At 54.8% G+C, this 63,794-nt stretch overlaps 1 protein-coding gene across 1 annotated transcript; it reads left to right on the forward strand.

The window, feature by feature from the left end:
- The first annotated feature begins 22,843 nt into the window (after positions 1-22,843).
- Positions 22,844-56,498, forward strand: NLRP1 (NLR family pyrin domain containing 1). Its single transcript, XM_072730009.1, has 17 exons — positions 22,844-23,022; positions 23,329-23,655; positions 24,241-24,405; positions 26,667-26,873; positions 36,534-38,151; positions 39,163-39,333; positions 43,139-43,309; positions 43,849-44,019; positions 45,408-45,497; positions 46,782-46,870; positions 47,428-47,590; positions 48,846-49,069; positions 52,123-52,385; positions 52,500-52,625; positions 54,174-54,315; positions 55,322-55,366; positions 55,783-56,498. Exons 2-17 carry the CDS (start codon positions 23,373-23,375, stop codon positions 56,070-56,072), a joined length of 4,218 nt encoding a protein of 1,405 aa, XP_072586110.1. The 5' UTR covers positions 22,844-23,022; positions 23,329-23,372; the 3' UTR covers positions 56,073-56,498.
- Positions 56,499-63,794: the final 7,296 nt, after the last annotated feature.

A 63,794-nucleotide genomic window follows, 5' to 3' on the forward strand; every position in this document is an offset into this window, starting at 1 on the left:
GGGTCCAGGGACAGGAGCACAGACAGGGTCAGAGCTACACTCAAGGGGTTCCCGGCACACAGGCCTCACTAAAGAAGCATGGCCACATCATCAGCAAAGTTCCCTAGAAATGCTGGGAGGTGGTCAAGTGAAGGCTGGCAGCCCCCACCTCCAGGCTGAGGCCACGCAGGGATTACAGATCCTCAAATCAGGGGGATTCGGTGTCAACTCTCCGATGCTGGATGGCAAATGAGGCCCAGCTGCACGAAGCCCACAAACCAACGGGTCAAGAATGACCTGGATCCAGGTAACAGCCGCCGGTTGAGGCACATTCTCTTGGCTGCTCCAGTCCGGCTTTCTAGCCGCGCGCCACAAGCACCCTCCTTGCTCTCTGGTACCTTCTCTTTCTTCTTGTAATAGGCTTGGTACTCACAGCGTTGGCCCTTGGCTGGTAAGAAAAACACAGTCTCCTGGACGTTAAGCCCCAGGTTTTGCAGCAGCATGATTCCTGGAAATGCAGTCGGAAGCCATCGTGACCACTGGCATGACCTCTGTGTGCTCAGGGGTATCCACGGTCTGTTGTCCAGTTGGTAGATGTCTGACCTCCGTCTGGCAGTTCAGCCTCACGACAAACTGAATGGTGGTGTCCCTCCCGTACACCTAGGGGGTGCTCAGGTCACAAGGGGGGGTCCCCTAGGGGGTGCTCAGGTCATGAAGGGGGCCCCTAGAGGTGCTCAGGTCACGAAGGGGGCCTCATGATGAGATGTGTCCACACAAGAGGGAGGAGCAATCTCACGCTCTTTCTGGGACCTGCAGTAGTGGGAAGCTGGAGGTCAGGAGCCCAGGAGAGGGTCATTCCCCAGAACCCACTGCACTGGCACCCAGATCTCAGACATCCAGCTTCCGAAACAGTAAGAGATAAAGTCGTGCCACTTGGAAGCCACGGAATCTATGGCGTATAGTCGTGACAGCCCGGAGGGACGGAGCCCGGCATCACAGAGCTCTTCTGGGTGGTTTCAACATCCCAATACTAGGAGCAAATTCCGCTTTGAAATGCTTCTCAGCAGCTCATTTATTTGTCTAGTTATTTACATCCTCTCCGATCAGTGAGCTTGAAATAAAAAGATGATTCTGGATGTTCTGGGTGGGCCTGGCTTAATCAGATGGGGGCCTGTAAGACCAGGATGGAGGCTTCCCGGAGCATTCCACCTGAGCAGGGTCGGAGCGGCTGGGGCAGAACTCCTGCCTGTCCACCACACCACACCCCTGGCCTGCCCTCCTCCCCTGCCCTCCTCCTCCAGCTCCTCAAGAACACACCTCCATGCACCTCTGTGTCTCCACACACACACACCCCTTGCATTGCCCCACTCCTGTTTGTGTGTGGGAGCCTGGCAGGCACAGGGAAAGATGGGGCCAGGCGGCTGCAGAGGTCTCGACTGGGGGCAGGAACAGGGGACACCTCCTCCCGGCTACTGGGACGCCGTAAGGAGGGCACTGGCCCTTCCCAGGAGCCAGCATGCATGATCTAGGGTGTGGACTCCCTGGAACGGCAGGACCGGGCCCCTCTGTGGAAAACTGTGGGGCCCCCTGGCCCCCCAGGGGTCCCTTGACCCCAGGTACCCCTCGTCTGCCCACTGGGGGACTGGATCCCAGCCCAGCCTCTAACAGGGGTCATCCTCCTCCTGCAAGTCCGCCTGCTGACCTCCCGGCTACAGCAACCTACTGTTCTGCATCCTGCAGCAGTGTGTAGAGTGGGCCCTGGGGCCATCAGACGGCCACACTGGGCAAGCAAGGTCACTCGACACAGCAGAGCCCCGGTTTCCTGCAGCTGCCCCCTGGTGACCACCTTCAGTGGCCAGCCGTGGAGACAGAGGGTAAACCCGGGAGGGCAGATGCTGGGAGGTCAGGAAGGTGCTGGAAGGAGCCGGAGAAGGGGTGCTCGTTCCAGAGCACAGGGCAATAGTGCCTTGGGCCTTGCAGGCTTGGCGGGTAAGCGGGGACACCCTGCCCACCGCAGCAACTCACTTTGTAGTTTTTGGGTTTTGTTTGTTTTTTGTTTTTTTTTTTTGAGAACTAACTCTGCACACACTGCCCCCTGTTTTCCTAAGTACTTTACACAGCCTTTCTCCCTTCATCCGCTCAGCGGCCCTAAGTGGGACCCTGCATTGTGGTAGCTCCCTGACAGGGGAAGGAGATTCAGTCAAGGCAAATCCCTGCCCCAAACCACGCAGCTAGCAGTGGTGAGCCTGCAGTGTAGACTAGCCCGGCCCAGTGTCACAACAGCTTCCCCAGATGGCCCCGGACAGGAAAGGGGCGCAGCCAGGGTGTCGGGCGAGCTCAGCAGAGCCTGACGCAAAACCTGCTTCCCCACAGCTGGATTCAGAGCACATCACCGAGGCACTTGCTTCTGACAAAAGCCAAGGGAGTGAAACCATAATAAACCCAGGTTGGAGTAAAACTAAATTATTTAAACTTCAAATAACGCCATGAGTGCTAATGCACCTCCTCTTCTATTTTTCAATATTTAAGCGAAGTCTTCGAAAAAAACCACATCAAACCACACACATGAGAACATGTTTCACCTGCTGTCTCAGCACCACGCTGGCAGAACCAGTCTCTGCATAAAATGCTGATACTTTGTTCGTTGCGAATGTGGGTGGTTGTTTGTTTTTTGCATTCATTTTGATTTTTTTAATATTGTTTATCTTGGCTCCTGAGTTTGGGGACACCCCCTAAATTTTGCACCTGGGCAGGGGGCTCCCTTGCCCGTGCATCACAGCCCCGGGCAGAGCTAGGAGACCCCTCTGCAGAGCTGGGGTGTGGAATGGGCTGGGCAGGATCAGTAAAAAGGCATTGGAGAGGTAACTTCAGGGGCTTCTGTGCCCTCGCCAGGAGTTCAGACCTACCCTACGGAACACGGGGACCCACAGAAGGATTTCAACAAAGCAAGTGACAGAGCCAGACTTGTGTCTTAGAAACAAGGTCCTAGGGGCACCTGGGGGCTCAGTGGGTGAGCATCTGCCTTCAGCTCAGGGCATGACCCCAGGGTCCTGGGATTGAGTCCCACATGGGGCTCCCCACAGGAAGCCTGCTTCTCCCTCCACCTGTGTCTCTGCCTCTCTCTCTGGGTCTCTCATAAACAAATAAATAAAAAAAAGAAAGAAAGAAAGAAAGAAAGAAAGAAAGAAAGAAAGAAAGAAAGAAAGAAAAGAAATGACATCATGAGGAACTTGCTGGAACCCCCAGCTCAGAAGGTAAGGAAATGGGTATGATGCTGACCCGGGAGAGAGGGGGTCAGAAGCAGCCTCCTCTGCGGTCGGGGAGAGTGCAATGGGAAGATGGGCAGGTCCTTTGACAGCTCAGGGCCAGTGAGTAAGGCTGGGAGAAGGGACCCTGCTGGCTGGCGCTGCCCTGTCCTCTCCCTCTTCCTCGTCTTTCTCTCTGCCCTGAGTTTCTGTCCTCCCTGCTCCTCCAGGAGGATGGCAGAAAGTCCTCCCCAGGCCCACACGGCAGTCGGCAGTTGGCAGTCGGGACAGATGCCTCTGCAAGTGCCTCCGGTGCCCGCCCCCTGCCTTCCCCTGCCCCCCATGGCCATGCCACAGTTTTCGGACAAATTCGCAGGTGAACAAACGAACAATGGCCAGAGCGGAGTAACAACAGCCTGAGCACACCCTTTGGGGGACAATCTCCACGCAGGGAAGCGGGTGCACAGAACGGATGCATTCTGGTCCCACCCAGGACCGTGTCTCAGAGGGGAAAGTGACCCGTAGGCCACGTGGGTGCCATACCCCGAACGATCTGGGTACCAATTGCTCCGAAATGAGCATCTAATGTGAGCAATCAGAAGTGAGGAAAAATCGATGCAGTTCTCGTGGCGTAGAAGTGGAAAACAAGCTTTGTTTTACTCCAATCCCCAGGGACAGAAGAGCAAATTAGCACTGGGGAGGGGGAGATGGATTGCCGAGCTGCCTGTCCTCCCAGGGCCCAGCCCCGGGAAGGTGCCCACCCCCTGAGTGAATGCAGGGGGCACACGCACACTTCCGTGAACATGCACGAATGTGTCCACACGTACGCACACGCAAAGATGCCACGTGTGTCCACCCTGCAAGCACATGCACTGGTGAGCACCTGCTCACTCCCATGGGCAGCCCCCCACCCACCCCCCTGCAGACCCCCTGACACAGCGCACTTGCAGGATTTGGCAGCGGGGCTGTGTTCACAGCGTGTGGCCAACTAACAAAGAAACTGACAGGAAGCGTGCAGCAGGTCCCAGTGCCCCAGTCTGGTCACCCGGGGTGGGGAGGGTCCCCTCCCTGCAGGACGTTCAGACATTTGTGAAGAGTCCCACGCTGAGCACACCCATTATGCACACCTGCAGGACAGTCTCAGGACTGGTGTCCTGCTTCCGCCATAACAGGTTACCGCAAACTCCATGGCTTAAGAAGATGCAAATGGGGGTACCTGGGTGGGGGGGGGCCGTGCATGAAACGTCTGCCTTGAGCTCAGGCTGTGATCCCGGGGTCCTGGGGTCGAGTTCCGTGTCAGGCTCCTGCTTCTCCCTCTGCCTATGCTCGTTCTCTCTCTCTGTCTAATATATGAATTAAATCTTTAAAAAAAAAAAAAGACCCAAATGCATTACATCACAGTTCTGTGGGTTGGACACACACAAGAGGTTGAAATGGGCTACAACCCAAGCATCAGCGGGCCTGCGTCCCCCCCTCGACTCCCCCCACAGAGGGATCTGTTCCCTGGCTCATCCTGGCTGCTGGATGGCCCTGCTCCGGGGCATCTCCCGGGCCCTCCCAGGCAAACCGGAACCAGCTCCCACCTCTGCAGCCGCTGATTTGCAAGCCCATGGGGCAGCCTCCCACACTCCCAGGTTCTGGGGATTAGGACCCAGCAAATCCCAGAGGCCAGCACTGTGTCTAACACACACACATGTATTCACAGCAGAGCAACAGAGCTGCGTGTGGGATGAGAGGAAGGATGGTTTTCTGACAGAGACAAGGGTTTGAGACCCAGATGCACCACTGTGCCCCAGCCCTGGCTCTGCCTCCGTGGCTGCACGACCTGGGGCACATGCTACCCTGGGTTTCATCACCTGCTGACAGCCCACATGCTGCCACGTGCTGCCACCCAACTGCATTAAGCACGTGTGTCTTTGTCTTTCAGCACTTGACATCTGCGGGCTGGCTGACCCTCGAGGGAGGGACTGCCCCTTCCACCACCAGCCAGGGATGGTCAAGCACCTGCCTCTGCGACCGAGGCTTATGTGTGTGCAAGCTGACCACCCCCGCCCTGACGCCCACCCAGAGCCCGTGCACCCCACCACCTGCTCCACTGGGCTCCCACCCCCCAGGGCTAGGCCTTGCCTGCCCTCGCCACCCCAGGGCCAGGTGCCCGCCCACAAACACCCCAGAGCCACCCAAAATGACCTGAAATAGCCCATCTCAGACCTGACTGCACTGCCTCATCTGTTCCTTCTTCCCATGAAAAGCACAGTGAAGGATCTGGTCCACAGCTCGCCCTCGCTTCCTCTGCCTCCTGGCCAATCTGGGGACTTCCCTGCGAGGCCCTGTGTGGCCCTGCATGGCAGGACGCAGCCCCTTCTCTCAGAACTGTGAGCAACAAACTACCTTTTCTTTGTGTTTTTTATTTAAAGATTATTACTTTATTTGTTTGAAAGAGAGAGAGAGCACAAGCAGCAGGGGGAGCAGCAAGCAGAGGGAGAAGCAGGCTCCACGCTGAGCAGGGAGCCTGATGCGGGACCCCAGGATCACGCCCTGAGCCGAAGGCAGATACTTAACCGCTGAGCCCCCCAGGCATCCCACCGGCCACCTCCTTATTGAGTCTATGTCTTGCAAGTGCGATTAGCAGCAGCCAGCCCACGCTGCCAACGCCTCGCCTTGAAAGCTATTCACCCAACGTGACACATGCAAGAAGCACCTTTCTCTACCAAGGGGCATCTCCACCATGCGCAGGGTACTAGCAGGAGCCCCCACGCTGGCCTTCCAGTGTGCACACGGGGTCAAGGCCAACACCACGACACCTGCACCCCGATGTTTATAGCAGCAATGTCCACAATAGCCAAACTGTGGAAGGAGCCTCGGTGTCCATTGAAAGATGAATGGATAAAGAAGATGTGGTTTATGTATACAATGGAATATTACTCAGCCATTAGAAATGACAAATAACCAGCATTTGCTTCAACGTGAATGGAACTAGAGGGTATTATGCTGAGTGAAGTAAGTCAATCAGAGAAGGACAAACATATGTTCTCATTCATTTGGGGAATATAAATAATAGTGAAAGGGAATAGAAGGGAAGGGAGAAGAAATGCGTAGGAAATATCAGAAAGGGAGACAGAACATGAAAACTCCTAACTCTGGGAAACGAACTAGGGGTGGTGGAAGGGGAGGAAGGAGGGGGGGTGGGGGTGAATGGGTGACGGGCGCTGAGGCGGGCCCTTGACGGGATGAGCGCTGGGTGTTATTCTGTATGTTGGCAAATTGAACACCAATAAAAAATAAATTTATTATTTTTAAAAAAAAGAATTTTCAAAAAAAAAAAAAAGAGCCTCGGGTTTCCGCGGCAGGAGCAGCCATCTCGGCCAGTTTCTGCATCAGCCTGCTAGCGCTACATAATGAGCAAAGAGCACCAGCCACGTAGTCTCACTGACGCCCACCTGTCTGGGCCGGAGACAGAGCAGCAAGGGAAGAGCGGCGATCTGCCGTGCGACGCAGTGAGTCTTCAGTGGATGTCAGCATCCGTGGCAACCACGCCAGCTCCCACCACAGCCACGGTTACAAGTGCCCGCATGCAGACCAGGCGACAACCATGACTCCATCAGCCTCTCGCTGCAAGCCCCTCCCACCCCCAGCGTCCTCCTCTTCCTCTGAAGCTGGCGGGACCTGGCGGGACCAGGAGGGACATGCGTGCATGGGGGGGGGGGGGGGGGGCACCTGCAGCAGACCCGGGAGGCAGTCCAGGCTCCGTTCTGCTGGGCCCTGTGTGAGCTCAGCACCGCTCAGGGCTCCAAGTGTGAGGCTGAGCAGCCAAGCGGGCAGGAGCTCAGACCCCGCCACCCCCCGCCCCCGTTTGAATCCAGGCTGTAGCCCCATCAGCCACACAACGCAGGGCAGGGCAGGAGCCGCTTAGCCATGTGTACCTCCATTTCCCCCTCTGTAAACCAGCACTACTAGCAGCAGGCACCTCAGAACAGCTTTGGGGATGACATGTTTGACAAACGTGTGACTTAGAACACGTAATAGGCCTCTATAAATAATAGTCGTCGGCTATTATTTTATTGCCTTAATATGAGGGGAAATGAAGCATTTGGAGAGCTGTGCTCGGTGCAGCCCTTGCCCCGACCTAGTGGCCAGAACACCGTATAAACTCACTATAGGAGGTGGGAGGGACCCCAAGCACACATCCTCGGTCTGCTCCGTGAAGCCCCAGGACACGACTTTTAGGAAGGACCCCCACATCCTTCGGAATCCACTTCCAGCAAGAGGAGGTCGCCGGACGTTTACATTTCCAAGGCCTTTCCGCTGGCGTGCACAGCTCTCCTAGAGCGGTGGTGATGATGGATGAGGGACGTGTGCGGAAGCCAGAGGGAAGTGGCAACTGCTCGCCTCAGGTGGCAGCGGGGACAATGCACCATTGTCTGCGGTGGTAGCCACGGGAGGAAACGCTGCTTGCTTGCGAGTTAGTGGTAATTAACTCAACCCAGGATGAAAAATGTCACATGTATGAAAATGTTATACTCTCCGTGTAATAATAAATCGTTAGCAGATGCTGTGGGGATGGGGACCGTCATGGATGACTGCAGGGAGCAGCAGGTGTGTGTGGGAAACGTCGGGTTCGGGGCAAGCCACGCTTCTGGCTTAGCTCCCACCTGCCTGCCCACCCTGCTGGCTGCATCCTTCGGGGTGCCCTCCCTCGTGTTGCCACAAGAAGCCGGGAACCGCTGTGTGAGCATGGACCCGACCTGCTTCATCCACACTCACGGCTGCCCTGTTCCCGGGATGGGTCACTCCTGCAGGGACAGCACAACCCCGGACTTCTCGCTCAGCCAAGTCCGCGTGCACACAGAGGTGGGCGCCACCCCCCGACCCCGGGCTCAGCGTTCCCTCTCTGCCAAGCGCCACAAGGCACACCCATGTGCAGGCAGGAGGTGTCTTCACCCAGAGGCCCACACTGAGGTGAGCTGATGCTGCAAACACCCACACATCAGCACCCTGTGACCCCATGACCCCATCCCCTGCACCCCAACCCCTTCTCCTTGTCTGTGGCCCTGCCTCAGCCGAATCCTGGGCCCCTTCAGGCCAGAAAAAGCCAAGCTCGCACCACACCTCCTTGGTGTGTGACTCTGCGCACATTCTTCACCTCTCTGAGCCTGTGTTCTCACCTGCACGTACAGCGAGACGATGCCTGCAACATGCCTGATGCCAAGCCCGGTGCTGTGATGCGTTGTGCAGATGGGACATGCCCCTATGTGCAGCCGTCAATGCAAACCCCTTCCCCCTCGCCTGACGGGCTCCACCAGCCATTCTCTCCGGAGGACTCAGCCCCTGCTCTATGGAGGTCAAAGCGTCCCCCGGGGCCTACCCTCTAGACATGCCCTGTCCTTGCGCGCGCCCACAGTGGAAATGACCCCTCCCCACCTCCACTCTCCTCACTGTGGTCACCGGTTGCATCTATGGCTCAACATTTGCTTGCTGCTTCCTATAGCCACCACCCGCTGAGGCACCTGCCCCGATGGACCAGCCATGGGACCAGCTCTGGGCCATGGCGATGGCAGCATGGACAAGGCCAGAAGACCCCCCCACCCCTACCCCACTCCGGAAAGTGTGTTTGCGCCGTGGCTTGGCTTCTCCTTTTGCTGCTGGGACCCCAGGACAGCCGGGCAGGCAACAAGCGCAGCCCGCAGGAGGAGATGCCCCCACCCCAGCATCCCAGCTGCCCTGGCAAATACAGACGACATCACACATCTAGAAGCACTGGATCTCCTGCTGGACACAGACTGCACGCTGACCCACAAAACCTATGTGAACGATGCAGAGGGCATTGTGGTGATCCGTTAAAACATCAACACTGTCTCCCTACAGCACACGGGAGTTTGGGGGCGGTAGACGGTGGAGTGTTCTGGTTTGTCTGATTCCACCAGGCCTGTCCCTCGGTCTGGGTGGCAGGGAAACCTAAGCCAGTCAGCAGAAGGGTTTTCAGGCCACAGGTGACCCAACTGCAGCAGCCGGGGTAACCCAGGGCATGTTTGGCTGGGTCACCATCCTCACCGAGCACCTGCTGGGGGCTCTTGCTTCCCCTGGAGTTTCTAACCCGCTGGTGAGAAGCCAGATATGTCGACTTCTTTTTTTTTTTTTTTTTTTTTTTTTTGCCTCTGTACATGAGGCAGCCTGGAGATGAAGGTGAAGGCAGAGAAGATAGATGGGGGGCATGCAGGGAAATAGATGTTGGCTGTGCTGCTGCAGGACGCGGACCCCCACACACACACTGCCCACTACCTGGACGCCTCTTTACTGGCTGAGCCCTGTCACGCCAACCTTGTAGCCACAGTCATCCTCGCTGATGTGATAGAGAAGGAACATCCTGGGGGGGGGGGGAGGGGGGCAATGCCTCCCAGCCTGTCTCCTCCACCGTGAGAGCACTCCCTGCCCCCCATCCCACCCGACGGCCCGTCTGGGACCCCGGTCAGAACTGAGCAACCCCATTCTGAGCCAGGGGATCTCCTCCCTGGGGATGCTTTAGTTTGAGTGGTAGAGACACAGTCCTGTTGGGGTTTAAAGCTGTGAGAACTGAGAGGCCAAGGTGTCCTGCACGTTTCTGTCATGGAAACAGCCGATGATGCAGATAATGTCCAAGCGGCGAGGTGCAGACGGAGGCGAGGACAGATGCAGCAAGTCCTCTGCGCCCCGTTCTTGGGACCCAGGCTCTGCTCCGCCATCCTCCCCCCACACCCAGCGCCCAGACACAGCCTCGCATCCTTCCCTGCAGGCCCAAGGTCTTCCCACGGACCCATGTCTCGCTGCAGACTGCTGCCTTGTGCAGAGGGGCTCCCTAACCTCGCTCCATGGTACCGATGGGGCGCCGGTCATCTAGCCCAGCTCCCACTTCTACCAAGCTCTAGATCCAGCAGGGATCCAGGCCAGGAGCCAGTAATGCCCGCAACGTACAGGTAAGGCCTGGGGGTCTGCCTTCAGGTCAAGGCGTGATCCAGGATTGAGTCCTACACCAGGCTCCCCGTAGGGAGCCTGCTTCTCCCTCTGCCTGTGTCTCTGCCTCTCTCTCTGTGTCTCTCATGAATAAATAAAATCTTAAAATAATGATAATAATAAATAAATAAATAAAACCAGTCTGGAGGAGAAGCACCCACCTGAGAACACGCTCTAGAGCTGCTGACCCCGGAGCTTGGGCTTGAAGAATTCATGAGAACGTGGACATGAAGGCTGTGCTAAGTTAGCAGAAGGTGGACGCACAGTCACTGGAGCATCCCTCTTAACCGTACAGATGCACCTCGAGAACCCACGAAGCTGCTGGGGGGGGCCTCATGAGCCCAGAGTTCAGCGTGAGTGAGATCCTGTGAATGGGTGTCCCTCCCAGAGTAGCCTGCGGGCTCCCCTTCCACTGGGTGGGACCCATCCACCATCCTCATTGCCCGCCCCAGCCTCTGTGAGCCGTGGATCCACCGACTCCCTCGTGGGTGACATGCTTCAAACTCACCCAAGACCACTGGCACCTTGTCCACCTCAGGTCCGCCCATCGACCTCCCAAGACCTCTAGAGACCCGGCAATCTTGCGGCATGTGTGCCGTCCCCCATCGGGTGAGCATCTCCGGTGGCCAGGCCAGGGACACACATGCCCCACCTAGCCAGACGCACAAAGCCGCCGTCGCCAACGGGCAACACAGGGAGGGAAACGCTTCTGAAGGAAGGGCCGCCTGGGCTGGCTCTCAGCGGCAGAGTAGGAGTTTGCAGGGTGCGTAGACTGAAAAGAACACGGAAGGGCTGGGAACAGCGCTTGCAAAGTAGGACAGGCCGGGTCGCGGGGCGGCTGGGTGTAGTCACAGCTTGGAGGGGGGTTGGGGCGGGCGGAGACCCCATCGGTGGTGGCCTGGGGCCCTGCTGTCAGCAACTGTCTGGTGGAGCCGCAGGGTTCCGTTGTTCAGCTGAGTGGGCGGGAGGCTCCCCGGAGCAAGGCGTCCTGATAAATAATTCAAAGCCGGGACTTCAGGATTCCACGCGTCTTCTCACAGGAGGCGCGCCGAGTCATGGGCGCGGCTCTCCACCACAAGAGGCTCTGATTCTATTTTGTCTAGAAAAGAAAAAATATATCTAAGAAGCAAGCAATCAGAAGACTCAGGACTTGCTACCCAGCGGGCGCACAGGGAGCAGGAGAGCAGGAGGGCGCCACGGGCCGTGGCGGGAACACCCAGATGCCCACGGCCTGCGCCCCACACCCCACGCAGACATCTTTGCCTCTGGGCTGTTGGTCTCTTTCTTATTATTTGTGCAAACCGATGAGGGGAGGTTCCTACTTACCTTAATTTTGTAGAAACGTTATCAGGGCACCCGGGGGTGGGGGGCGCTCAGCGGTGGACCATCTGCCTTCCTCTGGGGGAGTGACCTCCGGGGTCCTGGGTTCAAGTCCCCTGTCAAGCTCTCTAGGGCCACAGCTCCACAACAGCAAAGAATCTGGAGGAGGAGGAGGGGCCTTTCTCCACCCGCTTCATCCACTTCTGTGTGGTTTGGGTTTGTTACAATGAGCATGTAATTGAAAAATAAAAATTTTATAAAAGCACCCAACCGTGCGGAATCCTTGCCCAGGACAGAAGCCAAGAGGGGTGGAGGGAGCCACAAATGCTCTTCCCGGGCTGGGCTGCAACGGGAAGCTAAGTCTGCACGGATCCCCACCCCCACCCCCCAATAGGCACCTTCCTCAGTGGTGAGAGAGAGGAGGGGAGGGGCCACATGTGGCAGAAGACATCTGAGTCCACCCCCGCTGGGTGACTTTACCAAGAATCTCGACCCCTCTGAGCCTCTGTTCCCCACCGCTGGGCACTTAAGTAGGGGCAAGGGTCAGGGGCTGGGAGGAGGCGGCTCCATCCAGTGCTCCCTGCAGCTGGGGTCCTGGGGACCCGGCTCACCTAGTTACGAGCATCTCTCAGCCAACCTTGTCTGGGCAGGTCCTGCTGTCCTACAGCATCGGTATCCAGCTCTCAGGGCCCAACTCAACCCAGAAAAGGGGGGCAGGGTTCACAAGGATATTCTGGACTCAGTGAGGGTGTCGGGGAACCTCCAGGACAGTCTTGTGCAAACCCAGGGCACGGGAAGGGCAGAGCAAGGCTCTGGGCTCAGCCTCCAGACGTTCGGGGGTGCCAGGGGCTCAGTAGGTGAGTGTCTGTCTTCAGCTCAGGGCGTGACCCCAGCATCCTGGGATTGAGTCCTGCATCCAGCTCCCCGCAGGTAGCCTGCTTCTCCCTCTGCCTGTGTCTCTGCCTCTTTCTCTGTGTCTCTCATGAATAAATAAATAAAATCTTTTTTAAAAAAAGAAAGAAGCCCAGACCAGACGTTGCATCCATGAGCAGTAGACACAAGGGCTAGGGTAACTTTGGGCCTCTTTCAAGCCTCAATCTTAATAGGACCTTCCATCAGTTCCTCAAATACAACTCATTATTACCTGCATGGATCCCATTACCCAGACAACTTCTCAAATCCCCACAGTACCTGAGCGCAGGCCGACCTCAGACCGCAAGGCCTCTCCACCCAGAGGGTCCCTGAGATGTCTGCGAGATGCCCCCATGTCCCAGGCCAACTGCTTCATCTGCAGTGTGTGTTCTCCATACTCTTTAGCTTAATGACACCCCGGCGGCGGCGGCGGCAGCAGCAGCACGGATTGGCACTTGCGTTTCCAGGAAAACAGCCAAACTCATTAAGTGAATAAAAGAGTTTTGCTGCCCAGATACACCTCCTTCACACATGTCCCCAAAACCCCCACACGCCCCCAGCTCTGCGGGCAGCATCACTGTGCCTTGGCCACCTGGGCTGTGCAGGACACAGTGCTGGGACACGGCAGGAACACATCGCTCAGAGCCCACCCAGACCTCCCCACACCGTCTGCGCCCCAGGCCGGCTCATCTCTCGAGTCTCTTCAGTTTCCTGGTCCCCTGGTCTCCCTCCTCTGCGTCCTTGTCCCATGAGAGGCCTGTTGTCTTGTGCAATGAAGCTGGGACACCCTTTACTTCTGGCTACAGGGGAAGCCTCCCCACGGGCCCCTTCCCTGTCTCAGTGCACACACCTGCAACACCACCCAGGGGTTCCCAGGGGCCCTTCATCCCTTGCCACCCTGCAAGGAGCATGGGAGCACCTGTAGGGTCACCCTCGGGTCCACCCAGCCCAGCTTCTGGCTCCTCAGGGTCCCCTGGGGGGTCACTGTCTCTGCCCCACAGCAGGGATGGCCACGTGACGGGCTCTCATCCCTTCATAGCCCCACTCTGATCCATCATTGGATCCCCCCAGGCCCCTCAGGAAGGGTTTTATGGGGATGCCCAGGGGGCTCAGCGGGTGAGCGTCTGCCTTCGGCTCAGGGCATGACACCAGGGTCCTGGGATTAAGTCCCTGCAAGGCTGCAGGACCCAGAGAGGTGATGCTTCATGACCAGGGCCACGCAGCCTGGGCTGGAGCCGCTGCAGAGGCTGCCGGGCAGGAGGAGAGACGGGCAGGACCCAGAGCAGCAGTGCAAGGTGCCAACACCACTGCCGCCACCAGAAAGCGCCCTTGTCTGCTCAGAACAGAGGCAGGAAATGCCCCAACCTCTCCTGTCCTCCCTCCCATGCTCCCACCTCTGCCAGACCCAGAGAGAAACCAGTGACCAGGGGTCAGGGCAGAGCAAGCCAGAGCGACACTGGCTAGTGCAGGGACCAAGGGACGTGTAGTCTCCCAAGAGTTCATGTCCCCACTGGCTCCTCTTAGGGTTTCGTAGCCCCTGGTGTGACCTGCCTTCGTCCTTCTAGCGTCTGTCCCCCTGGGGACTGTCTCCGGTCTCCATGTCTGTCCATCCTATAGGCTCAGTTAACTCTATGATCCTCTAAGTAGTCCTTGGGCCCTGCACACATGCCAGTCACTCTGTGGGGTGGGTGGGGACGGGACTGGGAGAAGAAATAAGAAATATAGGGATGTCTGGGTGGCTCAGTGGTTGAGCATCTTCCTTTGGCTCAGGGTGTGACCCCGGGGTCCCAGGATCAATCGAGTCCTGCATCCGGTTCCCCGCAGGAAGTCTGCTTCTCCCTCTGCCTGTGTCTTTGTCTCTTTCTCTGGGTCTCTCATGAATAAATAAATAAAATCTTTTAAAAGATTTCTCTCCTCCTTCCTACCTATCCTCCCCCTCCTCCCCCTGTCTCCACCTCCCTCTCCTCCCCTTGTCCTCTCCTCCCTCCTCCTCCCTTCTCCTCTCTCCCCCCTGCCCGTCCTCCCTCCCTCCCCTCCTCCCCCTACTTCTCTTCCTCCCCCTCTGCCCCCTCCTCCTTGGGGAGTGTTCACAGACCCGTCCCTGAGGCTGAGAAGCGCATCTGCATGTCCCAAGCCCTCTGCAACTGGAAATGATGCCCTTTGACGGCCACTTCCTCCATGCCTGGAACTGTGTGGGCCACCTCAGAGGCCGGCAAAGCTTGCTGCCCGCCCCGCAGTCCACGCCCCCAGCCCCCACTTGCCGGCCAGGGCACCATCTCCACCCCACACCCTCCACTGCAATGATTGGAACCGAGCATCCAAAACGTCAGGGATGCACAAGTGCTGGGGCGTGTAAGCCATCGGCTGCTGGCAGACAGAGCCAGTTCCTGGGATCCAACCAGGGGCCCCCATGGCCAGCAGGGAATGGCCAGGGCTTAAATAAGCAAACATGTGTCAGCAGCAGGTGGTGTGACCAAAGCGTGGGGGGGAAAAGCCAGGAGGCGAAAGCAGAGGTCCAACTGCCAAAGGCAGCAGGTGCTGGTGGGGAGCCCAGGCGGCTCTGACTCAGCAGCATCTCAACCTGCTGTCCATTCACCCCTTCGGTCAACAAACATAGATTGAGCTTCTAGTCAGGCGACTCCCTAGCGCCCTGCAGCACGTGCTGGGGTGCAGCTGTGCGCCAGGGAGATGCAGACTCTGCCCTCAACCAACGCATGGCCCTGGGAAGCAGGCAGGCAGGCAGGAAGAGCTCCACGGGTCCTTCGGGGAGAAACTGGGCCTGACCATTGGGGGCCACGGCTCCTGGAGAAGGCGGACACACCTCTGCCGCCCCCACAGTCCGCTGGGTGACAGACACTGTCCAGTGACATCAGTGACAGTGACCAGCATGGGAGCCCCGGGGACGCTGGAGAAGTGACACCCGCTTCCTCGGCTCTCTGGGACCCACCCAGGGATCACCTCCCAGCCCGCACCCTGGGTCGGCTCCAGGTGCACAGAAAGGCCCCCTCATGGATCCAACAGCCTCTGGTGTCTTCCCCCAGGGGCAGGGGTGGCTCAGGGAAGCCCACCCAGCGGCTTATTTCTGTTCATGTGTCCCCACCCGGTGGCCAGAGAAAATGTCGTCAAGAGAAGGGAGCCCAAGCAAGAGAGTTTAATGACCAGATGACACACGAATTTGCCGTGTTTTGAAGAGGTTTAGCAGGGCAGCCACAAGGGGCCTCATTAATTCTGCACGCTGAGCCCCAGACAGCTGAGGATTTGGCCGGTTCTCTCAGGCTCCTTACCTCCCAGAATTAGTCCTGCGCTCGGCAGCTCCGACCAGGTAGAGGTCCAGCAGCAGAGCTAATCCCGGATCCTTCTGCTCCTGTTAGAGCTCCTTTGGGCTGATGGACCTCGGCAGGGCTAAATATGCTCACAGTCACTGTCCAATCTCTGTATTTTGCAGCTCAGAGCTCCACTTTGGCCCTGGGTGGAGGGGGCTGGGGACAATTCATTTTAGTGCAAGGGACACAAGTGCGTCTCTGGAAGAGTCTCCCACCACATGAGGCCCAGAGCAAGCCACAGGTGCATTCGAGCTCAGGAGCAACCAGAGAACAGGCCAGTTGGAGGTGGACACTGCCCGCCACCCTCACGCACACGACGCACAGCACCCTGGCGGTGACACGACGCACCCTGGCGGCGACATGACGCACCACAACACACAGGGCTTTGGAGTCTCTGGTCTCAGCCACAAACCAAGGACAAGGATCCCCTGGCTTAGAAAATTGTCGGGAAGATGAAATGAGCTCTGCCGGAAGCAAATACCCTTAGACCAGTGCCACCACCTGCCTGTCCCTCCCACAGGACCGTCGCCACTGCCGCCAGAAATGCCACCACCGTCTCACGTCCTCACGGCCAGTCTTGCTCTGGAAGGACGTGGCCACATGGGCACCCACCCACAGGAAGACATAAAATAAGATTACAGTTGTATTACATTGTCACAGTTGTCAAGCATGGTCACAATGAGGGTGGAGGAAAGACATGAATGTCAGGTGGTGCATGAAGGGCATCCTGGGATAGCTTTTTTTTTTTTTTAAGATTTTATTTATTTATTCATGAGAGACACAGAGAGAGGCAGAGACACAGGCAGAGGGAAAAGCAGGCTCCCTGCGGAGACCCCGATGTGGGACTCCATCCCATGACTCCAGGGTCACGCCCTGAGCCGAAGGCAGACACTCCACCTGCTGAGCCCCCCAGGTGTCCCTGTAGCCTGGTTTTAAAACTTCCCAGAGGCCAAACAAAGAGACACAAATTTCCAGGGTGAGCTTCTTGAAAGAGAAACATAAGCAGCGGGTTTCTGAACCAGAATCTGAAACGCATGTTCTCTTGGTTCCACAAGTTTCTCTCCTGGGGCTCTACCCCGTGGAGGTGCTCACGGGCATGCTTGAGGACACCCATATGGACAACGGTGTTCGCGGTGGCGTGGTTGCTAAAAGCAAGATGCAAAGCAAAACTGGCTCCGTCTCGACCACAGCAGAATGATTACATCACTTCCAGTGCATCCCTACTGTGGGGAACCCCACAATCCCAGGAAGGATAGAAGATGGCAGACCCACGGGTGCCAAAACGGAAGGTTCTACCAAATACTTCAAGACATGCAAACAGTTATGACCCCTGCAGGTGGCGTGCGAGGAAGTGTGTCCTCATTCCCAGACAACCGACCAACCATTAACACCCCTTCCCCTGGGGGCGTTTGGGATGAAGGTGGGAGGGAAAGGGACTTTCACTCTATCTATTTCTACACTTCCATTTGTGATCCTAATAAAGGAAACAGTGAAATAGTTTAAAAGTCACGTGTCATTGGATGATAGGATTGATTGTTTCAACGTTAAATGTTCCGAATTTTATCATTGTCCCCCAATCATGTAAGAAAATGTCCTCGCTCTCAGCAGACATTCGCCTAAGTCCTCAGAGGTAAAAGGGCATGACATCTGCAGTTCATTCTCGAACAATCAACAGAAAATTGAAATAAGAAATAGGGCAGCCCGGGTGGCTCAGAGGTTCAGCGCCGCCTTCAGCTCAGGGCATGATCCTGGAGACCTAAGATCAAGTCCCACGTCAGGCTCCCTGCATGGGGCCTGCTTCTCCCTCTGCCTGTGTCTCTGCCTCTCTCTCTCTCTCTCTCTCTCTAATTAATTAATTAATTAATTTTAAAAAAAAGAAAAGAAGAGTAATGCCTGGGTGGCTCCACAGTTGAGTGTCTGCCTTCGGCTCAGGGCATGATCCCGGGGTCCTGGGAGATTTTGTGAGATTTTATTTATTCATTCATTACAGACATGAGAGAGAGAGAGAGAGGCAGAGACACAGGCAGAGGGAGAAGTGATGAGTCCACTTGTTCCCTGAAGGGCATTTTTGGCTCTTGGAAGGCTGTGGTGGGCATCTCTCTGCCAAGTTCACAGCGATTAAAGAAGACAGTGGAAGGACGCGCATGTCCCCAACGCCCCCTCCGGTCACACGGGGAAGGATGGGAAGGGGGAGGCAGGTGGCTGGACAGACAAGGTTTTGTAGACTTTATATTTTATTTTTTCCTTCGGGGCTGGAACCTCCGACCTGAGCCCTCAGGCACCCCTGGACGAGATCACGTTCTTCATGAGAGATTTCAGCTCTGGGTATTTGGTGCACGGTGTCCCCCAGCCTGGAACACTCGAACTCAGGGGGAGGAGAGGGGGAACCTTTCAGGCACATGGCTGAGATCCCTTCCTGGGTCCACTGGATGGACCACACTGACCACCGAGGGAGGAGGTGGATGCCAGGCGGAGCAGGGGCTGGGGGGACCTGGGGGAAGCCTGCTGTCTTCCTGGGTGGGAGCAGAAGCCACACTGCATGCCATGGAGACAGGGAGGGGGCTGGGGGACCTGGGGGGTTGAGGATCCTGGAAGCCACACTGCACCCCACAGAGATGAGGGGACTGGGGGTACCTGGGGGCGGGGGGAAGCTTCATCAGAAGGACACAAGCCAGAGCCCCTGCCGGCCAGCTGGGAGGGGAGCGCCCAGGGGACCCTGACCCGTGAGCTCAGAGAGCAACGCAAGAGCCACGGGGACCCTCTGCCCGGGTCATTACTGTCCCGTGTCCCCAACCCTTCAGGGGAGCCCAGCCCCTTGTACGGACGGACAGACAGACGACACAGACAGATGGAGTCCAAGGCCAGGAAAGCAACAGGCAGTAGTGGGATGAGGTCAGAGGGGAAACTGAGGGACAGATGTCTCCACCCCCAGGAGGCCGCACCTGACAGCTCTCAGATGGAGCGGCAAGAGAGCAATTTTTTTAAAAATATTTTACTTATTTATTCGAGAGAGAAAAAGAGAGAGAGACTACGAGCAGGGGGAGGGGCAGACAGAGATGCAGAGGAAGACGCAGGCTCCCTATGGGGAACCAGATGTGGGACTCGACCCCAGGACCCCAGGGTCATGACCTAAGCCCAAAGCAGACGATTCACCACGGAGCCCCCCCAGGGCCCCCAAGAGGGCAACCTTAAGAAGGCCTGATTTCCAGAAGTTACCGCGGTGCAGATTCAAGTCAGACTAATTTGAACATAAAAAGCCCTGGACCCTGGTGGGACAGCCTGGGGATTATCCGCCCATGTTGGCCTTTCATAGGAACTAGCATTATTTGAATAAAATAAAAATAAATAAAATGAAATTGAAAGTGTCTAATGTGCTCCTAAGAGGCCCTGATGCCAGGAGCAAAAACAGCACCAGAAATGGAACTAAATGCCGAGATTCAATCAGAGAAGGACAAACATTACATGTTCTCATTCATTTGGGGAATATAAATAATAGTGAAAGGGAATAGAAGGGAAGGGAGAAGAAATGGGTAGGAAATATCAGAAAGGGAGACAGAACATAAAGACTCCTAACTCTGGGAAATGAAGTAGGGGTGGTGGAAGGGGAGGGGGGGGTGGGGGTGAATGGGTGATGGGCACTGAGGGGGACACTTGATGGGATGAGCACTGGGTGATATTCTGTAAGTTGGCAAATTGAACACCAATAAAAAATAAATTTATTATTAAAAAAAAAAAGAAAAAAAGAAATGCCGAGATTCAGAGGCATGCCTTGGGGTCCTCCGGGTGAGCAAAGTGGGATGCAGGATGGGCTCAGATTTGAGGCATGGACAGTGCTGGGGTGCCATCTGGTGGCCATAGGACAGACGGACGAGGAGCACGGTGGGCGCTGATCAGTGAGCATCAGCCCACTGGCCCCAGGAAGTGGGAGTGTCAGGAAGCCAACAAGCACACCTTTGGGGCCAGGTGGGGACACATACAGCAGCTCAGGGGTCTGGGGGAGTGAGGGGTGCAGCCCCATAGGATGGGAGAAAACAAGCCTCTGCCATGGGGAAGGGGGGGATGGAAATCATCCCAAGAGGATAAGAGAGCCGGTGCAAAGGCCTTGGGATAAGAGCATTGTCCGTGTGTTCAAAGAACAGAGAGGAGGCCAGAGGGGACAGAGTTAAGAGAGAAAGTCCGAGAGGCATCAGGGACCAGATCATACGGGGCCCCATGAGCCACTGGAGGGACTTAGGCTTTCACTCCAAGAGAAATGGGAAGTGTCACAAGGGTTTGAGCAGAGATGTGACATGGCCTAGTTTGTGTTTTAAGTGGGTAATTGTGCCTGCCAGATGGACAGGAAACAAGTGAGGGACAATGTCAGAGTTTGGGCATATAGGAGGACGCCACACCATGACAGCAGGGAAGCGAGCACAGCTGGCAGGGTGGGGAGATTGGGAGCCACCCTAGGGCTGGGCCAGGCATCCAGGGCAGCCAGTCCCCCACCCCCCACCCCCTAGCAGCCATCAGAGAATCCAGGTTCCCACAGGGAGGCTCCGTCCCCTGGGGGGCGGGGGGGGGAGTGATGGGCAGAGGGAAGCGCACCTGCTCCAGGTGAGTCTTGCTCCCTCGGGGTCTGGACAGGATCAGGGCCAATTTGATGGCTTTTATTCAGTATAAAGCTGCATCACCTCTGGGGCCACCTCTGGGCCTCTATCCCAGGAGACAGGAGCCATACCCCAGAGTGCTGGCTGCAGGATCCTTCAAGGACGATATAGTGACAAAGATGAGCATGGTGTGCGACAAACACATTGTGTACAGCTCACGTAGTCACACGTGCAGGGCTGTGTCTGTCTGTCTGTGTCTGTCACAGAGCGTCCTGGGGAACGTGGTGGGCTCTGTAGTGACCGAAGTCATCCTGGTGAAACCAAACTCCTACAACACTGGTGCCATTAAAACTAAAGCCACATGGGTATGTCTGGGTGGCTCCATGGTTGAGTGTCTGCTTTGGGCTCAGGGCGTGACCCCGGGGTCCTGGGATCAAGTCCCACATCAGGCTCCCCACAGGGAACCTGCTTCTCCCTATGCCTGTGTCTCTGCCTCTCTCTGTCTCTGTGTCTCTCATGAATAAATAAATAAAATCTTAAAAAAAAAAAAAGTCAAAGCAGGAGAGGTTTCATGGAAGAGGTGCCACTCCGGTATTGGCCCTTAAGAAGTGAGTAGGATTTCGGCAGGTGCAATCTTACAAATGGGGATGGGGGTGAAGAGATCCACAGACCGTAAGCACCTGCAAAATCTCCAAGAGCTCCGCGTGCCGCATCCCTGTGCACACCCATCCTCGCTCGGTCTCATATCCTACAAGCTGATGTTACTACACCCGTCATACAGATGCTGACACCTGAAGGCCAGCAAGGTAAGTGACTCTGCCAAGATGACAGAACCTCAAAGGGCAGAGCCAACCTGGTTGCGAAGCCCGTGCTTCCCCATCTGACCTCTGACCTGGAACTTACTGCCCTAGAGGAAGGAAGGGCCTGGACCGGGGTGTCGGACAGCTGGCCCCCTGCCCTGGCCAAGCCACTGCCCCACGGGGTGATATAAGCAGGTCCCCTTGCTTCTCTGGGCCTCTGCGTGCCCCCTACTTCCCATGCCCCATCCCAGCCACCGACAGGCCTGACGTTAGATTAGTCCAGGACGCGCACACCCCAAGTCTGAGAGCCTCAGGGCACCAACACTGACACGTGGGCTCGCACCCCAACTCAGACACCCAGGAGAAGAGGGGACAAGGCAGCAGGCAGCCACAGAGGTCTCTGGGCTTGCGTGCACTTGGGGGGCATACATCTCTGCTCCTGTCCTACTCTATCAGCTTCTCTCTCTCTCTCTCTCCCTCTCTCCCTCTCTCTCTCTGCATGGCCTTCGCCTACAAGACCCGAGGTCTCCCTTATCACCCAGGATCCGAGCAGCTCCCCTTGTGATTAATCAAAAAGTAAACATTTGGGGTTTGCCCTAAAATGTGAATATCTAGGGACCCAGCTCCTAAAGCCCTCAGGATCTCAGTCTGTGTGCTAACAACATGGCAGGTGGCAGCCCCCCCACCCAGACCCCAGAGCTGCAGGGTTGAGGGTGCTGCTCACCCAAACACCAAGGCAGGATCTCCAGGGAGAGGGGCCCAGGGAAAGCAGAACCCCAAGGCCAACATCTGAATCAATCGCACATATGAAATAGAAGAAGAGCCACAAAACCCCTAAATACTGGGGGTTCTGAGTTTCCATTTTGGTGGGCATGTGGGGTGGTCTCGGGGGGGCTGAGATGCGCCAATCCTGAGCAGTTCGTGTCAGAAGTGAATGGAGTGGCAGGACGCCGTGCTGGGGACGGGATCCGGAGAGTCAGTGTCATGGGTGTCCCTCTGCACACCTTCCCTTCCACTGTCCAGCACCTCAGGGTCCCCCACCCAGGGGCTCAATCCCGCCAATCTAGCAGCCAAGCGAGGCTCAGAGGAGGGAAGGGGCTGCCGGAGGACACGCTATGCAGGGAGCCTCCTGCAATCAAGGCATCTCCAGAAACGGTTATGCAACAGGTGATGGGCCGGTGAATGTCGCTGCCCCAGCACCCCCTGACTCCTGCCAGTCCGACAAAAGAGGAAGACAGCCTGTGCCCAAGTCCCCTGAGGCCTGGCTCTGGGGCTATGGGGAAGCGGGGGAGCCCTTCCGCTCTCGGGCAGGAAGCCAAGGGCCCGGACAGCAGGCAGCCCCCCAACCCCCTGGGCAGGGAAAGCACACCCAGGCACCTCCAGGAAAGGGCAGGGGCTGGGAATGCACACCTGGCTGCTCCTGGGACAGGGCAGGGGCCGGGAGGGCTTGGGTACAGCCTTTCAGTCAGGAGTTGCCCTGGTGACATGGTGGCTCACGGGGCCCCACCCATCCTAAATGCCCCCCACGCCCTCCCCCAGGCTGACGTCCACCTGCCCCAGAGCCCACGCCTTGGGGCAAGTAACCACCAGCTCCAGCTCCGGTGACAGGCTCGTGGGGGGCACTGGGTGTCCCATGGGCCTACGCCCCCACTGCGGAGGTGGCCCCACCCCTGGTCCGGAACACCCAGCCCAGTTTCCTCTGGGTGACTCAGCGTGTGGTGCTCGCTCCGGGGCCTGCGCCAAGGCAGATCTCCTGTCGGTGTCCTACCACCCAGAGGGGCCCCAAGAGGCCAAGTCGTGCTCGGCCCAGAGCTCAGTCCACTCCTCAGTACCACCAGGGCTCAGGCGAGGACCCCAGGAGCACAGAAGGGTGAGTGTCGGGCACATCCCGGTCCCCCACCTGTGCTCCCCTCTGCTCTCCTGGCCGCCGCCCTGCGCACCCTGCTGTTCCTCTTCTGTGTCTCCTGGGCCCTCCAGGCTCCTCCTTCTGGGGGCCTCTCCTCCCACACTCCTTGGCTCCCCGCACCTGCACAATGGGACTCTGAGTGCTGAACAGGAGTTCACCAGGCACAGAGGAATGATCCCAGGGGACAGCCTTGCACTAGTCAGGGGATGGGCAGAGGGGGAAGACACGCTGGCCTCTGCCCGCCTGACACCCCTCTGCACCTGCCACCAGCCTCGCCTCCGTGGACGTCGTGGAGGGCCCCCAGCAGGGTGGAGATGGCCTGCAGAGTCCAGTGGCGGCTGGCCTGGTACCTGGAGATGATGGGGAAGGAGGAGCTAAAGGAGTTCCAGATTCGGCTGCTGGAACAGCAGTTCTGGGGGGACCCCCCCCACGCCCTGCGGGCCCAGCTGGGGAAGGCACGCGGCATGGAGGTGGCCTCGCGCCTGGTGGCCCAGTATGGGGAGCAGCAGGCCTGGGTGTTGGCCCTCCGCACTTGGGAGGAATTGGGCCTGAGCCGGCTCTGTGCCCAGGCCCGGGCAGAGGCAGGCTTGATGTCAGGTGAGTACAAACACCCTCCTGTCCACTGGCCATCTCCCGGCCCCCTACCTCCTGGGGACCCCCACCCCTGAACCCCCTGCTAGGCCTTCCTCTGGGCAGAGACTCGGGACCCCTCTCCTAGCCAGTTATGTTCCCAGGCTGCTGTGTGGTCCCTACGGCACCTGGAGAGAAAGGGCTGGTGTCCAGAAGGGCGAGGGTGGGATAAGCCCCCAGCTCCCCAGGGAGCACCTGCCCCACCTGGGACATAAGCTCCTGGCTCTCAGGGCCCCTGCCTGGCCTGGGTTGTAAGCCCCCAGCTCCCAGGTACACCTGCCCCACCTGCATTGTAAGCGCAGACTCAGGATTCAGGGGTAGCAGGCGCCAGCCCAGCACTTCCCCATTGGACAAGCCCCTCAGGCCTCTCTGCCTCTGTTTCTGCATCCGTGAAACGGGAGTGTGAGAGCCGTCTCTGTGGACTGTGAGAGCACTAACGAGATAATGTGCGTGAGACCCTTAGCACAGAGCCCGATGCCTCATGAGTCTCCATAAACACAGTCCCGGCCCCTCCCGGTGACAAACCCTGCCACCCGCATCTGCCTCCCGCAGCCACACACCCCCCATCCCCCGGTTCTCCGATGGCACCCAGCATGCAGTCCCCAAACTCACCTATCTCCACTGAGGTGCTGAGGTTCGTCCAGGACCCAAGGACAAGGAATTCGGGACAGCCACTGCCGCCACTGCTGCTGAACACATCTGGACACATGTGGAATGGTAAGCCTGGCTGTGCCAACCCGGGCACCCCTACGGGTCCCTCCCCCAAGTAAGCGTGTGGCTGCATGGGGCTCTCAGTAGACGACAGATGAAGGAAAAGGATGGGGTAGCCAGGCTGGGACAGTGGAAGCAGAAGGCCTACAAATGATCTTCTGAGAGGTTCCAGTGTTGAGTGAAACCCCATCCCAAGTGAGAGATGGGGACCCACGACCCAGGCAAGGTGAGCAGCTGGTCTTACCCTGCCAGGTGTCACATGGGACATGGCCCTTGCCCAGGCAGAGCTAAGTTGGATATCCTGGTGGATTCCCAGGATCCCTGGGGTCAGAGTGGTCTAGAAAGTTCCAAGGTGGACTCTGCTCCCCAGATGCACCCCGAGGGGAGGGCAGGCGCATTCCTCAGCCCCACGTAGTTCCCTCTCCCAACTTCTCTTATTTCAGCTTCCACCATCCTGAGTCACCCAGGCCAAAGCACTCTTTTTTTTTTTTTTTTTTTAAGATTTATTTTGAGAGAGGGGGTGGGGTGGCAGGGAGGAGCAGAAGAAGAAAATCCCAAGCAGATACCCTCTTCCCGCCCCCATCCCCCGGCCTGAGCACAGAGGCCATCAAGGGCCTCGATCTAACAACCCTGAGCTGAAATCAAGAGCCTGACACTCAACCCCTGGCACCACCACCCCAGGCACTCCCACCCAGGCCTAGATCTTAACCACACCCTGCCTCTTCCTCTTCTCTTCCCAGTCCCAAGTGGCTACCTCGGGCTGGTGCACGCTCACCCATGCAGATGAGGCTGGAACCTAGAACCAGCCGTTCCTGCCACCACTCTGAGGAAGTCCCCACTGCTAATCTCATAGCTCTTCTGCTCTCCCCCCTTTGCCTCTACACCCCCAAGCTCCAGCTCCACTGCCCTCATTCCCCCTGACCTCATCTGCTTGGTGTGTGATGAAGCAAGTTGCTTCTTCCCCCTCCCCAGCCTATGTCTCACCTTCCCCGCCCAAGCCCTTGAGCATGCAGTGCAGCCCTGCTGACGTGCTGTTGCAAAGAGGGTCCAACTGGTCCCATCTCACCGCACAAAGGCCCCATGGTGTCCCCGCCAGCACCCCCATCCCCTGCCATCCCACACAGTGCCATGTCCCCCTGGCTCAACCCTGTGATGACCGCGACGCAGGGCAGTTCTGCTCAGCGGCCCCAACTAGCTGGTGCCAGGCTTAGATACCACCTGGTAAGCACCTATCCGTCCTGGGAAGGAGGCGCTGACCCCACCGGGAGGCTTATCAGAATCTCTCTGCCCAGGGCAGGCTGTGGCTCAGTGGTTTAGCGTCACCTTCATCCCAGGATGTGATCCTGGGGTCCTGGGATTGAGTCCCGCATCGGGGTCCCTGCATGGAGCCTGCTTCTCTCTCTGCCTGTGTGTCTGCCTCTCTCTCGCTCTGTGTCTCTCATGAATAAATAAATAAAATCTTTAAAAAAAAAAAAAAAGAATCTCTCTGCCTTATAATAGATGTTCTCACCCAAAGGACATTTCAGAGCAGCGAGTAAGACAATAAAATTGTCTATATCTTTAGGACTCTTTTTGGCAATAGTATTATCGAGATAGAATTCACTCATTTAAAGGGTACAACCCAGTGGTGTATCGTATAGACAGAGTTGTGCGACCCTTGGCAGCATCAATGTTAGAACGTTGTCACCGTCCTCTAAAGAAACAACACAGGCACTTGGGTCGCTCAGCGGTTGAGCATCGGCCTTCAGCTCAGGTTGTGACCCTGGGATCCTGGGATCGAGTCCCATATCAGGCTCCCCGCATGGAGCCTGCTTCTCCCTCTGCCTGTGTCTCTGCCCCTCTGTCTCTCAGTCTCTCAGGAATAAATACATAAAATCTTTTAAAATGAAAAGAAAAAACAGCACCTTACAGTATTTTAAATCCAGGATTCCTGGGCAGCCCCGGTGGCTCAGCGGTTTAGCGCCACCTTCAGCCCAGGGCGTGATCCTGGAAACCTGGAATTGAGTCCCAGGTCGGGCTCCCTGCATGGAGCCTACTTCTCCCTCTGTCTGTGTCTCTGCCTCTCTCTCTCTCTCTCTCTCTCTCTGTGTGTCTCTCATGAAGAAATAATTTTTTAAAAAAAATTTTAAATTTTACTTTTAATTTTTTTTAAATCAAAAAAAATAAATAAATCCAGATTCCCAACACCCATCCCAAAGGTTCGCAGTGAGAGTTCAGAGCAGATGGATGCTTGGCATACAGCACTGTCCTTCCCATCCTTCCCCCAGAAGACCCTTCCTCGTGCAAGTACCAAGGCCTTCCAGACTCCCCAGAGTTTCAAGGTTCACCACACCAGGAGTCACCCAGTGCCCCCATGCCCACGGCAGTGCTAGGGGGCTGGGAGGCCCCACCTCAGCCCAGCCCAGTGCCCGGGAAGCAGGAGGCACCCAAGGCTGGGTGGCCCGTGGCTGGAACATCTGGAAACCACAACCCAGGTGAGGTCTTGTGGAGCTCCTGGAGAGGGGTGAACGGTGCCGAGGTGCGGGCCGGGTGGGTGGGCTGAGGACGGGGGTCGTGAGTCCAACCAAAATGTGCTCCTGGCTTCCCTCCATCGGGCTGAGCTGCTGCTTCTCAGTGGCCCCTGGAAATTACGGTGCAAGTGTGTTACCTCATACAGGATACAAATCAGGCTCTGTGCCCAGTGCTCCCCTTGTACGCTCGCTCAGATGTCACAGACCTCACTGCTGGGGAGAAATGTCTCCACACCCCCCCACCCCCCATTGCACAGGTGAGCGAAACAGATCTCAAACAGGTAAGACAACACAGTTTCTGGAGGCAGGGAACTCTCTGATGCCTCAGTCCTCATCTTTAACCTCCACATCACATGCCCTCTGCTGTCTGGGTGAGGAGGACAGTCCTGGGCTCACAGGCTCACTGATGCCACCCAGGATCTTAGCCACCGCCAACCTGTCCCGTTAGAGCTGACCCCAATGTCAAGGGATGTGCACCCTTGACACCTGAGGCATGGTAGGTTGAAATGGTACTTTCCGAATCCGGGTAGAAGTAAACTTGTGGGGCTTGGTCCTGAAATGTGTCCGGCCAAAGCTCAAAGTGATGGACTGAATTAGGTCATTACACCACATCTGTCCAGAAAAGGAAGGAAGGGAGGGAGGGAGGAAGGGAAAGAGGAGGGAGGAAGCAAGGAAGGGAGGGAGGAGAGAGGGAGAAAGCGAGGAAAGAAGAAAGGAAGGAAGGACGGGCTTTTTACATAGAACATTTTACAGAAACATACATGTGTAATAACCTTAAAATGAAGCAAGTATGAAAGCCACAAAGACTAATTATCATTATCTGCAAACCATTAACCATTGATTTCGGGCTCCCGAGCCACCAGGGCAGAAAGGGAAATGTAATAGGGTCACATAATACTTGTTACTCAAAAAAAAAAAAAAAAATCAAGAGAAACAGAAGTTTCCCCCTGATTCTAAAGTCCCAATGTTTCCCAGCTTCCTTAGGGTGTAATCGGCTAATAGACTGGGATTCAGAGTGTCCCCAGTGATGATTCGACAGATTTGCATGTTGTGAAATGATCAGCACAGTCCAGGTCACTAGCACATCCATCACTTCACATACCCATTTGCGTGCATATGCATGTGCGGCCCACGGTGAGAACCCATAAGGCCTGCTCTCTCCACAAACCTCCAACGTGCAGCACATAACTGTATGGTCACCAAGCTGTACACTAGGCCCTCAGGACTTAGTCACCTCCTAACTGAAGGTTTGTCCCCGTTCCCCGTACCCCTAGCCCCTGGCCTCCCGCATTCCACTCTCCTCCGCTTCTATATGTTGGACTTCTGGGTTTCTTTCTTTTTCTTTTTCTTTTTCTTTTTCTTTTTCTTTTTCTTTTTCTTTTTCTTTTTAACATCCCACACTGAAATGATCCTATATATTTCTCTTTCTCTGTCTGCCCTATGTTACTTAGCATCATACCCACCCACCCCCCAAGCTCATCCATGTTCTCACAAATGGCAGAATTTCCTTCTTTTCCATGACTGAGTTCCCTGTACATATATGTGCCCCCATTTCCTCTGTCCATGTAGCCGCCGGAGGACACACCAAGGCTGTTCCCATGTCTTGCCTATTGTGACGAATGCTGCAGTGAGTGTGCGGGTGCAAGGCATCTTCAAGACAATCGATTCTTTGTTTCTTTGTAAATACCCAGAGGTGGAATCCCTGGGTCCTATGGTAGTTCTATTTTTTTTTTTTTTTTTTTGAGGAAATTCTACACTGTGGTCCTCCTTCCCACCAACAGCACGCGACGGTTCCCTTTTCTCCACCTCCTCGCTGACATTTGTTATCTCTTGTGTTTGGTTTTTGTTTTTTTAAATCACTTGTGCTTTTGACGACAGCCTCCCAGACAGGAGTGAGGTGCTATTTCATACACATTTCCCTGGCGATGAGTGATGTTGAGAACCTCTTCGTGTACCCTTTGGCCATTTGCACATCCCCTTTGGGAAAAAATGTCTATTCGTCTCCTTTGCTCATTTTTAATCAGATTATTTGGGTTGTTTTGTGGTTAGGTTTGCAATTTTGTTGTTGGGTTGTATGCGTTCTTCATATACGTCATATATCAATCCCTTACCTGATATGTGGTTTACAAATATTTTCCTCCATTCTATAGGTTGCCTTTTCATTTTGTTGATCATTTCCTTTGCAGTCCAGAAGCATTCGGATTCAATGTGCTCCCACTTTTGTATTTTTGCTTCTGTTTCTTGTACTTTTGGTGTTATATCCCAAAATTATTATCAAGGACCTTTTCCTCTATATTTTCTTCTAGGAGTTTTATGGCTTCAGAACTTACATTTAGGTTCTGAATCCATTTTGTGCTAATTTCTGTGAGTGCTGTAAGGTAGGAGTTCAGTTTCACTCTTTTGCACATAGATATGCGGTTTTCCAACATCATGTATTGAAGAGATGATCTTCTCCTCATTGAATATCTCGGCTCCCTTGTCAAATATCATTAACCATATATGTGTGGGTTTATTTCTGGGCCTTCAGTTCTGTTGCATTGATCTATGTGTCTCCTTTTTTTTTAAGATTTTTTATTTATTTATTCATGAGAGACACAGGGGAGGGGGCACACATACAATCAGAGAGAGAAGCAGGCTCCATGCAGGGAGCCCAACACGGGACTCGATCCCGGGTCTCCAGGATCAAGCTCTGGGCTGAAGGCAGTGCTAAACCCCTGAGCCACCTGGGCTACCTTTATGCCAGTACCATACCTTTTTAATGACTGCAGCTTCGTAATAGTGTTTGAAATCAGGAAGTGTGATGGCTCCCAGCTTTGTTCTTTTTTCTCAAGATTGCTTTGGCTGTGAGGTTTCTGTGATTTTGTAAGAATTTTAGGACTGCATTTTTTTCATGTGTATGAAAAATGCCATTGGAATTTTGATGGGGATACCACTGAATCTGTAGATTGCTTTGAGTCATATGGACTTTTTAACAATATTAATTCCTCCAATCCAGGAATGCAGAATATCCTTCCACTTATTTGTGTCTTTAACACAAATAAGGATTGGCTTTAATTCTTTAAATATTTTGTAGAATTCATCAGGGGAGACATCCGGTCCTGGGTGCTCTTTGTCGGAGGATGCTTATTTACTGATTCAATCCCCTTACTGGTTACAGGTCTGTTCCATTTTCGTAATTCTTCATGATACAGTCTTGGAGGTTGTATGTTTCTAGGGATTTATCCATTTTTTTTCTAGTTTTCCACTTTGTTGTCATATGATGACTCACAGCAACCTCGTGACCCTTTGTCTCCTCACTTTCAAATGTAATGACTCCCCTTTCTGGTTGTTTTTGAGTCTTTTCTCCTTCTTTTTATTTTCTTAGTCTAGCTAAAGGTTTGTCTATATGGTTTATCTTTTTTTAAAAAAATTACTTCTTAAGGGCAGCCCAGGTGGTTCAGCAGTTTAGCGCCACCTTCAGCCCAGGGCCTGATCCTGAGAACGGGATTGAGTCCCATGTCAGAATCCCTGCATGGGGCCTGCTTCTCCCTCTGCCTGTGTCTCTGCCTCTCTCTCTCTCTCTCTCTCTCTGTGTGTGTGTGTGTCTCTCATGAATAAATAAATAAAATCTGTTTTAAAAATTACTTCTTAGTTTGGTTTGTCTTTTGTTTCTCTAGCCTGTCTCATTTATTTCTGCTCTGATCTTTGTTATTTCCCTCCTTCTGCTAATTTTGGGCCTAGTTTACTTTCTCTAGTTCCTTGCAGTGTAAAGTTAGACTGGGGATCCCTGGGTGGCGCAGTGGTTTGGCGCCTGCCTTTGGCCCAGGGCGCGATCCTGGAGACCCAGGATCGAATCCCACATCAGGCTCCTGGTGCATGGAGCCTGCTTCTTCTTCTGCCTGTGTCTCTGCCTCTCTCTCTCTCTCTCTGTGACTATCATAAATAAATAAAAATTTAAAAATAATAATAATAATAAATAAAGTTAGACTGTTTATTCGAAGTCTTTCATTCTTCTTAACGTAGGCATACATCACTATAAACTTTCCTCATAGACTTCCATTTGCTGCAGACCTCTTGACCTCTAATTCTGCCCCTGGGGATATGTTTTGGTATGCTGTATTTGGACTTTCATTTGTCTCAAGATACTTTTTTATTTCCCTTTTAATTTGTTTTTTTAACCCATTGATCATTTGAGAAGGTTGTTTAGTTTCTGCTTATTTGTGTATTTTCCCAGTTTCCTCCTTTTAGTGATTCCTAATTTCATATCACTCTGGTTGGAAAAAATACTTGATATAATTTCAGTTTCTCAAACTTGTTGAGACTTGTTTTATGATCTGTCCTGGAGAATGACCTATGTGCATTTGAGAAAAACATGCATTCTGCTGCTATTGGCTGGAGGGTCCTTTAGGTCTAATACACATGTTCTATTTGGTCTAATGTATGGTTCAAGTCCAGTATTTCCTGTCTGGATCACCTCTCCTTGTTGAAAGTGGGGTATTAGAAGTCCCCTGCTGTTATTGTGCTGCTATCTATTCCTGCCTACACATCTTTTAATATTTGCTTTGATAAATTTAGGTGTATAAATTTAATAATACATTATTTTATAATGTATAATTATTATATAATGAATATTATTATATAATGATGAATTATTATATAATGATATTCTTTTCCTCTTATTGTACTTTTTTAAAAAAGATTTTATTTATTTATTCGAGAAAGAGAGAGACAGAGACACGAGTAGAGAGAGAGAAGCAGGCAGAGGGAGAAGCCAGTTCCATGCAGGAAGCCTGACGTGGGACTCAGTCCCGGGTCTCCAGGATCACACCCTGGGCTGAAGGTGGCACTAAACCTCTGAGCCACCCAGGCTGCCCTCTTATTGCACTTTTTGACGTAAAGTCTATTCTGTCTAATATAAGTATAGCTACTCCTGCTCTATTTTAGTTTCCATTTGCTTGGAATATCTTTTTCCATCCCTTCACTGTAGCCTAAGTGTGTCCTGAAAGCTGAAATGAGTCTCTTTTAGACAGTATGTAGTTGGGTCTTGTTTTGGTTTTTTTCAGGTTTGTTTGTTTTGTTTTTTTGTACTTTAATCTATTCAGACACTATGTCTCTTTTTTTTTTTTTTTTTTTTTTTTTTTTTTTTTTTTTAGATACTATGTCTCTTGATTGGAGAATCCATATACATTTAAAGTAATTATTGATAGGTAAGGATTCACTGTTACCATCTTGTTTATTGCTTTCTGGCTATTTTTGCCATTCTTTTATTCTATTCTTATTCTCTTGCTGTCTTCCTTTGTGATCTGATGATTTTCCATAGAGGTATGCTTTGATTCCTTTCTCTTCATCCTATGTGTATCTACAATAGGTTTTTGCTTTGTGGCTACCATGAGGCTTACATAAAGCATCCTATAGATTTAGCAATCTATTTTAAGATGATAACAACATAATTATGATCACATACAAAATTCTACCATTTAACTTCCATACATGCACACACACATTTTATATTCTTGATGTCATAATTTGCATCTTTTTTATTGTGTACCCATTAACAAATTATTTTAACTAGTTATTTTTAATACTTTTGTCTTTTAGCCTTTATACTGGATTTCAGAGATTTACACATCACCATTACAGTATTAAGAGCATTCTGAATCTCACTCTACACTTGCCTTCACCAGTGAGTTATAGTTTCACGTATCTTCATGTTCACTAGTGGTTATGAGTTTTTGTTTGTCTAGGAAAATACCTCACTTTCGTTTCTGAAGAACTGCTTTGCCAGGTCAAGTACTTTTGGTTGGCAGTCTTCTCTCAGGGCTTTGAATGATACATCAGCCCACTCTGTCCTGGCCTGCAAAGTTTCTGCTGAGACGTCTGCTGATAACATTACAGGAGTTCCTGGTATAGATGAGTCTGTTTTCTTGCTGCTTTCAAAATTCTATCTCTGGGCTTTTTGTTGTTACTTTGTTTTTTGTTTTGAGGGTTTTGTTTTGTTTTGTTTTTTGTTTTTTGTTTTTTTTTTTTGCAGTTTTATTATATGTATAAGTGAAATCCTCTTTGGGTTGAATCTGTATGGGGACCTATGAGCCTCATGTACCTGGATGTCCATATCTTTCCCCAGCCATGGGAAATTTTTAGTCACTATTTCTTTGATAAGCTTTCTGTCCCTTTCCCTTTCTCTTCTCCTTCTGGGACTCCCATTATGCAAATATTACTTTACTCGGTAGTGTCCCATAATTCACATAGGCTTTCTTCACTCTTTTTTATGCTTTATTCTTCATCCTTCTCTGATGGGATGGTCACAAATGACCTGCCTCCAAGTTTACAGGGTCTTCCCTGCCTCCTTAGGCTTGATCACATGTATTATTGATGCTCTCCCTGCCTCCTTAGGCTTGATCACATGTATTATTGATGCTCTCCATGTTTATTTTTTCATTTCATTCATTGTATTCTTCAGCTCCAGAATTTCTACTTGTTTCTTTTTTATGATTTCTGTCCCTCTGTTGAACTTCTTTTGTTCACATGTCATTTTCCTAGTTTCACTGAATTGTCTCCCTGTGTTTTCACATAGCTTTCTGAGCTTCCTTGAAATAATTATTTTGAATTCTTTGTCTGGCAATTCACAGATTTCCATTGGTGGAGGGTGGTGATTGCTGGAAAAGTATTATGTTCCTCTGGGATGTCATGTTTCCTTATCATCTCATGTTTCTTGCAGCTTGGTGTTGATATCTGTGCATTTGATGAAGTTTTCACCTCATCCAGACTTTATGGACTGATTTTGGTGGGGAAATGCCTCATCTGTGGGTGGAAGTGAAGGCACAGACTGGGTAGAGGTCACAGTTCTGATTCCAGAAAGGCTCTAGTGATTTCCATATAGTTTCATCATCTGAGGTCAGTGTCAGTGAAGATGGAAGTGGTCCTTGACAGCCAAGGCTGCTGGGGACCTCCTGACGTCTTATCCTGCCCCTGTGGATATTATGGCCAAGAGGATCCCATTTGGCACTGGTTCCAGCTTGGAGGCACCCTCATGGTGGCGTTCTGATGCACAGTCACGTACAAAGGAACCACAGAGCTGGAGTTCAAAGCATGAATGCACACAGAGCATTCACAGCTCTGGGGTCCCAGCCTTGTATAGACTTGGGGAGGCTAGCCCCCTCGTACCAACAGCACTTTCGGGAAGGGAGGCTCAGCATTATCTCTCTCCTACCCCTCATACCTGCCCAGAGGAGTCCATTGTGGCAATGGCTATTAGGGTACCTCCATGGCAGAAGCCTCTGGCATCCACTATATAGCAGGCCACTGAAGTCCACACCTACAAACACTATGGGGTCCTCTTGCAGAGAGTCCACAGTAGGATCACTGAGGTCTTCAACTGCAAAGACTGCTGGTTCCTCCCTAGGCACCACAATGGCACCTGTTGTATGGCTGATATTTGTCATCCTCACCCTTCTTCATTGTCCCTACCCTTCCCCAGATGTCTATGCGAGGCTGATCGCCCCAGTAATCCTTTTATTTTGTGGTTATCCTTTTTCTGCACTGTGTTGCTGTAGGTTCTTAACTGAGTTATTGGGCCCACCTGAAGCTATTTGCATTCACGAATAGGTAGCTATCTAATTGTTTTGTGTGTGGTGGGATACAAATACTCCTACTCCCCATCCTGCTAATGTCAGTTCCCCCCAATTCTAAATTATAAAAGACTGCCTTAGCTGGGAAACATGAATAAAATAATATCCCAACAACAGTTCCATAGCAAGTGCAAAACCCACACGGTGTTACTTTTGACATACAAAGAGTAAAAGTAGGCAAGGTTTTGTGTACAAGAGAAAACAGTAATATTTTAGGCTTTTGGGGGCACACAGGCCCTACGGCAACTCTTTCACTCTCCATCGTAGCCTCAAAGAAGACATAAACAATATCTAATCCAGTAGGCATGGCTGTGATGCCATGAAACTATATGGACACTAAATTCTGAATTTTATTAAATTTTCACATGCAGTGAGAAGTTCTTTTTATTTTTTTCACCTGTTTGAAAATGTTAGCAACCATTCTTAGGTTATAGGTTATACAGCAGGTGTCCAGCTGGATTTGGCTGGTGTTTGCTAACCCCCATCCAAGTGTATTGTTAGAGGTACTGGTGGTAGAGGGAGGATTTTTAGAATATAACTGAATAAAGAGGGTTTAGGTCTGTGGCACGCTAACAGATCCACGGGATGTTCTGGAGAACATGGCACCAAGAAAAAACTAAGCCCTCTCTAGGGAACTCAGGCAGACGCAGGGCCCTGAGTGGGGCAACCCATAGCCAGGACCCAGAGTGGCCACACTGATGATCCTAGAAGATTGTCAAATTTCCAGAAATGTTCTCACAAGTGACAATAAAAACAGGTCTATAGGTTATGACTTCAGAGATGGAAGTGACCCTTACCTCTGAAGTCAATCTATGCCTTTAACATCCAATGCAAATTCATTGGGTACAAATGCCTTGGGTGTTAAAGGCCTGGATTGGCCACATGTCCTACTGTCCCCCCAGATTCTTCTCAGCACACTGACAAAGGTAGGAAAGGTGCCCTCAACTCTGGAAGCCCTGCAGTTTTCCAAAATGAGCTGAGCCTCAGGACCCAAAGGAGTCACTTGTATCATCTCTAAAAGTTGCCAAAGGAGAGAAGTGAGAAGTGCCTGGTATATTCTGAGGGGAAGAAGGACATGGGGGTTTAACAATTATTCCAGGTGGAATTTAAGAGAGGATCCTGAGGCCCCTTCCTGGGGGACATGTCAGCCCCTCACAGCTCACAAAACACCTTCCCGTCTGTCTCAGGCCAGTTCCCTAAGAGGTGGACCCTGAGTGGGGGTGTGAGTACAGGTGGTTAACTGGGAAAGATACTCCCCAAAAACAATAGTAGGAGAGAGAAGAAGTGAAACAGAGAAGGAAAGAAGCCAAAGCAACCTGCCTTTTGGGGAAAGTGACCTTGGGAGGAACTGAGATTTGATGTTGCTGGGATCTATGCAGGACCGTGTAGAACACACCTCAGAGTTCTCTCTCCTGGGGGCAGGGTACCGCCACCTGCTGTTGGTCCAGGGCTCCTCCTGGAGCACTGACCCCTCCAGCATTCCTAGCCTGCTCCAACCAAGGGCTGGGAGACAGCCACAGGTGCAGCCAGAAGGACATCCTTGGTCTGGTAGGAGCTGAAGGTACTGTCAGCAGCCAACGTTATCTCCTTCTGTCCTCTGTGACCTCCTACAAAGACATGTCACGACCCCCCATTTACGGGTAAGGAAACTGAGGCCCAATTGGGCAAATGGCTTAGCCCACAGGCTTCAGGAGAACAGAGTTGTGTGTGTTTCATTCCTTCTTTACTCTCAGCCTCCGGAGCAGCACCTGGCACAGAGTAAGCCTTTGATGAATATCTACGGTGGGAAGGAAAGTCACCAGGGAATGTGATTTGGTCAGGTCAGGGAAAGCTGGGGTTTCCTTCCTGTAGCCCATGCTCCAACCACTATATAGGTGAGAACATGCCAGCATCGGCAGCCAGCAGAGCTCAGTGGCTTGGAGGGGATGCCCAGAGCAGATGCTGAGTGGATTAATGAGAGAGCTCAGGGGCAGATCTGTTCCATATCTTTATGTCCCATCTTTCCCTCCCTTAACAGGAATCACAGAAATGTATCAACACCAGAGGAGAAAGAAGCCCTACCCCACATGGTCGTGGGAAGACAAGGACCTGCACCAGATATTCATACAGCTGCTGCTTCTGCATCAGCCTTACCCTAGAGGCCACGAGTCCCTAATCAAGGGAAGATGGCACCATGGGGCAGAGAAGCAAGGACATTTGATTGAGGTCGAAGACCTATTTGGCCCAGGCCTAGGTGCCCAAACAGTCATACTGCATGGGGTTGCAGGCATCGGGAAGTCAACACTGGCCAGGCGGGTAAGGACGGCGTGGAAGGAAGGCCGGCTCTACAAGGACCGCTTCCGACATGTCTTCTACTTCAACTGCAGAGAGCTGGCCCAGTCTGAGACCATGAGCCTCACTGAGCTCATCACCAAGGCCCAGGCCGCCCCTGTACTTCCCGCTGAACAGATCCTGTCTCAGCCAGGGCGGCTGCTCTTCATCCTCGATGATTTGGATGAGCCAAGATGGGTCTTGGGGGAGCAGGAGTCGGAGCTGCATTTGTCCTGGAGCAAGCAGCGGCCAGTGTACGCACTGCTGGGCAGCTTGCTGGGCAAAACTGTGCTTCCCGAGGTGTCCCTGCTGGTTACAGTGCGGACCACAGCTCTGCGGAGGCTTGTTCCCTCCATGGGGCAGCCAAGTTGGGTGGAGGTCCTGGGGTTCTCCGAGTCCGGCAGGAGGGAGTACTTCTACAAGTATTTCAAGAACAAAAGCCAAGCCACCCAAGCCTTCAGCTTGGTTGAGTTAAACCCAACGCTGTTAACCATGTGCCTCGTGCCCTTGGTGTCCTGGCTGCTGTGCACCTGCCTGAAGAAGCAGATGCAGCGAGGAGAGGAGCTTTCACTGGGTTCATCCCAGACCACCACGGCCCTCTGGCTATACTACCTCTCCCAGGTTCTCCCAGCCCAACTCCTTGGGGCGCAGCTGAGGGGCTTCTGCTCCCTGGCCGCTGAGGGCTTCTGGCGGGGAACGAACCTGCTCAGCAGGAGGGACCTCAGGAAGCACGGGTTCGATGAGGCCACCATCTCCACTTTCTTAAAGACAGGCATCCTCCGAAAGCATCCCTCTCCTCTGAACTACCACCTGGCTCACCGCTGTCTCCAGGAGTTCTTTGCAGCCGTGTCCTGCGTGCTGGGGGGTGAGGATGGCGGAAGCCCTCACCCCGACAGCATCAGAGGGGCAGAGAAACTGCTAGAGGTGTATGAGAGACATGACCTGTTTGGGGCCCCAACCACACATTTCCTCTTTGGCCTTCTGAGTGAGCAAGGGGAGCGAGAGATGGAGGCGGTCTTCCAGTGCAAGCTGCCCTGGGAGAGGAAGCGGGACCTGCTGCGCTGGGCTGAGGCAGGGCTCTGGCCTCAGCTCTCCGCACCTCAGCCATGCTCTCTGCACTTGCTCCACTGCCTGTACGAGATTCAGGACGAGGACTTGCTGACACGGGCCATGGCCCATTTCCACGGGAGGAGCGTGTGTGTCCAAACTGGCATGGAGTTCCTGGTGTGCACTTTCTGCTTTAAATTCTGCTCCCACGTGAAAAGGCTTCAACTGAATGAGAGCCGGTGGGATGGACAAGCATGGAGGCCCTCCAGTGTGGCTCTGTGAGTCCCCCACACCACTCCGCCAGACCCATGGCGAGGTCCCCCTCACCCCCGTGTGGGGCGCTGCAGCCGCTCCCACTCAGCCTGGCGCCAGGGGCCAAAGAACCCAAGTTGCCAGTGGCTTCACCAAATCTGAGCCCCGTTCCCTGACCACCTGAGAACCTCTGCAGCATCTTGCCTGTCTCTTTGACAATCGCCATCTTCTCTCCTGAGCACCTTCCTTCCCACCCCCCATGCTGGTCTGAGGTCCCTCCACCCAGCCAGCTTGTCTCTGTTTCTCTCTCTCATGGAGAATCTACTCGCTCAGCTGCTTCAGGTAACCCCTTGGTGGCTGTTGTCAATGGCATTGGCCCTGAGACATCCCCCTACCCCCATCCCCCGAGAATGTGTATGCCTGAAAGAGACTCTCTATTTTCCCCCCCTGAAAAAACTGGCTTGCTTCTTTTTTGCCAATGATGCACTATCACTCAGCCTGAATCCCACCCTGTTTGAGATGATGGAGCAGATACTTTTTTTTAAAAAAAAATTTTATTTATTTATTCATGAGAGACACACAGAGAGAGGCAGAGACACAGGCAGAGGGAGATGCAGGCAGGGAGCCCAATGCGGGACTCGATCCCAGGACCCTGGGATCACGCCCTGAGCCAAAGACAGAAGCTTCATCAACAGAGATCCCGGGTGCCCCCAGTTTTTCGGCTGTGTTCGATTCTTTGGCAGAGCTGAACTATACTGTATATTTTATTTTTATATTTTATTTTTTAAGTAATCTCTACCCCTGACATCGGGCTCAAACCCATGTCCCCCAGATCGAGTCAGACGCTCCACCTACTGAGTCAACCAGGTGTCCAAGTTGTTATATCAATGCTGTCTTCCTGTGTGATGAGGAAGCCTGACACAACCTCATTCTGAATGACCACATGGTCGATACACCATGGGAAAGGCGCCATGACTGCTTTAACCATTTCTCTATTCCCAGGCATTAGGTTGTTTGTCCCTCTCCCCCTCCCCCAGGTTCAGCTGGGTCCCAGTCACAGATGCCTGCTGGCAGGTTCTCTTTTCCACTCTCCGGGCCTCTGGAAGCCTGAAGGAGCTGGACCTGAGTGGAAATCGCCTGAGCCACCCCGCAGTTCAGAGTCTTTGTAAAGCCCTGAAATTCCCTTGCTGCCACTTGGAGACTGTGCGGTGAGTCTGTCCTGGGGTCTGCTCTGAAGCAGGGATGGGCAGGAGGAGACCTGAGGTGGAAGCTGACCGCACTTTTGGCACTTCTATTCCACATTGTACCAGAGGGTCTATCCAGGACAAAGAGAAAGGGAAAGGGAAGGAAAGGAAAGGGGAAAGGAATAAGAAAAGGAAAAATGAAAGGAAGAATGAGAAAAGAAATAAAAGAAAAGGAAAGGAAAAGAAAGGAAAGGAAAAAAAAGAAAAGGGAAAAAGGAAAAGAAAAAGAAATAAAAGATTCCCTGACTAGAAAGGAAGAGATAAAACTAGTTATTTGAAGATAGCATAATCTTACGTATAGAAAATTGTAAGGAATCCACAGAAATAGCTATGAGAACTAATGAACAAATTCACCAAGATTTTAGGATAAAAGTCAATAGTGCTTCTGCACACTAGCAATGAGCAATCAAAAAAAAAACAAAAAAGAAATGAAGAAAACAACTCTTCTTTACAATAGCATCAAAAAGAATAAAAACATTTAGAAATAAATTTAACAAAAGAAGGCCAAGGCTTACATACCAAAAACTGTAAAACATGATGAAAAGAAATTAAATGAAAGCTTCACTAATGGGAGGAAATCCCATGTTCATGAATCGGAAAAAAAATGAATATCCTTATGTGGCGACACTCACCCAACCGCTGTACAGATTCAACTTGACCCGGATCAAAATCATACCTGCCTTTCTTGTGGAAGGGGTTGAGCTGATCCTAAAATTCATATGCAAGGATAAGCTTGCACATTGAGCATTGGGAGATCCCCCCAACGTGTAATGCTCAGAAAAGAAAAGCCAACAGAGAAGACTGAGAAGAAGCGGCCAGGGAGGTGAGAAGAACACCAGGAGGGCATGCTCCGTGGTGGTGCCTAAGAGGACAGAGGGCTCCAAGGACAGTGTGGCCAGCAGGGATCACTGCTGCAGGGAAGCCAGGTAAAACAAGGGGTGAAAACTGTCCACCATTGGATTCTGGATTTGAGATAGGGAAGTCACGATGGATGATCTTAGCAGGAGCAGCTTTTGCGATGTGAGGGGAGCCAGCGTCCAGAGTGAGCCATTCCAGTCTAAGCAGAGGCAGGGGCAGAAAATGAGACTCAATATCAAGACTTGGGTGATAAAGAGGAGGGAAGAGTTAAAGCAGAGGGAAACGTGGGACCAGCTGACAATGCATGTGTGTGACCACTGGCCTGCATTTAAGAAGGGAAAGACCTGAATGTGAAATTCGACCATGAAAGGTACAGGAGAATAGTTAAATGATGGGTCAGGGAAGGAGTAGAGGGATCACTGGCCTTAGAGGGGAGGGAGCGCCTCCTCTACCGTATGAGGGAGGGAGGCAGGGTCGGGACAGAGGGAGGGAGGGAGGCATGCAGGTTGGACCATGGGATGCTGCAGGGTCCCCATCTGGTGGCCCCGTTTTTCTCTGTGACATAGGCATGGAGTTGGGTGCTGAGCGTGTGGATGTTCAGGGAAGGTAGCGTTCTGAAGTGGACCTTGTGAAGTGGGGGGTTCCGCCCACCAGGCATCGATGAGGCCCGTGATAGTGCGATTCCTAGCGGTCACCACCTGCCCTGTCCCTCAGGCAGGGACTGGGTGTTAGGTTCAGGGTTGGGGGCTGGGAGGGGGCAGAAAAATGGTGGAGCTTGGGGTTAGCCAGAAGGATACGGTGGAAGGTCGCGTTTAGGATGTTGATGATGATGGCCGTGGAATCCAAACTAGATCCCCAGGGGAGCAAACAAAAGGCAGCAGTAGGAGACGGAGCAGAAGTGGAGCCGACAGATTAAGAAGGCAAATCCAGCTTCGTATGACCTCCTTGTGACCTCCTGTGTCCCCTCCCAAAACCACTGGGACAAGAGCTGCCCAGGTCTGGCAGGAAGGACTTTTGAAAGAGATTCAGGAATCCTGGCCTCTACCTCTGACCTCTTGCCCTGGTGGAGATAGCTGTCCTCATCAGACAGCCTCATGGGGGTGTAGGCCTTCATCATCTCCATGTCTTTGTGGGCCTTCAGGAAAGAACCTATGAGCATGGCACAGCAGGGACAAGCATTTCTGTTTCCCCGGTGACCAGAGCTGAAGACAAGTCCTGGGTGGGGTGAGGCAGGGCTGGGGATTTGAAGAAAGGGATCCACACAGTGCAGCTCGAATGGTGGGTCTTTGGAGACAGGTGAAGCCGCAGGAGAGACACATTTGTTGATGCCGAGATGGGTCACCAAAGTAGAGATGCAACTGGCGGAAATGGGTGTGCCCACGAGTGGGAGTTGGGACACGCCAGGCGAGGAAATGTCAGTCTAGGAGGGTGTGGCTGGTGGGAGGTGGCCGTCTGCAAAGGCGACCTTCAGGTATGAGATGCAATGGGCGTAACATGTGGGGACCTGTGCCAGTTGGACCCCTGGCTTTCTCGGACCATGGTCTGTATGGTTTGGGGTTGGGAGCAGAAGGGGAAGGCAGAGATTGCCCAGGAAGATGTAACTAAGGGCCAAGGGCACACACAAAGCTGCCAGGTGGTGGGACATGTCCCTGATGCAGGGGACCTCAGACTCCAGGCCAGGCAAGGAAGTCCAGGGAAAAAGTAGGAGGGGAAATCAGATCCTGTGGACATCAAGAGAGATGGGGATTTTAGCCTGGGGAGGGGGCGCCACCTTGAGCCTCCTCCCTCCTCGTCAGAGCCTTCCCATCACATCCCACGCCCACTCCCTGCAGGCACCTGTCATGTGTACAGCCCTAGCTCCATACCCCACCCTGACACTCTCCTCTGGGGAATCCCAGAGGCTCCTCAAGCTCAGCCCTTCCCAAAATCAACTTTTTTCCCTAAGCAGAGAAAACCTGCCCCACCTGCTCAGGACCAGCTAATCAGTTTGCAGGACCCAATACAAAATGAAAACACAGTGTCCCCAGCTCCAACATCAGGGGGGAAAAGTGCCATTAAAGGCACTTGGATATAAAACCTGTTTTCCTCTTCCACAAGCCCCACTCTCATGGTGTTTCCCATGTGCTGTGTGATGTCAGAGTCCTTCCCACACACAGAGGTACAAGCAGGTGCGTGCACACCATCCCGCAGGCCAGCGTGCCCGCACAGCCCACCAGATGCCAGGTTTCTCCTCCCACCAGCTGCCAGACTCGTGCCCCAAAGGCGGTAGAAAGATAAAGGCAGACATCACCCCTGCCTGGTGATGGGAGACCCTTCCCCTCCGCCCGGCCGAGGACCACCACCCTGACTTGAAGCAGATGAGAGGACCCACCCCCACCCCTGCAAGGGCATTGCCAGGATGCTCTAGGTATCCGGAGCAGTCCCCACTAGATCACCCAGCATGCTGCGAGGCCCCCAGCCCGGGACATGGATGGCTGCCACCATGACTTCTTCCAAGGTGTCCAACCTGGATCCTCAGCATGTCCAATCCAGGCGCCACGGGGACAAGGGTCCATGAGCAGAGAGAAGAAGGCTAAGTGGGACCGCATGGCTTCGGGGGCAGAGAAGTGGGTGGCCGAGGGCTGAGCGCCTACTGTGTGCCAGACACCATCCTGGGCACTCAGGACAATGGCCAGGAACAGAAATGGGCACAGGTCCTTGCTCAGGGAGCTTACTCTCTGGAAGCCGGGGGGTGGGCAGGAAGCCAGCTACGTGGCCAGGGAGGGCCGTGCAGGTTAGTAGAGACGGTGCTCACGCGAGACCTCACCCAGGTGAGACGCAAGGCAGGTGGGAGATGAGCCTCCGGCCGTCAGCCAAGGCGAGAGGCCAGTCCCAGGCGTGTGCGGCATGGGCGGGTGTGTGTCTCCCACAGGTTGGCCGGCTGCGGCCTGACGGCGGAGGGCTGCAGCGACCTGGCCTCTGCGCTGAGTGCCAGCCCGGCCCTGGCGGAGCTGGAGCTGAGTTTCAACTTGCTCCTGGACGCTGGAGCCCAGCATCTGAGCAAGGGGCTGAGCAAGCCGGCCTGCAGGCTCCGCCGGCTGCTGTGATTGTCCTCACTGACAGTTTGTGGGGGGAGAGGAGTGGAAGGGAGGCAGGCGGGGTTGCCACCCCAGGACGCAGGGCTGACAGAAGCCAGGGGCCCCGGGGAACAGACCAGGACAGACCCTCCATTCCCACGGAAGCCGCCTCGCTCCCCTGCACTTCCTTGTGTTGGAGGTTCACGTCTGTCCTCCTGCCTTGGAGGCACCCTCGAGGCTGCACCCCCAGAGCTCCCAGGTCAGCTGGCTCTGGGCACCCCTCAAGCACCGTGCGGTCAGCGGGGAGACCCAGGTGGACAAGGGGGCCGGAGGGACCCCAGGGGACAAAGGGAGGCTGCCTCTCCCTCCTGCGTGGCTCCACGGCTACAGGCAGAAAATTAAAATCTCTTAGGTTCCTGCAAGGCAGGAGAGCCCTTAGGCCCCTCGGCTGTCACCCCAGAACCTCCAAAGGGCTCCAGGAGCTAGAAAGGGAAACCAGCCCGCAGTCACCCCTATGGGAGGCTGCTGGGGCTGCTGACGGGGGTGTGGGGCGCCTTTCCTGCAGGCTGGCTGGCTGCAGCCTCACGTCCCGCTGCTGCGGGGCCCTGGCCTCCGCGCTCAGCACCAGCCCCCTCCTCACGGAACTAGACCTGCAGCAGAACGAGCTGGGCGACGTCGGCGTGCGGCTGCTGTGCGGAGGCCTTGGGCGCCCCACCTGCCAGCTCACGCTGCTGTGGTAAGGCTCACGGGACCTGGCGGCAGAGGCGGGGGGACAGAGCCCCGCAGGGTGGCCATGACGATGGAGCCGGGAGGTGGACAGGGGCAGGCAAAGGGCCCCAAGAATGTAGGTCACCTGGGCTCCTCCATCTACTCAGGCCACGGGCCTGGGTGCCAGTGTTCATCGGAGACTCAAGTGTCTCCACGTGTGTAATGGGCCCTGGCGTCCACCCTGCCAGCTGCACGGAGCGCAATGCAGGTCAGAACTCAGACATATGGGGACACAGTCGGGCAGGATGACGTGATGACCCCGAGTGTGGCGGGCACGCGCAGGGGGACCTGCAGGCCACTTCTCCGTCAGCCAGGGGAGCCCCCAGTGGGCCCAGCCGGGAGGGCAGGGGACAAAGCAAGCAGACACGGGCCCTGCCCTCCTGACTCACACTCCGCTGGGAACGAGGGGGATGCTCGTCATGCAGACACACAAATATACATTTCTTTTTTTTTTTTTAAGATTGTATTTATTTATTCATGAGAGATACAGAAAGAGAGAGACAGAGATAACAGGCAGAGGGAGAAGCAGGCTCCCTGTCCGGAGCCCAATGTGGGACTCAATCCCAGGACCCCGGGATCACTCCCTGAGCCCAAGGCAGACACTCAACCGCTGAGCCACCAGGCGTCCCAACAAATACACATTTCTGAGCTCCCCCGGGGGCTGGGGGCCAGGAAGGGAAAGCCAAGGTCCTCTGAGTCTGTAGGATGGGGGGGGTGGCAGGCAGGGGTGGTGTAGCCTCGGGGGCCCAGCCCAGGCAGGACAGGCACAGAGTAGAGGGGGTATGCAGGGTAGAGGCAGTGGGCCACCCTCCCTCCCGCCCTGACGCCTGCACAATTGTCCTGGAGCAGCCGTCCCAAGGCCGCTCTCTCCTGCCTCTTTGTTCCATGGCCTGAAAACAATCCATGGCTCTTTCTGTCTACACCCCTCCCTGTGGCCCTGGCTGGGCTCAGGGGGCCAGGGGCTCCAGGACCCACATGCCCTGACCCCAGTCAGCTCCAGCCGGCCCTCGGAGGCATCTATGCAGCCTGGGATCTCAGACCTAGGGAGAGTAGGCCAGACACAGGGGGCTGGACGCTGGGGCACTAGACAGTGTGCACGGGGCCGTCCCCAAGCTGACACTGACCCTTCATGACCCGGGGGCTGTTGCCTCCACCCCTGGTGCCCTCCCCACGTAGGGGTCTCCTGCACGTGAGAGGGCTTCCCAGGCTTGGTCTCTGCCAGGGGGAGGGACTCGTTTCCCTGCTCTGCAGCTACTTGTCACATCTTGGCCCTCGAGAGCATTGCGGGATCATGTGCACCACCACCACCACCACCACCGCCACCCCAGGAGAACCAGGCTTCCTCTGTGCTTGTAGGCTGGACCAGACCCAGTTAAGTGAGGAGATGACACAGATGCTGAGGGCCCTGCAGGAGGAGAAACCTCAGCTGTTCATCTGCAGCAAATGGTAAGAAGGACCGGGGAGTGGGGGACCCAGAGCCTCCTCAGGCTGACCCAGGCCCAAGGAGGCATGTTTGAGGCCCCCCCAGAGCCAATAAACAGGGAAAGAGCCGGGGTGGAGGCAGACAGACCCAGGAGGATGCCAGGAAGGCTCAACCCTTCTGGCGGATGACCAGGGGGACGAACACAGCAGAGGCACCGGTAAAGTGGTGGGACTGGGAATGAGGAACAGTGACCACAAGGGAGAGGCAAAGACAAGGAGTGAGAGGCTTGGGACCAGACCAGCCCCGGGCGGGCGGATGTGCAAGCAGACAGGCAGGTGGACAGGCAGGCCAGTCAGAGTCCATCCTCCCCACAGGGAACCCACTGTGCTGCCCCCTACCCAGGTGTGGGGCCCGACTGTGCATCAGTGGGTTCTTGGCTGCCACACTCACGCACAGTGGACAGAAAAGGGTGTGAGGCCAGGCAGACGCTCCCGCAGACCCACCATGTGTGAGGCACATCACAGAGAGCCGCAGGGAGCTGCAGGGAGCTGGGCCCAAGTGCACCAAAAGCTTGCCCCAAGCCACCCGCCAGCCCGGGAAGCTGTACCTAGGGCCAGAGTGAGCATGTTCCAGAGCTGGCTGGACCCTGTCCAAAGGAGCACAGCTGAGCCCTGAGAAATGCGGGGGTGGGGTGGGGGCATGCTGCGCTGAGAAGGGGCAGATTCCAGGCAGAGGTAAAGGCTCGGAGCTTAGCTCCTCCGAGGAACAGCCGAGGCCAGGTGTTGGGACCAGCCCCAGCATCACCTGGAACCTCGTTAGAAATACAGATTCTCAGGTCCCCTCCGGACCTGCTGAATCAGAATCTCTGGGCCAGGAAGGGGGTGGGGGTGTCCAGGAATGTGTGTCTGACAAGCAAGCTCCAGGTAAATTTTACTCGAGAGTGTGAGTGAGCAGGAGGTGGGCACAGCGAAGCCTTTACCCCAGAAACGATGGATGACATTGAGCGGGGACTCGAGTGGCTGCTATGCCAGGACAAGGGGGAAAGGATACAAAGAGGGTGGCTTTTGGAGGGAATGACAAGTGACCAGTCAGCTCTTGTTGGGGGTCTGGGGGGAGTCAGGATGACACCCCAGCTCTGGCTTGGATGGCTGAGCCGGTGGGTCATTCCCAGGGCAGGGACCTACTGCAGAACCTGGACTCGGGCCACAGGTTCAAACCGGGACAAGGGAAGTTTAAGCAAGGGTGACACAGAGACAGCCCCAGCTTCCTATGAAATCTCAGGGAGAGTGAATGCCTCTGTGTCTTAGGAAGCCAAGTGCGACCGTCCCCACCGAGGGCCTGAGTGGGGGAGAGACGAGTGGCACGTCCTCACTCAAGCAGCAGAGACAAGGATCAGGTACTGTGAAGGGTCCAGGCCAGGAGTATCATGAAGGGGAAGGGTCCCAGGGCAGCTCCATCCCCCTGGCTCTGGGGTGGAACAGGGCGGGCTCCCCCCAGAGAACCTTCCACTCTGAGAATTTAACAAGATTTCTATCTCCCTCTGTCCCAGCCTGGTGTCTGGGCTGCTTCTCTGCAAATATGCACAGCATGGCTTAGACTCGGAACCAGGGCCCAGCCCCCCGAGGCCCACACCAGGCCTCAGAGGCCTGAGAGTCACCCCTCCATCCCTGCCCATCCACCTTTTGAGTCATGTTCTGCCCACAAGCTGCCTACCTGCAGCATGTTGGGGAAAGCAGGACTTCTGGATGAGTGGGCAGGGGCAGGGACTGGAGAGAAGCAGGGTCAGGAGCAGGGCTGGGGGAGGGCAGGGGCAGGGGCAGGACAGAAGTCCAACGCTGTGGCCCAGGCCAGGCAGCCCAGCCTCGGGAGGTCCCTGCCATGGTGTATCCACAGGGGACCAGGAACTCCCAGATAGGGAACCTGGAGCTGATTCCTGTCCTGCCCCATTTCCAGAGGGAAGCTGCCCTCAGGTAGGCCAGGTGCAGCTGGGTCGCCCACCCTCTCCTGCTGCCCCGTGGGACCTGAACACAGAGCCTCTGAGGACCGGGGATGGCTTCTGGGGCCCCCTGGGGCCTGTGGCTCCCGAGTGGCTGGCCGAGGATGGAAGCCTCTACCGGTGAGGAAGGGGGGTGCCCTGCTGTCCCCAGTAGCCCTCCCAGGTCCCCATCCTCACATCTGTTCCCCACACCCGCTCCCCACACCCGGACAGCGCCACATCCAACACTCTGGGCTCCATCCCTGTCCAAGCCAGCAGGTGCAGCCACGGCCTAGATGCTGAGCCAGCGCTCGTATTACAGACAAGGAGGTCTTACCATGAGAACTTCCAGCCACGAGCTAACACGGTGTCCAAGCAAGTTCCGGGTACTCCTCACCCAACTTCCACAGCCATTTTGCTAGATTTATTCTGTTTTCCCATCTTCTGTTGTTAGAGCATTTTCTTTATTTTTTTAAAAGATTTTATTTATTCATTCATGAAACACACAGAGAGAGGCAGAGACACAGGCAGAGGGAGAAGCAGGCTCCCTGCGGGGAGCATGATGCAGACCTCAATCCCAGGACCCCGGGGTCACGCCTTTTGTTCGATGAGCACAGTAACCATCAGCAGGTGTGATGTTTATCACAGTCTCTCGGATCAGCTCACACCCAGTGTGTGTTCAGATGCACTTGCCGGTCCGAGAAACGTCCGTACAGGTGATGTGTCCCAGTCGTACAATCTGTCGTCGCTCAGATCCCACTCCCGTCCCGCAATCTGCACACTCCGTGCAGCCCGGGCGCCTGTGGTCAAGCCGACCATTGCCTCCACAGCATATGGCCCTTCACCCAACACCAGCACACACCTCACCTCAGCTGAGACACCGGTCCACCCTGCCCCTGTGGACGCTGACTGCTTGCAACCCCAGGACTCCCTGTGTGGGGACCTTTGGGAAAGTCGCTCAAGACCCCTGCAGAACTGTTTTTGTCCCCAAGGCTGTGTCATTCATCTTATTGGTAGATTGTCACCAGTTACTGGCAAATGGACCGTTACAAAAAAGAGCACCTGCCGGGTTCATGGCCGTCACTGTGGTGGTCGCATCACCACCACCACCCCTGGTGTATGGGAAGTCCGCGCAGGTCCCTCAGTGCTCACACTGCTGACATGGGTGTGATGCTCATCCGGGTTTACGGAGCAGAACGCTGTGATTGGGGCAGCTCAGGGACGTTCCCGGGGAGCCACAGGCCGAGGGCCGAGGAGGCAGGGCTCAAACCCAGGTACTTCTGAGCCTGACAGCTGGGCTGTGGCCACTCCACCCAACCCACCACCCTACACAGGGTCTGGCATCCTGCAGGTGCTCAGTGAGTTTGCATAGGGTAATTTCCTGTCCACCACACAGGGTTCACCTGCCTGTGGCCGGCTCCTACCACTGGCCCGACACAGGCCTCCGTTTTGAGGTGAGAGGGCCAGTGACCATTGACATTGAATTCTGCATCTGGGACCAGCACCTGCCCAGGGCTGGCCTATGGCACAGCTGGATGGTGGCGGGGCCTCTGTTTGACATCAAGGCTGAGCCAGGGGCCGTGGCTACTGTGTGCCTCCCTCACTTCGTGGACCTGCAAGGTGAGTAGGAGGGAGGAGGGCCGGAGCCAGGGAGGGTGGTGATGATGGGCCTGGATGGGGCTTGCATGGCCCCCTCCTGTGGGAGGAGCACGTGGCTTCCTCGGAAAGGTTGAGACAGTTGCAGGAGGCAAGCACCGTGCTCTGGGCGCCTCTTTTGTGAAGCATTTTTGTCTCCCAGCCTCATAATTCTTTGTGCCTGAGTTCCTTGAGTGTTCCCCCAAGTAGAAAGTGTTGTCCTCGATGACAGTAATAATTGGCATCTATTAAGGGCTCTTCCCCCAGATTGGGTCATTCATGGTCCCATGCAAGAAATAGGCCCTATGCTCAGGGGAGGTTTTTGAAGAGACCACCAAGACAGAGCTACCTACAAAGTGAGGTCAAATGAACCAACAGGGACGTTGGAGTTCCCAAGGACCAGCGCCAGGCAGGGGGGCAGGACCGTCCCTATGGGCAGGATGAGGGCTTCCCTGTAGGAAACATCATAAAGGGTAGCATACCTTTCCTGCCCCATCTCACCTCTGAAGACTTCCAACCCATAAAGCTCCAGGAACTCCGAGCTCACAGTCAGACATGTCCCACGTGGCCAGGCGACGCCACAGATGAAAAGCAATGGAAACCGCCGGGAACCTGAATCAGCCCCATGAAGACTTCAGATGTCGAAATCTCTAGACACAGAACCATCAAATAAGCATGTTTTCTACACTCAAAGAAGGAGTCCTTAAATGAGCAGGAAGCGATATGCCCTGGAAAAAGGATAAATTGAGTTTAAAAACAAACAAAAGCTTGGAAAAACCTTTAAAAATGTGGGAAAGTAAAACAAGATTCAGTGACGTGGAAGAGGCTGTGAGAAGGCCGGACGCTCATCTGATCAGAATCCAGAAGAAGAGGGAGGACAGGACGGAGAAGGTGCAGTGTTCCAAGAGAGAATTGCCGAGAAATTTCTACAGAGTCACTGAAAGGTGTGACTTTGCTCTCAGGATGAAAAAAATCCCAAGAATCCAAAGCAGGAGAGAGAGGGAAAAAAATAAATAAATCAATCTGGACTCATGATAGTGACATTGCAGGAAACGGAATCCTACGAGAAGGAAGGCAGTGGCAGCCGCCAAAAGGACAAACAGCCAACAAGGCAGGGCCATTAGGCTGACCTCTGATTTCTGAACGGCAGCCCTGAGAGTCAGAGGCAGTGGGCGGGGTTGCCAACCTTCCCATGTAACAACTGCAACACAGAAAAATCTTTTTTTTAAGATTTTATTTATTTATTCATGAGAGACTCAGAGAGAGGCAGAGACACAGGCAGAGGGAGAAGCAGGCTTCCTGTAGGGCGCCTGACGCAGGACCCGATCCCAGGACCCGGGGGTCACACCCTGAGCCAAAGGCAGATGCTCAACTGCTGAGCCACGCAGGCATCCTGTGTCTGCTGATTTAATGAGCAAGTCAGAAGAACCTGATACCGTTCCCCATGTCAGATCTTGACTCATTTCATCATGATCGATGATTTGATGAACAGTGTGTGTTGCAGCTTATACGAGGGAAACACTCTCAGGATACATATGGTCTAGTTAGATCATGAAGGAGGACATGTTTTTCATGTTCCATTCATATATTGGTTGATAGATTCATTTACAGCACTGTTGCAATAGTTAAATATATTTAGGTAAAGGTATCAATATACTTTAGACTTTATGCACATTAAAACATTAGGATCATCGATCAAACAACATATATGTAAGAAGAATCGTTTATAAACTAGGAGCAAGAAAAAGATGGAAAGAAAAATAGAATCAGGTGCCTGGATCGCTCCATCGGTGGAGCATCTGTCTTTGGCTCAGGTCATGATCTGAGAGTCCTGGGGTGGAGCCCCACGTCAGGCTCCCTGCTCAATGGGGCGTCTGCTTCTCCCTCTCCTTCTACCCCTGCTTCTGAGTGTGCTCTCTCTGTCAAATGAGTAAATAAAATCTTTAAAGAATAATAATAAAGAGTGGAGTCCCTGAGCCCCGATCGTGCTTCTGAAACGCCCCTACCCTCGACAGCTGGCTCTGAACGTCTCCCGTGAGGCTAGGCACAGGCAGCTCCTCAGCCCAGGATCCTCTCTGCAGCTCCCTTTCTCTCCTTCAGCACAAGGGCACCATCCATCTGTGGGAAAGGAACGTAAAGGATAGTTGTCGAGCAGCTGATAGGTTCAATAAAAGATTAAGCAATATGTCTAGAAGAAGAAGAGGAGGAAGAGGAGAAGAGGAAGGAGGAGGAGGAGGAGAGGAAGGAGGAGGAGAAGAAGAAGGAGATGGAGGAAGAGGGGAAAAGAAAAAGAGGAGGAGAAGAAGAAAAGGAGGAGAAGGATAGGAAAGAGAAGAAGAAAAGGGAGGGGAAGGAGATGGAGGAGGAGCAGCAACAGCAGGAGGAAAAGGAGGAGCAGGAAACAGTGAGCAAAGGATGCTGGTGAGCCAGCCCCCAGGATGGCACCCAGAAGGACACAGAGGGGTGTTTGCTGCACATGCAGCCCCGCAGGGTCCTCCTGCCACCGCGGCCACCTGCTCTGGGGACTCCCCCGCTCCCGCAGCTGGACAGTCCCTGTGCCTTCATCTGCCGTCACCAGGTCAAGACCCAGGTGGACGAGTCTGGGGAGCGGGGCTGTGTTGGGGCTGCAGGGTTGGGCAGCTTCCAGAGTCATCCTGAGAGGGAGGCCCCACTTGCCACCACCAAGGCCCCCACAATGGTGGAGGAGGAGGCACCCCCAGAAAGGAGGGCACACAGCACAGCGGGTCACCCCAGCTCCCCGCTGTCCCTCCCTGCTGCTTGTTCTCCCACCAGCCTGCCAGCTGAAGGGTGAAGGGCAGTGGGGAGAAGGGGCCTGGGCCTGCTGCGGGCTCCGCTCAGTTTGGGGGTGGCTATGGATCACCCAGCCTCCAAAGGCCCCAGGCCCCGGGAAGGACCCCCATCTCCACCACCAGGCAGGCCACTGGACTTCTTTCCTGGACACCCGCAGCTCCAGCCTGACCCCAAACCCTGACCCCACGAGGACACTAAATCACTGTCTCGGATCTGCCCCTTGACAGGTAGCAGCGTGGACACCTCCCTGTTCTATGCAGCCCACTTAAAAGACGAGGGGATGCTGGTGGAGACGCCAGCCAGGGTGGAGGCAGACCACGTAGTCCTGGAGAACCCCAGCTTCTCCCCCATAGGAGTCCTGCTGAGGACCATCCACGCTGCCCTGCGCTTCCTCCCTGTCACCTCTGTTGTGCTGCTGTACCATCACCTGAGGCCCGGGGAAGTCGCCTTCCACCTATACCTCATCCCCAGCGACTACTCCATCCGCAAGGTGGCCCGGGCCAGGGTGGGCTGTGGGCAAACGTGAGGTCAGCCAGGGACAGGGTGGGCCTCAGGAGCAGGAGCCGAGGCAGGTGGGTAATCTGTGGCTTCCTGTGCCCTGCAGGCCATAGATAATGAAGAGAAAAAGTTCCAGTTTGTGCAGATACACAAGCCGCCCCCACTGGCCTCGCTCTACATGGGCTCCCGCTACACTGTGTCTGGCTCAGAGAAGCTAGAGATAATCCCCAAGGTGAGCAGGGTCAGAGGTCCCACCCGGGAACACCCACAGGGCATGTCCAGGAGCTCTTGGTGGTGCAGGGTGTGCTGGGGCCAGGCAGACAGCCAGCAGGAGTCGGGGTGAGCGTGGAGCAGGTGAGTTGGGCGAAGGGGCAGGTGTGGGATGGGGGCGATGCTGGCATGTGACCTAGGGCACCAAAGGGTGTCCAAGTGTCAGGTCCAAACTGCCTGCGTCTGGACAGCCCGGGTGTGGTCCTGGTCACTGCAAGAAGACATGTGCCACTGGGAACCATGGGGCCTCTCGAGAGGAGGGTTACACAGAACAAGTGCTGGGATTTGGACTTTGACTCGATATTTCGGGGGGAGGGAGGCCAAAGGAAATGGCAGTGCTCTCCAGAGGTGGAGGTCGCTCTAGCCGGAAGTCAGCAAACCCGTGTCTGGGTGGCACGACCCCACGTGCAGCAAGGACAGAGCCAGAATGGGGAGGGCAGGTGGCCCATTTGGGCAGGAGACTGGTGATGTCGGGGCCTGGATGGTCATCCGTGGTACCCAGATTTTCCCACTGCCCAGATTTTGCCACTTGGGCCACAGTGTCTGCTGAATGGCAGCTGGTGTATAGCCGGACCAAGACCAGTCTTTCCTCCTCGCACGGCCAGACGAGTCTTTGAAGCCTCTGTGTGACAGTGACAGGGGGGAACAGGTGTCCAGTCTGAGGGAGGGGAGTGATATGTACATTGAGTTAAGAGACAGGACTCCGAGGATGGATTTTCCCTCTGGGTTGGGTGTAAACAGGGTGAGAGATGGACTTGGTCACCTGAGTGGCCGGTCATCGGCCCTGTTGGCCCCTGTGCAGTTTGGTGCGGTGACAAGCTCTTAGCGGGTCTCACACGTGGCCATTCAAGATTGGATTTACTCTCAGAGGGACTGTCCTGGCTGCTGGGCAGGAGTGGACAGTGGGTGGACAAGAGTGGAAACAGTGGAAGGCCAGGCAGGAGCTCACAGCGGCCCGACTTGGGAGGCAGCAGTTGCAGCAGGACAGCTGTCTACAGATTTGGGGGTCACTTCAGAGATGGAGCCAATAGGACCCAGCGTGTGGTGGAGAGAGGATGGGGTTGAGGATGATGACTACGTCTGGAAATCGTGGGGCCTGAGCGCCATTTACTGAGCTTGGGAAACCTGGGGCGCGGCCAGTGTGCGCTGGACTGGTTCGAGTGGGCCTGAGAGCGGGTCACAGTTGGGACCCCAGACTTACTGCTGGCAGGGTGAGGGTCAGAGGTCCAAGTGGGGGCGATGGAGAGAGGGGGTCCAATTTAAGATATGCACATAGTACATCTTGGAGTGAGTCCTGACTCATCCAGGGGTGCCCGGCGTCCAGACTTGCAGGGAAATTAGGAAAATGGCAGCGGCTGGAGGTGGCAATTAATCTCAGGGAGGCGATGGCAGGAGTGTCCCCGTGGGGCTGAGTGGGGGCCAGGAAGGCATCGGAAGGTTGGGGGAGAGACCACAGAACGTGCTCTCTCTCTCTCTCTCTCTCTCTCTCTCTCTTTCTCTCTCTCTCCAGGAACTGGAGCTCTGCTACCGCAGCCCCAGGGAACCCCAGCTCTTCTCTGAGTTCTACGTCAGCCACTTGGGGTCGGGGATCAGACTGCAAGTGAGAGACAAAAAGGATGACACAGTGGTGTGGGAAGCCCTGGTAAAACCAGGTAAAGCCAAGTCCGGGGGGGGGGGGGGGGGGGGGACTCAGAGGGAGGAGGGGGAGATTCAGAGATGCGTGCACGTGGGTCTGTGTCATCATAAATGATGGGAGGAGATGGGCCAGGCCTTTTCTAGTCGTGCAACAGCCAGTGAAGGAGCAGGATTTGAACCTGAGTTAATCGCCCTCCAGCCCCACACACCACAGGGGCTCCATGCTGTCCTTGAATTGGGTATTGACAGGCACAGGCCTTCCGAAGAAGAGTTTCTCGTGAATTACAACAAACTAGGGGCCCCCTGGGGGCTCCGTCAGTCAGTGAGCATCTGCCTCGGGCTCAGGTCATGACCTCTGGGTCCTGGAATCAAGCCCACATCAAGCTCCCTGCTCAGTGTCCCCATCTGCTCCTCCATCCCCCTTTGCCACTCCCCATACCCATGCTCGCTCTGCCTCAGATAAATTAATAAAATATTTTTAAAAGGAGGAAGGTGGGGATCCCTGAGTGGCTCAGCGTTTTGGCGCCTGCCTTTGGCCCAGGGCGTGATCCTGGAGTCCCGGGATCGAGTCCCACGTTGGGCTCCCTGCATGGAGCCTGCTTCTCCCTCTGCCTGTGTCTCTGCTTCTCTTTCTCTCTCTCTGTCTCTCATGAATAAATAAATAAAATCTTAAAAATAAATAAATAAATAAAAAGAGGAAGGAAAAGGTCAAGGCAAGGATATCTCCGATAGTTGAAGTTCTCTCATTGGGGAGGTGGTTAGTCGCAGCCTGGACTACATAAACCACACGTTCTGGGGTCTGAATGCCTCCATCTCTATGATCACAGCCTCAGTTTCCCCACATGCACGAGGAAGGGACTCCCCCAGGCAATGTCTACGTGCCCCTGCAGTCCTTGCTCCAGGGCATGGACAGACCCCGTCCACAGCTTGTCTTGAGGACGAAAGCATCTCAGAAGTAGGTGAGGTTCCGACAAGCAACAGCCCGCACTGTCACTGATGCTCCTCTGTCTCTGCCATCCCCAGGGGATCTCCGGCCTGTGGCTTCTCTGGCTCCTCCAGCCCCCGCAGGTCAGTGATGGGCAGGCCTCAGGAGCCGGGGCAGTCCTGGGTGCCCCATGCATCCTGGAGGGGGCTGGGGAGAGAGAGGAAGGGACCTGAGCCTTCATCCCCCACTGGGATCAGGCCTCAGGGGGATGCAGTGTGCCCCAGGGCATAGACCCTCCTCTTTCCCTTACTCTTGCCTAGGGGGGGGATCGTCCTGCACAGATATAGAGGCCGAGAGACAGCCTCAGAGGCCACCTCGGAGGCCACCGTCTTGGGCCCCACCCAGCCCCAGCCCCAGCCTGGGTGCTTGGCCTGATGCCGGCAGGAAAGATGCAGAGGAGGGAGTGAAGAGAGCTGGGGGAGCGGGGGTGGCAGTCAGAGGCAGGGGCCACTGTGGGGGCCCTTCTGGGTCCACGGCCAGCCTCACCCTTCCCCCACAGATGCCCCGGCCTGGCTGCACTTCGTGGACCGGCATCGGGAGCAACTGGTGGCTCGGGTGACGTCGGTGGATCCTGTGCTGGACATGCTGCATGGGCAGGTGTTGAGCGAGGAGCAGTACGAGAGGGTGCGGGCCGAGGCCACGACCCCCAGCCAGATGCGGAAGCTGTTCAGTTTCAGCAGGTCGTGGGACCGGGCCTGCAAGGACCAGGTGTACCAGGCTCTGAAGGAGGCTCATCCTTACCTCATCATGGAACTCTGGGAGAAGTGGGGCAGCAGCAGTGGCAAGTAGGCGCCTCCTGGACAGCCCAGCAGCTGCATCTCCAGCACCTGCCATGAGGCCTGGCTCTGCTGACCACTTGTAGGGGCCTCGGCATCTCCATCTGGACACAAGCACATGTCCGAGCACCCTCCGGCTCCAAAGTCTTGGGGCTCCAGCGATGCCCCCGCCCAGGGGGCACCACACAAGGCTCAGCTTTCCCAGGTGGGCTGTCGAGGCGCCACACTACATCTCAGGGAATGTCCATCTGCAGCTGGCAAGACTTCTGCGGACCTTGCAGGAGCCTGAGCTGAGAACCCGGGGTGGCAGGCGCCGCAGCCCAGCCTGGAGCTGTCCTGGGGCCACTCGGATGCAAGGAGGGGCAAGGGGGCCCTGCGGCTGGTGCGGGTGGGTTCCCGGGGGGAATCGGGGCCAGAAAGAGATTCAGTTTTCACTTGTGCCTGTGGGGCTGGGTTTTTCGTGAACCCAAACTGTGCTCCGTAGTTTCTGAAGGCAAGATGGGCTGCTGGAGCTGGGAGGGGGCAGAGAAGGATGCCACAGGGGAAACAGGGTCTGGACCCCACTTAGACGTCTCCTCCAGTACAAATGGACTCCCTCACCTTTTGCCCGCACTGAGCACCCCTGCCTTGCACTCCCGTGGCACCTGGTGCCCCTCATCCCCCTCAGAGCACTCAGCACGTGGCTTCATACATCCTGCTCCATTGCTGGCCTCCCCGCACCAGACAGGAAACTCTCTGAGGGCGGGAGCCACATGTGAACTCATCAGTTGACTTCAGAGCCTCGCAGAGTGCCTGGCACGCAGGATAGCATGAAGTGAGGCTTTGTTAGTAGGCACTTGGTAAAGGAACCCTCCCCGGGCACATCCCTCAGCTCCCATCCTGGCTACTGCACATCCATAGGAACACAGGGCCGCCCTCGGGATGGTCCCCAAGTCGACAGGCCACCCCCACAGTCCCAGGGCACCAGCAATCTTAGAACAGAACCTGCTGGTGTTAACAGATTTCCACCAACATCCTTCTCATCGCAGGGGAGCCAGCTCTGCCCAAGATCAGGAAGCACGAGCTGATTGTACCCCCCACGCTGGTCATCCTGCTCCCTCAGAGTCACTTCTCCCCCCCCACTCACTCGGGCCCACTCCCCTTGACATCACCCTCTACCTCGCAGCCCAGGGGATACTCTTCTTCGGCATTCCTGACTTTGAGGTTAAGACAAGATCACCAATGCACAGGCTCCAGCCGGTGCCCTGCATGTGCTAAGACAGAAACATTATGCCTTCCCTTCCTGGGGCCCCATAAACGCTCCCCCTTGCCCACTAACACAGCTCACCCAGCTCCTTGCTGCAGCGAAGTGGCTCTCTGACCCCTGCTCGGCTGGGGCCTAAATTCGCACTGTCAGAGCACCCCCAACCCTATTATTTGGGACCGCAGGCATTTGCATGTCATGAAACTACAGTTCCACGTGGGAAATTAGCTGGGTAGATGGGGTGTCTCAGACTGGGTAGCAAGCTGGGTAGATGGGGTGTCTCAGACTGAGGAGTACGTGGGGGGCGTTGGGACTGTAAACTGAATTAGGGGACAGCTCACAGGGGCCACACAGGGCACTGCTGGGGTCTCACAGGAAGACAAGGAAAAGCTAGTGGGGAGGCAGGAGGAGGCTAGATCTTGGGAAAAAAAGATGGGGGAGGGAGCACAGAAGAAAGGTCCTCGGGTATTACTAGGTCAGTGGAAGGCGGAGAAAAGCCAGCTGCAATGACTCTCGACTCTCTCGGATCAGAGCCTCAAAGTGAATAGCCAGTGCCCTCTGTGCCCTAGAGTTTCCCAGTAGCCTTCGCTCCCAGGGGCCCATCTCTCCATTGAGAACAAGCTGTAGTCTGACAAGGGCAGGGAGCCCCTGTCTTTGCTCAAAGGCTGTCAGCCCTCCCTACCTGGGAGCTTCACTCTCAGGACTGCGAAAAGACACTGAGAACCATCAATGTGCCAAGAAAAGAAGCTTTACTGTCCCTGGTCCACCGGGACGACCTCCGTCCAGCCCACTCAATGCCAAGTGTATACAAACCTAGTAACACCCACAAAGCCTCTGGCATCCATTCACAGTCCCCCAGCACAGTGAATTCATACCATCCCACCCCATCCCCAGAGGCAAAACCCATGACTGTATTCCCACTACTTCCTCTAGCGGCCACCAAGACCTGTACCCCCAAGGTCTAGCAGAACGCAAGTGCCAGACATTAGATGGACGTTTGCTGAATTCACACGAGGAATGAATTCTCAAGGAAGGATGCCTTTTTTTTTTTTTTAAAGATTTTACTTATTCATGAGACAGGCAGAGACACAGGCATGCGTGTGGGACTTAGGGGACTTAGAGGCCCCTCAGTGGCTTTTCTTAAGGAATCACTACCTCAGGGCTTCTGGAAGGCAGGCAATACTTGTCCCGATGATGAGAGCAATACAGACTCCCTCGCTCTGGTCCAGGCCCTAATCCTGGAACCAGGGAAGGAAGGGGTCCCAGGGAGAACCCGTGGTCCCCTGTACTGTGGTGAGCCCCAGCCAGGAGGGCGGCTTGGAGAAGGAGCCAGGGAGCAGGGAAATGCCCGGATGGGAGCATGACAGGAGGGCACTTGATGGGAAGAGATGGCATTAGGCAGGCGTCCTTGGCTCTGTCCCTGGTTTCCTAGCAACAGCCGTGGAGCAGGTGGTTGCTAGGCAACTTGGGGCCACCCAGACAGCTGGTGGAGATCCTCCGTCTGCGTGGGCATGGATCAGAACAGCGCAGGGCAGCATCAGTGCCGAGAGTGGCCCCTTGGCCCATTACTTGTATTCTCTTGTGTGTTGATTGCTTTAGTTGCACAGAAATGTAACACGCAGTCTGGAAAAACAAGGGGGAGACCATCGCTGTCCCAACAATGCAGGAATGACCACCTTTACCTCTCCAGTTCTGGCCCATCTCTGCAGGAATACATTCCACCCCGTGGCCGTCCCTGCGCACATGGTTTTGAATCCTGCCTTTCTGGCTCAGAATCAGATCAGCTTGAGGACTTGTCAAGAGTCTTCAGGAGACTTCTGTGTGGAGACCATGCACGGTCCCATGGGAAGGGGGGGCAGATCCATCATTTAATTCATCAGGTCCTCCTCTTGTTCCCAAGCTGACCTGGCTTCCCACAATTTTCTGCCGTGGTGAGCACTACTGCAGTGCGCACCCTGTTACAGAGAACCTTCCTTTACTCTTAGATCCTTGTCTCTAAATCAGTAATAAAGGGGCGAGATGATCCTATCAGGACATGAATGTCCACATGACTTTCTCCATCTTGCTGGGCTGCTTCCCTCAGGGGCAGTACCAGCATTCTCAGCACCAAACGGACTGATCTCACCTTACCTGCTACCCATCTATTAAGTCCTTTGCTTGTAAATGGGGAGACACCCTGAAGAGAAAGAGTTGTGCCCAAAATCGCATGGCCAGCAGCAAGGCTAGTGCTAGGTCGGGGGCCTCACCGCAGCCCAGAGCATGACGGAGATCTGGAACATCCTGTGCTCCTAAGTTGCCACCAGCTACTTCTGAAGCCATCCACTGGCCATAGAGTGGTGCTTGTGTCTCCCAAACACTCGGAGAGTGTGTTTGCATTGACAATCTACCATGACAGGAAAGATAGGATGGGGGAGGGGGCACCTGGGGAGCTCCATTGGTAAAGCACCTGCCTCGGGCTCAGGTCCTGATCTCAGGGTCCTGGGGTCGAGCCCCACATCAGGCTCCTGGCTCCATAAGGGAGCCTGCTTCTCCCTCTCCCTCTCCCCCAGCTCATGCTCTGTCTTTCTCAAATAAATAAATAAAATATTTTTAAAAAGAGAAAGAGAAAGGAAAGTACTTAAAAAGTCCCAGTCTGAAGGAGAGGATGATATTCAGGGGTCCTGGCCTTTGCCCCCAGGAAATCCCTTGCCCGGGCCCTGGAGCTGTCATTGGCTAGTCTGAGAAATATTCAAAATAACCCATTGCACAGTAGACGTGTCTTTGGGGTGGGGCTTTGGATCCAGGGCCCCACATCTCACGTGGTTGTTGGGTGCTCATGGTCACCCACAGGCAATGAAAGGGACGGATGAGGGTTAAGTGCTGTGGCCAGGAAGCCCACCAACTCCATCCTCACTCCCCAGCCAGGCCCAAGCAGAGGCGTGGGGGGGCTTTGTCTCCTTCACGTCGGCCCTCCCCACTGGCTATGTGGTCCACGCAGTAAGGCCCCGCTGAGCGGTGGGGAGCACAAGACTCAGAAAGAGACCTGGCAGAGAATCTTGGTCACTGAGTACCCCTTCCCGGGCCATGGACAGGGCATGTGCAGGGCCAGAGTCATGGGCAAGTGACCAGAGCACTTGCATGTGCCCCCCACCTCCCCTTGAGGCTTTGTGCCTGGTGATCACCATCTTGAAATCCTTAGTCATTTTATCCCTGACCTTGTGTTTGTGAGTGAAGACCAAGGGTCAGCAGAGCACGTGAGGAATCGGGGGTGGGGAACAGGGAGGCCTCGAGCCTCAGCTCACATAGGGTCCTGCAGCCCTAGACAGGTTCTTGGCCGCCAAACACAGCCTGGGCTTCTCGGCCCCTGCTCAGCAACCCCACTGCCCCCCGCCATCCGTAGGATCCGGGGTTGGACACAGCCCCTGGGTCACCTTAGGGCAGGCCACAGCGGTCCCCAGCATACTCAGGTGAAAGCACCCAGGAACATTCAGCAGGTGACAGCCTCTCCCCCACTCCTGATCCTGGGCCCCCCCCTTTGCAGGGTCCACAATACAGCATGAGATGTCAGGTGGGAGCCCATGAGAGGAAGAGATGTCTGGTTTGATTTCTGGGTCCCCAGCCAGGGCCCCGAGCTGCGGTCACAGCCCCCAAGAGGGAGAATCCCAGCTTAGACGCAGGTGCACTCAGCACCCGCCATTTCCAGGACCACAAACATCTGTGGCCCAACTGCTGGGGTTCCTGGAAGGCCCCCTCCCCATCCCACCCTGTCCCCCACATCCCACTCTTCACATCCTAGGTTCCCCCTCAACCTCCCCTCCCCACTACCCCATACTCCTCACCACCCTACACAACCCTACATTTCCCATCCACAGGCCCTCATCATGCGCTTTGTCCACCCCAGGCTCCCCTGCTCCCTGTGCACCCTCCACTCAGAGTATTCCTCCACCCTGACCACCCCTCACCCCACCGTCTCGGGCTCCCCTCCTACCCTGCATTCCCCTCTGCCCTATACTCCCCCAACCCTATAGTCTCCCCACCCAGTGCTCTCTCCACCCAGCACACTCCCCACCCCTTTCACCCTCCACGCGCCACATCTCCCCAGCTTGGAGGGCAGGCCCAGGAGTGGGAGGTGGGCCCCTGGGAGTGGGAAGGGTGGGTACAGGTACAGCCTGAGTGGGAGGCAGCCGTCAGGCAGGTGTGCAAGATGTGCGAGCTCCTAGCAGGAACCCATAGGCAGACCCTGGACAAGCTCCTTGACCTCCTCAAGACTCAGTTTCCCCTTTTGCACCCTGGAGAAAATACCAGTGATTAAGCCCCAGGGTGGCAGAAGCTAAGCACTCCATCTCTGTGGAAAGGTCCCAGCTCCTGGCAGGGTCAGCGCGGGCACCAGTACGAGTACCCGCACCCATATCCTGGGACTCCCCACGGGGTGGAGGCCGTCACCAACACGGGCATGTGACTGTGGGTGGGACAGACACAGACCCCTGATTCCTGAGTCCATTTTCTGCAGGTGGGTTCCCCGAAGTGGACGGAGGACACCAACCCTCTCAGCCCCAGGGCGGAGACTCCTGGAAGAGATGTGCTCTCCCCGCTGCGAGAGGGGTAGGTGCTCCAGCCCTGTCCCACAGGCAGCCTTTGGTCCACTCAGGGCTTCAGCCGGTCATGGCTCCGGACCCAGGGCTCTGGACGGTTTTCCTGGAACACTCTGGCTCAAAGCAGAGAGTGAGGCTGCAGCTTGGAACCTTCTGGTACGTGCCTCTCAGGGCTCCCTGGCCCGGGACAGACTTCGTTATCTCATCTCATCTTGGGACCAGCTGGAACGACGCCGGACTGACTGAGGCACAGAAGTGGCATCACCATTTCTACCATCACCCAGTTTCTGTGCTTGGAACCTTGAGACCACCAAGTGGCCCACTGGAGAACTAAGTCACCTGACCCATGGCTTGCCCACCTCCAGACTGGGCATAAGGTCATCCCAGATCACCCAGCCTCTAGCCAACCTGCCAGACAGACAAATGACAAAAGCCTGTAGAGATCAGCTGAATCAACTCAATCTGGAAGAAGCTCCCAACCGACCCACAGAATTTTGAATAAACTCTGTGGGTTTTGTTTTGTTTTGTTTTGCCCATCTGGTATCTGAGAAATGATAACACAGTATAGTTTTGTTTTATTTTTGTTTTTAAACAATGGCCTTACTAAGGTGTAATTTGCATGACAGTCATCCACAGTGAGTGGACACATTGATGAATTTTAGAAAATTAGAGAGCTGTGCAACTCTGACCACCATCAGGGTTTAGAACATCTCCATCACTCTAAAAAGTTGCCCCTGTCTGCAGTTTCTCATCTCCCCACGTCCCTCTCCAGCCTGGGCAACCATCCATCTGCTTACTGTCTCTGTAAATAAATGTGTCTCTTCTGGACATTTCCTGTAAGTGGGATCATACAGTCTGTGGTCTTGTGCACCTGGCTTTTCTCCACTTGGGGTAAGGTTTTTGAGGTTCATCCACGATGCTGCATTTATCAGTAGCTCACTTCCTTTCATTGCATAATATAATCTGATTGCACGAATAAGCCACATGTTGATTATCCTTTTACTAGGTGATGAACATTTGCATAGTTTCCAGTTTGGGGCTATTCCCGATAACGCTGCTATGAACATTCACCAATGAGTCTCTATCTTCCTATGAAAGCCTTTCATTTCTCATATGCCTGGGAGAGGAATTCCTGATATGGCAGGTGTATGTTTTTATGAACCCGCCATCCCATGTTTCCAAAGCCACTGCACCTCTTTACATTCCCAGCGACAGCACTGGAGGATGGCAGGTTCTCCACCTGCTAGCAGACTAGAAGCTTCATGAGCTGCAGTCTCTGGCTGTGAGATGGGAGCCTGCTGGAGCAGCCATTCAACCCTTGCATTCCTCATTCAACAAATACTATCTGAGCACCTGCCACTGTGTGGTAGGCTCTGGCCCTGCAAGAAATCCCTGGCACCTCCAGGAGATGGAGAGAGAGAGAGAGAGCACCCTGAGGACATTGCTTCTGCACCCTTGTCCTGGACTCCCCTGGGTCTTTTCCTTAGAGGAGGCCATGAGTACCTTGATGACAGTCTGAGTTGGGTCTTTGGCAACCGGCAACTGGCAGGGACTGCCAGCATACCTCTCCAACTCCTTGGGACCCAGAAAGTCTCAGTGGCTGTTCTCCTCACATTGCACAGGGCAACACCAGCCTGTCTTGGAACCTCCTGGAACCTCAGCGCGCAGCTACCAGGGGAAGCCAGAGAAGGGCCTGGGGAATGATGCCCAGAGAGACCTGGGTAGGGGCTGCGGAGAAAGTACCTGTTGCTAATCAAACGTGATTAGCTGGGATTCGGAACTTGGGGTGAGGAGGGCGAGGGAAAGCCCAGCCCTGGATGGGCAGATACAGTAATCGCAGGAGGGAAAGATGGTGAGGAAGAAGAAAATGCATCATCTACCTCTGGGCCTTGGGATAGTGGGAGCCTTAGTTTGGTGCCTA

Source organism: Vulpes vulpes, chromosome 12 (genome assembly GCF_048418805.1).
Source record: "Vulpes vulpes isolate BD-2025 chromosome 12, VulVul3, whole genome shotgun sequence".
NCBI lineage: Eukaryota > Metazoa > Chordata > Mammalia > Carnivora > Canidae > Vulpes > Vulpes vulpes.

Bases quoted from the DNA above. Each gene is read 5' to 3' on its own strand.
- NLRP1 (XM_072730009.1), top strand. From the start codon at position 23,373: ATGGCCTGCAGAGTCCAGTGGCGGCTGGCCTGGTACCTGGAGATGATG. The intron at 52,386-52,499 runs GTGGCCCGGGCC...TGTGCCCTGCAG, and splicing joins GCGACTACTCCATCCGCAAG to GCCATAGATAATGAAGAGAA. The intron at 54,316-55,321 runs GTAAAGCCAAGT...TGCCATCCCCAG, and splicing joins GGAAGCCCTGGTAAAACCAG to GGGATCTCCGGCCTGTGGCT.